General features: G+C 37.1%; 2 protein-coding genes and 1 long non-coding RNA gene across 6 annotated transcripts; 2 read left to right on the plus strand and 1 right to left on the minus strand.

The window, feature by feature from the left end:
- Positions 1-9,128: 9,128 nt before the first annotated feature.
- Positions 9,129-31,096, plus strand: LOC110684837 (DExH-box ATP-dependent RNA helicase DExH16, mitochondrial-like). Of its 4 annotated transcripts, none has more exons than XM_021861266.1 (11): positions 9,129-9,766; positions 17,575-17,652; positions 20,318-20,486; positions 21,217-21,329; positions 21,485-21,565; positions 22,321-22,386; positions 23,150-23,214; positions 26,393-26,438; positions 26,528-26,677; positions 26,877-26,977; positions 30,266-30,350. In XM_021861266.1, exons 1-10 carry the CDS (start codon positions 9,569-9,571, stop codon positions 26,931-26,933), a joined length of 1,023 nt encoding a protein of 340 aa, XP_021716958.1. In that variant the 5' UTR covers positions 9,129-9,568; the 3' UTR covers positions 26,934-26,977; positions 30,266-30,350. The 4 variants fall into 4 exon arrangements, with proteins under 4 accessions (XP_021716958.1, XP_021716956.1, XP_021716957.1 ...); XM_021861264.1 differs by lacking the exon at positions 26,877-26,977 and adding an exon at positions 30,449-31,096 and having other exon boundaries at positions 9,417-9,766; positions 30,266-30,357; XM_021861265.1 differs by lacking the exon at positions 26,877-26,977 and adding an exon at positions 30,449-31,093 and having other exon boundaries at positions 9,423-9,766; positions 26,561-26,677; positions 30,266-30,357.
- A 2,668-nt stretch (positions 31,097-33,764) lies between these two features.
- Positions 33,765-39,589, minus strand: LOC110684838 (serine/threonine-protein kinase STY8-like). Its single transcript, XM_021861268.1, has 6 exons — positions 38,812-39,589; positions 35,454-35,575; positions 35,026-35,234; positions 34,778-34,952; positions 34,431-34,565; positions 33,765-34,094 (listed from the first exon to the last, which is right to left on the minus strand). Exons 1-6 carry the CDS (start codon positions 39,137-39,139, stop codon positions 33,888-33,890), a joined length of 1,176 nt encoding a protein of 391 aa, XP_021716960.1. The 5' UTR covers positions 39,140-39,589; the 3' UTR covers positions 33,765-33,887.
- A 606-nt stretch (positions 39,590-40,195) lies between these two features.
- Positions 40,196-42,388, plus strand: LOC110684839. Its single transcript, XR_002503856.1, has 3 exons — positions 40,196-40,400; positions 41,438-41,503; positions 41,588-42,388. It is a non-coding gene; the product is annotated as an uncharacterized LOC110684839 (long non-coding RNA).
- Positions 42,389-72,089: the final 29,701 nt, after the last annotated feature.

Here is a 72,089-nt window from a genome sequence, read left to right on the forward strand (position 1 = left end):
TGCGGTGTCGTGTGCTGGTATTGTGGGTATTAAACATTGGCATAATGTTGTTCGGGATACCCTTGTTGATGTTTGTTATAGGTCTGGGATTTCATCGAGAAAGGAGGTTGACATAGGGTTGTATGGAGGAAACAACGGGGCCCTTAGACCTGCAGATGTGTTACTTTATGCCTAGGATTGTGGTCGTGATGTCTGTGTTGATTTGACAGAGTCTTCTCCTTTGACACAATCTGGGCTATCTGACTTTGTTCCTGTACGGGCTGTGGCTGATGCAGCTCATCGGAAGCGAGTCAAATATGAATCTAGCTGTCGAGCAATTGGATATGGATTCCTTCCATTCTCCTTTTCTTCACTTGGGGAATTAGACAAGGAGGTTGTTGCGTTGATGAAGTCGATTCAGTAGTTCTCAACGACTCAACACATTGGGGCTTGTGCTGCTACTCATATTTTTACTAAGATAGGCTTTTTTATAGCTAGAGGAATGGGGGCCCAGATTGTATCTCAGCTTCCCACTAATTTTGTATAGGTTGTATAACTTTTTCAGCTTTTGTAATAATAATAATAATAATAATAATAATAATAATAATAATAATAATAATAATAATAATAATAATAATAATAATGATCATTATTATCATCATTATTATCACTATTATCATCATTATCATCATTATTATTAGGGATATTCTATTTGGTGGTCTCGTGGTTTCAAAAATTCCACATGGAAGACAAACTTTTTTTTTAGTCTCTGTAGTGACCTCGTGGTTTTGCATATTTGATTATAGTGACCTTTTTAGGTTTATGGCTAACCTTTTTAGTTAAAATGGTTAATCTTTGATTTTTTTTTATTAAAAAATTATTTAAATTATATTTTAAAATAATAAAATTTAAAAAAAAACAAAAACAAAATCCACCACCACCAGATCACCGGCCAACCAACCCCTCCCCTCACCTTAACCGCCAAGAATTCTCCCCAGATCGCCGGCGACCTGCCTGCCTCGCCAGCCGACACACCCCCTCTCTTCACCCTTACCCCGACGCACTCACCCACCGGCTGCATCGGTAGCCCGAAACCACCGGGGTCCTTCCCTAGCCACGAAACCAGCCTATCTCCTTTTCCCCCATCTCGAAACAGCGAGGGGTGTTGTTTCCGGGGTGCAGGAAAGTGATAGGGCTGATTTCGTGGCTGGGGAAGGGTCGTGGTGGGTTGATTTCGTGGGGTTTTAGGTTAGAGATAGGGTTAGGATGCGTGGTTGGTGGTTGCCGAAAGGAGATTCGAGTGGTGGTTGCCAGCGGAAAAGGAGGGGAGGAAGGTGGGTCTCATCACCGGCGTTGGGGGAGGGGAGAAACCGGTGCAAGGGGAGGGGGAGTAGCAGCAGCCGGCGGCGGAAAGGTTTCCAGCGAGGCTAGGGGTGGGAATAGGTGGCTGGGAATTTTTTTGTCTTTTTTTAATTTTATTATTTTAAAATATAATTTAAATAATTTTTTAATAAAAAAAAAATCAAAGGTTAACCATTGTAACTAAAAAGGTTAGCCATAAACCTAAAAAAGGTCACTATAATCAAATATGCAAAACCACGAGGTCAGTACAAAGACTAAAAAAAAAAAGTTTGTCTTCCATGTGGAATTTTTGAAACCACGAGACCACCAAATAGAATATCCCTTATTATTATTATTGATTATCATCATTATCATCATCATCATCATCATCATCATCATCATTATTATTATTATTATCCATAAGCATATTACAATAAAGTACGTCTTGTAAAATTAAGTGCACAATTACAAAGTTAATTGCCTACTAATTATAGTCGTCTTTTGTATCATACTCGATTTCATCATTAGCATCCAACATAATCAACATCCTTAAGGTTTTTTTTTTAATTTTTTTTTATTTGATTTTGAATTTTTTTTCTAAGTTAATATATTGTGCTGGTTAATGTACGGGTCTAGGTAAAATATGGGTCTTAAGGGTTCGTGGGTAGGGTCTAGCTAGGGTATGGGCTGAAAATACTATAACCGAACCCTTACCATATCCGATACCACCTAGACCTATATCCTACCTTTACCCATAGGGTCTAAAAAAAATAAGACCTATACCCGTAGGGTTCCAGATCCATTGCCATCCCCTTTTTTTATTCTCTCTATCTATCTCTCTCATCTCCAAAAATTGTGTAGAAGTATACAATTTACAAAGTGATGCAACTACTCCATTTACCATTTTATTTTAGGCAAAATTGGCTAAAACAACACAAACTATTGCTTGGGTTCACTCAATAGCACGAACTTTAAGTATAGTAATAAACAACATAAACTTTGACGATTGGGTGCGGTAAACGACATAAACTATTTCTAGCTAGTGCCGGAGATTCTACCGGATTTCGATCACTTTGTTTTAATAATATTAAAATTATAAATTTAGCACCCGCCCCACTTCTCACGTGACTAGTTGACTACTATGCTACTTTAAACTTGATACCTTTTTTTTTTTTTTTTTTTTTTTTTTTTTTTAAGAAATAAACTTGGTTATTTGTTCTACTATACTATTATACTACTGTAAACTTCGTATGAAATTATATTAGTGATGATGAAGACTATAATCATTGAAGATTAAGTACAAGGTTGAAGACAAAACTCTAAACCATTGTTTCCTTTACTTAGTAAGTTTTCTATACTTGTTTGGTTTAGAATATTAATTATAGGATACAAACACGAAAAAAGGCATATTAGGGTTTTGTATGATTAATTTTGATTGAATTATGGGTAAATTTTGGGTTTGGTGTGATTAATTTTGACTGATTGTAAATTGGGATTTTGTTTGATTAATTTTTATAGATTTTTAGGGGTAAATTTGGGGTTTTGTGTAATTAATATTAATTGATTTAGGAGTAAATTTGAGGTTAGTTTGCTGAATTATGATTGATGTAGGCAGGAATTCAATTAGGAATTTTCTGGGGCTACATGTAAAGGTGTGCACAGGCCGGGGCAGCCCGCGGGCAGCACGACACGGCCCGTGAGGAGGCCCGGCACGGCACGGTGGTCGGAAGGTGGGCCGTGAGCCGTGCCATGTTCAGAGGTTGGTGATTTCCAACATGGCACGGCACGAGCTCGCTCCCAAGCCCGCGACCAGCCCGTGTTTGGCCTGCGTGCCAGCCCACGTGCCAGCTGCCTTTATGACCGTTGAAGCACAACGTCTCTAATGGAGTCATGGAGACCGTTGCTCAACGCCTTCTTCCTCCATTGTTTCCAACGTTCTTCTTCCCCTAAATTTCTATAAATAGCTCCATCTTCTTCATTCCAAATCACAAATTCACGATCTCTTCTCTTAATCTCTTAAATAGTTTAATAATTCTCTTAATCTCTTAAATTCTCTAATTATTAATTTATTATCTTTTAATATCGAAAAAATTAAAAGTTCGTAATCGTAATTAGTGGAAAGCGTTGAAGCACGGTTGTAAGATCTAAACTAATCTTTAATTTATTATTGTTGTTATTATTGTTGTTATAATTATTGTTAACAGTTATTATTATTGTTATAATTTTTGTTATTAATTATTATTATTGTTATTATTATTGTTAAAATTGTTATTATTAATTATTATTGTTGTTAATTAGTTATTATTAAAATGTTAATTTGTTAATTATGGCATCACCAAACATGAACCAATCATCCTCTAAGAAAGCCCAATTTGTCTGTGGTAATAGTTCTAGGGAATCACCTAATCCAATGAGCCCTTAAATTTCGAGTTCGTCCATTCTAACCAATGACCCCAGTAACGTCTCCCTAGGCTTTGAACAATTTAGGCACGATGTTACTTCCGGTTTTCAACCCTATAACATGAATAATAGGAATATGCCAGGATTTTCACAAAACCAATATCCACCACAAAACCAATTTCCACAATTCGGTCAATTCCCACCTAATTCTTTGACCCACAAAGTTTAGCGAACAGGATACCCTAAATGCCTCCAGTTCTACTACTAACCAACAAACCCCCGAATCTACAAACACCCAATTCCCAAACACACAAGAGAAATGGTTAACCGAAAGTGACATGGTAAATATTAAAAGCCGCAAAAGTGATGTATGGAATTATTATGTGCTAAATAAAGCCCAAACAAGAGCAAAATGTAAAACATGTGGTAAAATATACTCGGGAGAATCCAACTCCGGGACGGGACACTTAATTAGACGTTTTAGAACATGTGCACAACCAGCTAGTGATCCAACCCAGCCAAAAATTTTCCAATTCCATCCACACGACTTTACCTACAACTATGAGAGGGATAAGGATGAACTAGGGAAAATGATAGCACACGTCAAACAACCTTTTCTTTTCTCTGAAAGTGACCCATTTAACACTTACATTAATAAAGCATTACAACCCCAACATAAAAGAATCTCTAGGAAAACCGTTCGTTCCGCCGCCATGAAAAACTTCCTAGAGTACAAAATGCGGTTACAAGACGAATTGAGTAAACTTAATTGTAGAGTGTCTTTGACTGCCGATTCTTGGGATAGTGGTTATAAATATCACTATTTATGTGTGACTTGCCATTGGGTAGATGATCAATGGTTGTTACAAAAACGAATGATCCATTTAAAAAATGCTAGAATACCCCCACACCGGTATTAACATTGCTCACCATTAATGGAAGCTATAAATGAATACAACCTTAGAGAAAAAATCATGTCTATGACATTTGACTATGCAACCTCAATGACATATACTGCTAATTATGTGAAACAAAATTTAACCGATGTAATATTAGATGGTGACGCACTTCATACTAGATGTGTTTACCATGTTCTTAACTTATGTGTACAAAATGGAATTAGAGCAATTGGTCCATACTATAACAAAATTAGAGAAGCTATCATGTCTATAAATAGCTCAAACATGAGATACCAATAATGAAAAGTTTTTTAAGACAACAAAAGATAAGAGCAATAAAAATCAAAACCAATTGTCCAACTAGGAGGAATTCCACCTATGACATGTTAACTAAGGCAATTGAATATAAGAATCCTTTAACAATTTTTTACAACAAAAAATTTCCAAACAATACTATATATGAGGATGATTGGGATAAATGTGAAAGATATATTATCCAACTAGGTGGAATTCCACCTATGACATGTTTCCAAACAATTATTATGTAACATGACATTTTGTTTTTCTTTTGTTTATAATCCTTGTGCTCAAAACTTTCTTTCAAATGCATGTTTACTTGCTCAACTTTTCGTTGATCATCGCAACCAAAGTGATTATGATCAATATCTTCCAGCAATGGAAACAAAGTGGCGTAAATATTATACTGAAATTCTTTTAATTTATATTTTTGCTTCCATATTAGGTCCTAGGCAAAAGTATGAAAATACATTTATGTTAGTTGACATTTATTTTCAATGCATGCTTATTGACGGTAATGTAGAAATCTATAAGAGTAATGTGAAGGATCATTTTTTTGCTTTATATAGAGTTTATGAAACCACATATGGCACCGTTCCTCGCTCTGGCCCTTCCCAACCATCCAAAAATGTATGTATAAATGTCAAGCATTTATTTTTACAAGCTACTAACTTGATTTCAAGGTTTTCAGGTGATTCATCAATAAGGAGAACGCAAAGCAATGTCTCGGAGTTGCAAATGTACCTGAATTACGACTTCACCAAGGGCATGGACGACGATGAGATAAACAGCCTCGACCTCTTTGCATGGTGGAAACAACAAAGCTCGAAGCATCCAACTTTGGCGGTAATGGCATGAGACATTCTTGATGTCCAAGTCTCCTCCGTTGCCTCCGAATGAGCTTTCAGCGCATCCGGGAGGGTTTTAGACGATAGAAGAACAAGTCTAAAACCCGAAACACTTGAAATGTGCGTGTGTTTCAAAGATTAGTTAGATGCTGAAAATCGCTCACAAGACCGTACTTACGACGACAACAACAGCGATGAAGGAACTTCCGCTTCCGACCGTTCGGCTTGGCCTGATTCCCAATCTATTCAACTAGCCGATGAACTTGAAGGCGAAGACGAAGAAGAAGAAGAAGAAGAAGAAGAAGAAGAAGAAGAAGAAGAAGAAGAAGAATAGACAATTTTTGTATGTTGTACGATTTTTATCATTATAAATATTATCATTGTACGATTTTTAACATTATCTAATTTTTGTTTAATATCCTTGTACGATTTTTATCATTATTATTATCATTGTACATTTTTTTCAAGTAATAATAATATGAAGTATGCATTATTCACATCCAAAGTCCAATTTGCCTTTTTTTCCCGTTAAGTTATAATTTGTAAATTAATATAACAAAAAAAAATTATAATAATTAATAATTAATAATACAAAAATAAATATAATAAATTATAAACATTAAACTATAAAGTAATAGTATAAACTTAATATAAATATAAATATTAATATAATAAATAATAAAACATAAATATTAAACTTATTTTATTTTAGAAAAATAATAGTATAAACTATAAAGTATAAACATTAAAAAAAAAAAAAAAGAAGCAAAGCAAAGCAGCAGCACAGTGGCGGCACACAGGCCCACGACAGGCTAGCATGCAGGCCAGCCCGGCACGAGCCCGCTCGGCATGTGGGCCGTGCCGTGTCGTGGGCTGGCCTGCGATTTTGGGTGGCACGACTCTTCGGGCACGGTGGCACGGCACGTCCCGGCACGCCGAAGACCGTGGCTCGCCAGGCACGACCCGCGGCGGCTCGACACGGCACGTTGCCCACCTTTAGCTACATGTATGAAGAAAACATGTGGTCATACTCTCTATAATTAATGTTAATATTTATTTTACATTATTTTTACATAACATGTTATATTCTTAAAAATTGACATACTCATATGGATAATAAATTACATAAGTTACATAGTGTAACATATTATATAATAATAAAAAAAAATTGCTTGGACAAATCCCAATTATAAAGATTATAGTAGTCACATGAGAGGGGGTTAATTTTAATAAAAACAGACATTTTTACAGGTAGTTTTTTTTCCCGGTTTGAGAGATTGTTAGGTATTTCATAAATCAAACATTTTTTTTTTTACATTATCAGCAGCTTTCTGATAAATATATTTTCATTTTTAATTATATCCCACAGCTATTAATTGTCACCTAATTGATAATTGAAGCATGCATAGATTCTGAATGTTCTCAAAAATTGCTACCTATGAATGCTTCAATCATGTGCATATCTTTTTGATCTTCTAGGTGTTGATTGGTAGTGCACTATCTTATTTTGTTTGTGGGTGGGGAAAGGAAAGGAAACAAGAAAGAGAGTGGAGTGGAAAAGCATTCAAATCCCTATAACTTCCTAGCATGTTTACTCAACCACCCACCCTCCCTTTATTTCATATCATAGTTGCCCATAATTTTAGCTCACAAAACTTAGTGAGGGGGTGAAAGCTTGTTGCTACATATTAGTAATTTCAAATCAGGGCTTTTCAAGGATTGCATAGTCCTTGCATATAGAGCTTGTTTGTTTACTTCACTCGGTCGAATGTTTATGGTGTGGTTGAACCATGACTAAGAACCTCATTTAGTTTCAAGGAACATCTATCACTAGGTTGTGAGTTCTCATGTGCTACATGGAAGTCAAATAGGAATTTTGGGTTGGTTGAAGATGATGTGGTGGCTATTGGTGGTGGTAAAGTAGTTGTGTATGGATGAGCATTGGGTGGAATGGTGATGACTGCTGCAGGATGATGGTGCCAACAATGGGGTTAAAGTTGGGTGGCATCTACCATCTTGAGATTAGAATGGTGTCTGTGGTAGTGGTGGAAGGACTTTGAGGGTTTAAGGGGAATTCAATTTCCTGGGGGGGGTGTTTGGGGGGGTGGAGAGGGGTGTGGTGAAGCAAGATGACCCAGGTTATGATAATTTATTACCCCAAACTAAGGAGTGGAAACTAAATGACTTGAACCAAACACTTCAATTGGAAAATATGGGAGATGTTTCCCTTTTCCTACTTGAAATCCCCCAACCAAATAGCTCCTTAATGTTATTCGAGTTAGTATTGAATTTTTTGTTTTTTTAAAAATCTATTTTCTGAGTTATGTGGCTTTCAAGTGTTAGCATGTCATTAAAGACACTAAAATCACCTAAATAATATAATAAAACTATTTAGTATATGTTAGGGCATTGTTTCCATGGGGTCACTGTGGAGTATGGACACTATTGTACCATTTCAATAATAACTTTTTCAAATATTTACAAACTACTTTTGTCGTTTAAAATCTGTTGTAAAAGTTTCTTTTTGTGGAAAGTTAAAAAGAATTGTAACATTACTTTATTTGACTAATGATTTCTTTGTATCAGTCTTTTCATGACATGGGTTTTTCATTTTAACTCTCTATCCCTCTCCTCATCCCATGGGATCCTAGAATTTGGTGCTGTCCCTGGTGTATGCCTAAACGCTGTGGTATTAGGCGATTAGAGTAGAGTGGGTTTTTTTTTTGGGTTCTAGGCAAGGTGCATTCAAAGGGGCACTTAAGGCGCACTGTGGTCATTTTTTTTAAAAATAGTTTTATAGGGCGCCTCACTTAAAAAAGGCGCACCTGCTTTAGTGCCCTTTTGGCACCTTCTGTGGCTCAAATATTTTGAAATGGAGGTCGTGATGATTACCAAGATTACCAATTAATGTTTACAAGCCACCAATTAGTACGGGTTGGATTATAAAAGATTTTGACAAATATAAGCCCTTTCATTCAAGTCCATGTAGACATAATATTAGCAATTAAAATGCAAAATTATGGCTGTGATCAATTCATTTTCTTGCTCATGAACAATTAAGAAAGTAAGTTGAATCTAATTCTAGCAAACTTCACTTGTAAGAACTAAACATTTAATACACTTGCTGTGATTCGGATGAGCATTAAATTAGGTTTTTCTACCCTAGAACGATTATCAAATGCCACACCTTATGGCTATATAGCATTATTCAAATGCTCTACCGGTGTAATTGTGCTATCACTAGTATCTGGATCAAATTTATGTAGAAGAGAATTACACTATCATATTACAAATAACGTTGTTCATGCGTGATGACTCAGATTATAAGTTCAAAGAATGTATCAACTTGTCTAAGTAATAGAATTAACTATTGTAAAGTATGATAACTGGTTTTTTGTTAGAAAGAATATAGCCTTGGCCCTCTAATTTAACGCTACCACATCTTATTTAAGCCTTCGAGTCTCATGAATTTGGTATTGTCAACTAAAAAATAATGAATTTAAAATTAACTAATATGAATTAGATCATAATATAGAATGACAAGATTCTCAAAAGACTAAAAGAAGTTGATATAAATATATTGCCTCAAAAGACTATGACAAGCTATATTGCCTCATGGCACACACTTAGAGGAATTAATTAGAGAAGGTAAACGGACAAATTTTTTCAAATAATTTGAACACAGGTAAGAGGGATGTGTAAGGGTATTGGCTGCTTTATTATTGTGATTTGTCATTTACTCTCCTTGATCTCTTCTTTAAAGTTTGTGCCAAGAGCCAATCTTGCTTCTTTATCAGCTAATATATGTTGTTTCTTTCATTGTTTTTTTTTTTTTTTTTTTTTTTTTTTTTTTTTTTTTTATCCCTGTTTGTTATGCAGATAAAATATTATGATAGGTTATCACCTCTGGAACCATCAAAGGTGCCTCTTGGATCATTTACGAATATAAAAAAGGGGGATTGCATAGTTACCTTTTCACGTCGTCAAATATATAATTATAAAGTAAGCTGCTTGCTTCTTTTTACCCTTATTTCTATTGATTATTTCTATTTTTGGGGTGTGGAAGCTTTAATGTTATTAGGATTGAGATTCTACTTTGAACTAGAAAAGGGCTATTGGGATCGGATTGTACGACCCTACAAATTTGTAGACTTTATGAGTTGCACTAAAAATTAGAGGTGCCGATTCAGGTATTCGGATCGGGTTCGATGAGGTTGGACCGGGTCGGGTCAATTTTTAAAGTTAAGTCATGCTAACTTATTGTGTCCATGCGAGTCGAAATCTGAATCTTATATTATTCGGGTCGGTTATTCAGATCGGGTCGGGTGTGGTTTTGACACCTCTACTAAAAATGTTGATTGTTTACTCATTTTGTTATTAAAGGACACTAAAATTTGATTTTTTTTTTAATTGTTAATTGTTTGTTTATTTTTTGTTTGTAAGTGGTGATTTGATATTGCAATTTGATTTTGTTATTAGTGGTATTGTTGATGAAGGGTTGGAAGATGAGAGAAATTAATTTTCCTATGAGTCAAATGACATCTCTTTGATGTGCATTTTTATGATTAAATATTTTCAAAATTGTATTATCATGCACAATATATAGACAATTACAAGGATGTTGGATCAAGATACGATTCTAATGATCCTATGGTTGCTTCCAATGATTTTGAGGGATCCTATGGGTGATCCTACATGTATCTGATTTTAGACCGACCCGAGTTGTTTGGTTATATTAGATCGGATTGTATGGTCATACGATTTAGGTCGTGATTTTTACAACATTGTGTAGCTTTCATGGACAATATACGTAATTATTTGTTGAGATTTAGCTGTTTGAATAGTAAGTAGAGTTCTTTGTTGTGTATAATGGTTTGCTACTCCATCCTTAAAGGTTAGAAAGGTGCAAGTTAGGTTGCTAAGAAAGTTGGAGGCTGAGAGCGAATAATTTTTTTTAGAAGATTACTTCACAACTTTTTCTCTCTTTCTCCTACCTATTGGGATTGCCATACAGTCATTATCATAGGTAATTGGGAAGAGGAGAGAGGGGGTTGGGGTTGGAGAGGAAGAGAAAAATGTGTGGGGGCTTGGTAATGCAAAGAGGAGAGCGGGAGAGTAAAGTGTGGGGCTAGGTAAAGATAGGAAGAGAGAGGAATTTAGGTGCTTTGTCATGTGTTAATTACTTTGTTTGTTTGCAAACCACGCCACATACTGTATGCCACTTGGCACTTGTTGCAATAGGGCTTCCTATATCGATGACATAATATGAGGTGATATATAATGCTGGCAGTGCTAGCTTTGCACCATCCTTATTCAAGTACACCTCTTGTGTCTAGGTACCAAGGTTACACTTCTTGGATGTAGGAAGTTTTGCACACAAGTGTGTCTCACTAGCTATTTGTATGTACACTCTTTGATGCGCACTTGGTGTCCATTTTTCCTCACCCACACTTTGTCTATGAGATGTGGGGGAAAGGATGAAGGAAGAATAATTTGAGAAAATATTTGAAAAAGACTGCTTGCATTCCCTTTATGATATGCAAATGATGCCTTTGTGCCTATTTATATGCCCCTCAAGTCTTAGCCTAGAGACATTTTAATTTGACTAGCATAGAGTTGTGTGCGATTGAGTTGAATTTGTAATGATATTGTGTAAGTGGGGTTTGTTGGGAATTAAAAAAAGAAAAGAAAGTGATAGTGGGTGAATAGTTTATGTAAAAGTAAGGGATGTGAGAGAAGAGAAATATTATAAAAGTGTGAGTAGGGTAGGAGTGGGGACCATTTGAGGAAAGGGATATAATAAAATAGTGTTGAGTATTTCCATTTAAGGAAGTGTTTTTTTTTAGGAAAACGGATGGCGTGCCTTATATTAGTAATTTATCCATCAATACATACGGGGAGACCTCACAAGGACTATGGTTCTCCCATACTTGTTCACAACCAACAGGCCAATACGGGCTAAATGATGAGCTACACTATTGCCCTCCCGTTTCACATGACACCAAGAGATAGGGTTAAAAGAGTTACAAATGTTAAGCACATCCTAAGTATACTATCGAGATCAGTGAGAAATATAGAGCCTTTACATAGCCTTCCTACCAAAGCCTGGCAATCGGACTCAATCACAATATCCTTGAACCCATAGCGCTTTGCTAGTCTCGTAGCCATCACCACCGCCTTGCATTCAACTATAATAATTGGAGTCCAATATGATCTGGAGCGTCTACAAGCCGCAAATAACACCTCACCATGGCTGTTTCGTGCTACCACACCTAGCCCAATCCACCCATCATCACGAAGCGACGCATCACAATTAAGCTTTATGACTCCCTCCGGAGGAGCTTGCCAGGTCTTGGGGCTGCTCTTCTGCTTTGCTCTAACCACACCGTAAATCTTCTCCGAGGCTGAAATAAATTCACTTGCAAGTCGTCGAACCCTATCCACAAGAACAGGGTGAAAGGTTTCGGTCCCCTGGAAAATTTTCTCTTTGCGTCTTCTCCACAGATTCCACATGAGAAATGCCCCCCGCATTGCTTACGAGAACTTTGCTTGCTCCAACCTTTAAAAAATTCGAGGAATGTCAATTCTTGCGGTCAATCCGAAAGTTCTTGACACTCACATTCCACCCAAAGGTCTTTAGCAGCAGGACATTCAAAGAAAGCATGTCTAAGAGTTTCCGGGCCCTTAGGGCACCAAGGGTAGGACTCGACATCCGACATATGACGATATTTCAAGTAAGCTCGGACCGGGAGAGTACCTGAGGAAGTGGCGCACCTTTGGCGTAACATCGAGCTTCCAAATGTCCACCCATGTACTATGAAAATAATCCAAATTACACGATTTCCCCAACATGTATGCTGTTTTAACCGAGTAAGCACCATCTATGGAGAATGCCCAGGAGACCACGTCTGGCGAGGAGTAAGAACTCAATGGGATAGCTAATATGCTTCGAGTATCAATCTCATTAAAATTCTCAGCTAAGAGCCTTTCCTTTCATTCTCTATTCTCATGATCAATCAAATCTGCAACCATCTTGATCATACCTGACTTCGGGGAAGAAATAAACCTGCTAGTGCCACTGTCAATCCAAGGGTCACGCCAAATATTAACGGTTGAACCGTTGCCAATTCACCACAAAAGACCCTTCTTAAGTAAAGCTTTAGAGGACCATATGCTCTGCCATGAATAACTTTCGGCATAACCCAAATGAGACTCCAAAAAACTGCAATTCGGATAGTACTTCGCCCCCACCACCTTGCTTAGGAGAGAGTTTGGGAACTTGGTAAGTCTCCAAGCCTGTTTTCCGAGAAGAGCTTCGTTGAAAACCCGCAAGTCCGACATTTCGGAGTACAAAGATCATCCCACTTCTTCTAATGAACTTTGCGGTCTTCATCGGAGCTGCCCCATAGGAACTTTGCCATCATGGAATGAAGGTCACTTTGAGGCAGTCTATAAACACCCATAAGATACGTGGGAATCGCTTGAATCACAGATTTCAAGAGAATTTCCTTCTCGGCACGAGAAAGTAGTTTTTCCTTCCACCCATTTAATTTCTTTCATATTCTATCCTTGAGAGCCATGAACACCATCCTCTTCGATCTTCCAATAATGGTGGGAATACCAAGATATTTCCCGTGCGTATCGACCTGTCTCATTGCCAAGATCTCAATCAGTTCCTCTTGCATCGACGTACTAACACCCTTGCTAAAAGAGACCTCCGATTTTTCATAGTTAATTTTCTGTCCGGGAGCTGCTTCATATATGTTGAGAATTTCAACTATTTTCGAGCATTCCTTTCGGTTGGCTCTTGCAAAAAGAGATTGTCATCTACAAAAAGTAAGTGAGAAATTTCCGGGCCTTTCCTACTAGCTCTAGCTCCATGAAGTGAGCCATTAGCCATAGCCTTTCGGAAAAGACCATAAAAAGCATTGGGCAACCAGAATAAAGAGATATGGGGATAATGGATCCCCTCCATTGACAATAAATGTATACGAGACCGAAGTAACACAGTCCATCACAATTCGAACCCAACTTTCAGCAGAACCCATTTGCAGCAGGAGTTTCTCGAGAAAATTCCACTCAACTCTGTCATAAGCCTTGCTCATATCCAATTTCAAGGAAACCAAACCCTTTTTGCCCTTACACCTCGTTTTCATAGTAGAGCTACTAAAGCATTGTCTGTGATAAGTTTACCCGGCACAAAAGCACTCTGATTTTCCGATATAACACCCGAAAGAATATTTTTTAACCGCATAACAATCGCTTTAGAGGCTCTTTTATACATCACATTACATAGAGCAATAGGTCTAAAATCAACCATAGAGGAAGGGGAATTGACCTTCGGGATAAGAGCAATATTAGTATTATTAACAGAGCTAATAGATTCATTACCCTGTAAAATACTACTAACAAAACGAGAGACATCATCACCAACAATATGCCAAAATTTTTGGTAGAAAATAGCATGCATACCGTCCGGTCCTGGGGCCTTACAGGGGTGCATTTGACTAAGAGCGGCAAAAATCTCCTCCTTCGAAAAGGCCGAAGCAGCTTGTCATTAATCTCCGAAGTAATAATAGAGTCTACCGCATCAAGAACATGGTCACACGCCGCTTCCGAAGGGGTACCAGCAATGAACAGATGTTTATAAAATTTTTCAACAATTTCTTCCAAATGACTTTCGTCTTCTTTCTAAACCCCATCCTCATAAAAAAGACCCTTGATCTCATTCTTCTTCTTGCGTTGAGAGGCTTTGTGGTGGAAGTACTTGGTATTTCGATCCCTATCTTTAACTTCGGAAGCTCTAGAACGTAAGTACCAGTATGATTCCTGTTTATCAAGCAGCTCTTCAAGCTTCCTTTCTAACTCCACGCACTTCGCAATAGATTCCTCCGAAACATCCTCCCCTCTCGCAATTTCTAATTCCCCTTCGATGTCGCTCACCTGCTTAATTCTGGAATTTTTTCCCACTCCAAATTTTCAAGTTCCCTGCTACTTCCTTCATTTGATCTGAAATCTGTCCCCTACCATCCCTCCAAGCACACCGCACAACATCCTCACACTCCTTCTCCATCAACCAGCAAGTTTCAAACCGGAATCCCTTTTTTTTTTTTTCTTTTTTTTCTTCTTTTTCCTATGTTCCCCTAGCCTGAGAAAAACAGGAGAGTGGTCGGATTTGACCCGAGTTAAGTTCTCCACATATGAGCTACGGTGGGCAGCAAACCAGGAGTCGTTTGCCACAAACCTGTCAAGTCTTTCTCTAATATGAGTTTGAACCGTCAAACCGTTCTTCCATGTAAACCATTGCCCCTCATAGCCAAGATCACGTAAACCACAGTCCTACAAAACTTCTCTAAATTCGGGGATAGAACGTCGAATATTATCGGCTCCACCTTCCTTCTCGTCATAGCTCAAAATTTCATTAAAATCACCAGCAAAAAGAATCGGGCCCTCATACCCCTCACACAACTGTTTAATCAAAGTCCACGTTTTGTGTTTATTTTCCGATTCTGGCCAACCATAAATGCCAGCAAATCTCCATCCTTCCCCCGAACTAATTTTGACATCTCCACATATGTGATTATGAGAAAAAGAGATTAATTCAAAATCCGTACCATCCCTCCAAAACATACATAGACCACCCGACCTACCAACACTACTAACACCCAAAGCATGAGAAAAACCAAAATAAAATTTATTGTTCTCAACTATAGTTTTATTAACTTTAGTCTCACACAAAAAAAGCAAATCAGGGGCTAAAATTGAACACCACTGCCGTAGTATTCTAACTCAGTTCCAACAAAGAGTACTCATTGTGGGGGGCGTGGTTGCTCTATGTCAACCACCGCCGAAATAACAGCTTGATTAATCGACACAGGGCTAGCTCTAGGCCGTCTCCCAAGGGAGGACTCATCTACTGCTGTTGTAAAAATTTGAGCTTCACACTTACGCTTACCAGAGATCGGTGCATGCTCCATCATCGAAGCATCAATGTCTCTATCAATTCTTTTCCATGTTCTTGAAGACGGGTATTGAACATGCTGCACTGCACCCGTATCAACTTCTTCACCATTATAAACAGAACAAGGAGCCACTTCTCTGCAATCCGGAGCGGCTACATTAACAGCCGGGACAGACCGAGGTTCAGAGTGCATGCTACTGCCATCATTGAGAGGTGCAACTTCAGTTGGAGTAATAAGCAGGGTTGCGTGCTTCTTAGATTGATATTCTGGCTGGACGGTTGTGAGAGAGCTGTCCATTCCTATCCTCTTACCAACAGCCTTCTCTTCTTTATTGTTCTCAGGGAGCGGAGAAGGTAAGCTTTCGTGCAGCAGCAGGGGGGCCCTTGCTGACAGCCTTCGGATCAAAGTACCCTGGCAGCCTTGGTTTGCTAGCATCTTTAATTTTTGACAGCCAAGACCTCTCCCTTTCTCTGTCAAAGAGAGAACCACGTGCTTGTTTCTTTGGTGAAGCCCCTAGCCATGGACCATACTCATACACCACTCCTTTAGTCACCACATCTTCCTCTACAAATTGACATTCAACGTCAGTGTGGTTCAGCCTTCCGCAATAATAACAAAATTCCGCAAGTCTCTCGTATTGCATGCCACACCATATTGGGGAAGAAGAACCATTAGCTACCTTTAAACCCCTTCGCAAAGGTTTATTGATGTCCACCATGATTTTAATACGGAGAAAGGCTTCCCAACCTAGTGGGTCAGAGTCATCGAACTCCAAGAAACCACCCAAATGTTCACCTATCTCAAAGGCAAAGTCAAGGTTTCTCTTGTTGAAAGGCACATCCCCAATTCGTACCCAGAAAGGGGATGATGAGAAGCAAACTGTCGAGGGTTGTTCATCCCCCATTATTTTAGTTAATAGCAGTAGTTTCTTGTCAAAGAACCAACGATAACCCTCCATAACTTTAATTTTATCATCCTCACAGAAAAATTGAAAAACAAAGAGGTTGGTTTCGACCATACGTATCGCAACATTGTCTTTGACCCTCCATACATTCACAAGGGTCCGTTTCATCGCCTCTACATTGTATGGGCGAACAGTCAAGAGCTTCCCTACCAGAGTCAAGGAGATTTTTGCCTTCGTGTTCTCTTCGTCAGTTCCTTCAAAATTCTCCCCGACAATCTTATTCTCATCCTCCGTCAGTTTTTAGTTTTCTAACTCCTCCAACACCTTCGAATCCATGCTATCTTGAAACAGAACCAGAAATTGAGGCTAGAGCGAGAAAAATTGGTGGAAAACGAACGAAAAACGATGAACAAACGGTACCAAACCCTTACCAGGGACGAGAGCACAAACCCTAGCAAGGGACTCAGTATAAATAAATTATTTAACTAAGCAAAATATATTTAAGGAAGTGTTGCGACTAAAAAAATAAAGGCTGACTATAGAAAGTGTTGCAATTAAAGAAATTGGAGGGAATGTTTTTCATCTGAAATAGTTTTTTGTCACTCGCTTGATTTTGTATACTTTTTGTTCTAAGTATCTCCATGATGTTCGGGTGGTTGTATTTTAGCTTTTCAGCTAGATTGATATTATTGGGTATGCATAATTTTTTAAACACGATCTGTCCTAACTAAATGAAATGAAATGAAATGTATTACTCTATACTGTGCTACGTTCTTTTTGCTGGCTTTTGCTGCACTCTAAAAGAGATTCTAGTTTATAAAGAGAATTATCTCTATCCACTTAAAAAAATGAGTATACAATCTATCCACTCTAAAAGAGATTGTATTTTTATGTATGCTGCTGGTTAGTGTCACATCTAATTAGATTTCTCGTCTATTTCCCAGAGAAAAATTGAAAATGAGGGAAATCATCTTTGCTCTGTTGTGTACGGTTCACTACCCCCGGAAACTCGTACGAGACAGGTAATAACATTATCTATTCTCATGCTTTCTACATATTCTGAGTTTCAGCAACCCTTTTGTTCTGTTGGGTTCAAGGCAAAGATTGAAGATTTCACTGAACTGGTTATTGGGATGGCTGAACATATCTCATATCTAGATGTGATAAAGTGTTTTGGTATATGCAACACAATGGATGATGTGAAACTTTCATGTAAAGAACCAAGTCATGAATTGGAGGTTCAGTAATGTTGTTAGGACCTACTTTTGTTTAAAATTGATTATCTATGTAGAAAATGGATATTTTCTGCGTTTAGTAAGCGATAAAATATTCTCTAATCCTATAAGGTTAGACTATAAGTTAGATCTTAAGGGATTGGAAAGTTTCTAGATGTTACACCCAAGGCAGGAAGTTGAATATCAGTGTTTTGGGCTATATCCCTAACTTTTAAAAATTCAAGCAAACTCTTATGAATGTTAACAACCATTTATATTCCTAAAAATGTTAGTTTACTTATTTGCCCTCATTAATGTTAACTACTTTCTTTTTGAACTTTTATGAATAGTGTGCGGGCATTTATACCCCTAAATATAACCAAGTAACTTAAGTAATCCCAAGTTAGTCATATAACTGAAAGGAGATGAATAATCCCAGATTTCTGCCACACAACTAAAATACTCCCAAGTTAGTCAATAATAGTTTTTTTGGGCCATATAACTGTAAGGAGATGAATAATCCCGGAGGGCCATATAACTGAAATACTCTCTAGTTAGTCATGATGTTACGTGGGTGTAATAACTATTGGCGGAGTTAATTCCAGAACACTTTAAAAGTTGGGAAATTCTACATGGTGGCCTCAAGGATTCAGTTTTTCTACGTGGAAGACGAACTTTTTTCCAACTCTCTTAACTTTTTTAGTTTTTGGTTAACCATAATTAATTAAAAAAATTAAGTAAATTAAAAAAAAAAAACCACCTACCAAACCCCACTGCCACCACCACCTACGCCGGCACCCTAACCCCACAGCTCAGCCGTCGCCGCCGCCCAGATCTCTCCCACCCTTTTGCGCCGGTCACCACTTTACCACTTCGTACCATCATCACCACCAGAACCGGCCCCTCCCCTTCCCGACCACCGTAGCCAACCCCCACCACCAGGCCGAAACTCCCACATAACCCACCAACAAGCCTCGATTCCACCCCCACAGCCCCCATTCCACCTTTCCCAACCACCGCAGCCCACAAAGACCACCAAAAATTCCCACAAACCCCACCATTCCACCAACGAGCCGCTATCACCAGCAACCACCTCACGAACCGCTGCCACTAGCCACCAAAAACTCCTACACAACACACCTCACAAACCGCAGCCACCAGTAGCCGCTGCTACTTCCTCTCCTCCCACCCGCATCACCAATTTCCCAATTGCGCACCAAATCACAGCCAATGCCACCAATTACTACCAATCCGCCATCCCCATTCAGCAATTCGCCACCAATTTTCAACATTTTCGCCCTCCACCATTGATTTTGTTGAGATTTGTGATTGATGGTGATGGTGGGCATGATGTGTGAAGAAGAGAGTAGGGTCGCGGAGGTTTGGGCTATGGGGTTTCGGGTGTGGGTTAGGGGTTTTAGGTTTGGGGTTGCCGGCTCGCGGTGGAGGAAGGGGAGGGGGTTCGTTCTAGTTAGGGGGAAGGGGAAGTTGGTCGAATTGGGGAAGGGAAAAGGAGTGGCTGGGGTTGGGTTGGCTGGCACGAGGGGGAGGGGAAGGTTAAGGGTTGTGGGGTTAGGGTTCCGGCGATTGAGTTGGTGGTGGCTGGGTTGGTTGTGGTGATTTTTTTTTTTTTATTGTTTATAAAATAATTTTTTAATAAAAAAAAAAATCAAAGGTTAACCATTTTAATCATAAAAGTTAGCCATAAACTTAAAAAGGGCACTATGGTTAATTTTTCAAAACCTTGGTGCCACTTAAGAGAGTTTGAAAAAGTTCGTCTTCCACGTAGAAAAACTGAATCCTTGAGGCCACCATGTAGAATTTCCTTTAAAAGTTTGAACCCTAACAAAGCCCCTTTCTTAAGTTCTAGGGTTTTTATTTATTTATTTATTTATTTATTTATTTTTTTTTTATTTATGTGTTGGACAATTAAAAAAGTATTAGCTGTATTTCTCATTTATTATCCATGCAACATAATAAGATCCTTGGGATTACAATTCAGTTGAAGATTTTTTTAATTTCATTTTTTTAATCCTGATCTTTCACGTTTACTCTTTTTATTATTATTGTTATTGTTATTCTTCGTTGTCTTTTTCTTTTCTTTTGCCTCCCTTCTTCTATGAAATATTTTTGAACATGCTTATATTCTTGTCACATTGAATTTTTTTTCCTTTCCAATGTATATATGCTTCCCTTCAGAATGCATTTGACCTTTATGTACTCCCCCGTTCCATTTCTACATGCTTTGGGCTTTCATAAGATCTTTACACATCTTAAAGATTAGAGATAATACTAAGTTGCTGAAAATTTGTCTTAAATCAGTCTATGCACAGTATATTTACTGAATTGATGCTTATTCCATTCCTTGCTCCTGGTGATAACTCCAAGTCATTTTGGTTAATATTTTGTGCTCTGTGCCCCTGATGCCTGTTTGCTCAGACTCACTAAGATCATCTTTTGCTTAGTAATGCAGGCAACTATGTTTAATGATGCTACCAGTGAGTTTGATGTTCTTGTGGCTAGTGATGCTATTGGAATGGGTCTCAATTTAAATATTTCCAGAATCATATTTTCAACGCTGCAAAAGTTTGATGGTCAAGAGATGCGTGATCTGACTGTGCCAGAGATTAAGCAAATAGCAGGTCTGTTGTATTCTATGATTTTTATTAACTCCACTGTATGGAAGAGACGTGATTTTCTTATAACTGCAAATGCATCGATGAAATGATGACAATTCCATCAAATGTCAACACAGTGAATGAGGTTTCCTACATGAGGTGGGGGGGGGGGGGGAGTTAGGATTTTTGCATTGGAATATCACCAATAGGCTACATTGACTCGTAACTGCTATAAGATTTCATGTAAACCAATTTTTTTCTTTTTCTCTCTTCCTCCCTCCCTCATTTCTTTCTTTTTTTTTTTTTTTTCCCAATTGTATGATAACATTGATAAATCTTCCAGGATCAAGTGTTTTTCAGACGTCTTGTAAATATATTGTATGCTTTTAGTTTTTCCTAGGCCTTATGTTTGAAGGATGTTTCCTAATAAGTTTCTCTCAGGTGTACCATACGTAGGCAATTTTTCTGCTCAGTTTTCCTGTGTTATGGAGATAAAGTTTTGTGCTTCCATCCTGCATTTTCTTTTTTCTCCTGCAGCGGATTGCTGCTTTCTGTGATCTTTGAATTGCAGTGATAGGTATATGTTGATGCAATATTAATGCAAGCACGGGTAATTCGATTATTTAATGTAACAGTAATCAAGCCCCTAATACATTCATGTTTCTTGAAATAAGATGAATATGTAAAATATCATGTTATGTGACTTTAATTGTCATTAATCACTGTTTTATGAGATAATCCATGGTTCTTGTAGGAAGAGCTGGTAGATATGGGTCCAAGTATCCACTTGGTGAAGTGACATGTCTAAACGAGGAAGATCTACTACTACTACATTCGTCACTCAACTCTCCATCTCCAGACCTAGAGGTGAAAAAGTTAAACTACTGCAGCTGTAATTGGACTCCATTGAATTGTTTCTATTTTATAGCTTCCTATGAAACATTATATAGATGAAGCAAATAGGTTTCTACGTCACAAGTCTATTGCCTTTTTCTATTTTTGATCATGTATATTCTTTTCAGCGTGCGGGATTGTTTCCGAGCTATGATCTTTTGCTCATGTATTCAAGAGCGAATCCACAAAATGGATTGTACCAGATATTGGTAAATTATCTCGCTATCCTCCCCCATCAAACAACAAATCACATAGCTATCACTGTGTCATTTATTTTCTGTATTAGGGTCTCAACTTCTGTTTGTATTGACAGAAATCGTGTAAACCAGTTTTTTCTGTAATTATAAGGGCATCTCTGTTTGTATTGAGGGAGAGAGGGAGAGGGTTTCAATCACCATTTCTGTTCTGCTCCCTTTTAAATCATGAGGTCTTCAACATCTTTTCTCAAGTTGCTGAGGGATTCTCTCCAGTCCATTATAATAATTGTTAGCATGTATTCTGGTAGCATTGTCTTGTGGAAGGTGGGGGATGGGGTTATCAGTGAGCTCAAGGTTGTGATGCTCAGACTTGTCATATTGCCCTACCGGCTACCGCACCTATGTCGATACTACCCAACTCTGGTGCGGACATAAATACGGATTATATCTGGTGCGGACATGAACTCAATCTATAGGCTATTGCTGGGTTGAAAAGATATTTTCCTACTTTCTCTAACACAAACCTCATGTGCAACACTCTCTTACTTTTTCTTACAGGAAACCCACATGCAACACTTTCCTTAATTTATCTTGTAGAAACCCCACATGCAACACCCTCTCTCCAATCTTGTCATGCAACACTCTCTCATCTTTAGTATCAGTGGGTGCAATTAACATAAATGTATCAGAGGGTGTTGCTGATTTTGGTAATATATGTAGATCATTAGTCAACTCTGTTGTCGTTAATTTGGTTTCTTACTTTGCAGGAACACTTTTCAATCAATGCTAAATTAGCATCAAATTACTTCATGTCCAATTGTGAAGAATTGCTGGTATGTAAAAAAAAATGTATCATTCTCATTGCAATCACATTCTTTGGTATAATGCTGTAAAATCTTTTATTCCAACTAATGTAATATATTTAAAAAAAAATGTAAAAAGAGTTATCCAATCCTTCCCCAACCCGGCTCACTTTGTTTTGGAACAAACTCCAACATAGAAGCTTACCACCAGAAAGGGTCATCTGTATTTTCCTTGCTTGAAATGCCGCCTGTTGATTTTACCATTTTTTACCATGTCACCCAACCCACATAAGTAGCAAGAATCCCTAATAAATAGAGGGTTTGAAATTGTGCCGCTGTACTCACAGTCAGGGGATTTAGTTGACACATTGCCTTGAGTTTTGTCAATGGAGTTTGGGGATGTGTTGGCGCTCTTAGGTACCAAAAAAAAAAATAAAATTCAGTGTACATTGGGTTTACAATAATATTAGTGTACATCTAAGAGTTTAGGGTAACTTTCAACCTGCTTTGGGGGTAACCTGATATTAATGTAAATAGGCCATGTAATAAGCTTTATAAGGATAATATTATTACTTTCACATACAGCGATGAGATTTTTACAGTTTCAATTGAGCAATTTTATCAAAAATAATAGGTAAATTTTATTATGTCGGGGTAAACTTTATTATTCTAGTGTAATTTTCAACTGATGTCAGTAGTTATTATGCACCCGATATATCTGTGTCTACTACTGAAGTCTGATGACCTTATTTTCGGAGCTATTTTAAATGCTAACAAGCCGAAGTTGACACAGAAAGTAGCTGCCATTATTGACGAGCTGCCACTTGGTTTGCGTGAGAAATATATTTTCTGTATCAGGTATCAAAAATTTTGTATTACCTCTTTCTAGTGATTAAAAGACTTTGGGCAGGTTTTCTTTGATTGGCCCTTTCTGTGTGCACTTGCTTGTTTCTTTTATCTGATTTTCTTTATTAATTGCTGTGTTGCCATCTTCAAGTTTTAGTCAAAGAATGAATTTCATCAGATGAAGAAAGATAATTAAAATTATAGATCTCTAGACAGAATTGTGACAAATTGTCCTCTCTGAAAATAGAAAGAGAATCACATTATATATGCGGATATATTGAGAATGTACTTTTATTATTTACTCAACCTGTGTTTTGTGTACTTTAATTATTTCCCGTGCTAAAGTTTTCTCAAAACTTTGTGTTTTTACTCACATGTTTCTCCTCCCTTTTTATCACCTTACCACTGTTTTCAAACTCTCTTAACTTTTATTTGTATAATTTTTCTATTTCTCACTTAACACACTCTTTTTATTTTATTTTTTATTTTTTATTTATTTATTTTTTTTAATAAAAAAAACACTTTTATTCAATCAATTAAATTGTTATGCTCTTGTTCTGTTTTGGATGATTCTTTATCAAGGTTCATGTTAGCCGATCCCAAATCACTTTGGGATTTACTTCAGTTGTTAGACACGTGGTCATTGTCCAAAAATTGGACTTGGATGCGGGAATATGGCTATGGAACATATCTATATTATGAGAAGATAGTTTCACGTGTTCTAAATGTAAAACACATGTTCTAAATGTACAGATACATATACACATTTTTGGCTGACTTGTTAGTTATCATCGACGTGCTTATTTGTAGCCCATATCACACATATTCTTCTCTTTCTTATGTTTTCACACGTTCTTCTACAATTATGTGGATTGAAATAATTGAACTGAGTTTGGTTGAGTCTTTTGTGTAAGATTTCCATACCCTTGTTAGAATGTTGAGTGTTTGTAACAGGTGCAGAAGACAAATTGAAAAAATTGAATGAAGTGGACATTGTTTGATGTCTACCAAGCCAATTTTCACTATAATATATGCTGGCAACTTTATTTAAGACATGATATAAACTGAAAGCTTGATTTTGTAGAGATTTCGGAATAAGCTTCAGTGACAAAAATTGGGTAAAAGTGTATATATGTGAGGATTTCATCTATGTTACATGGACTCGAGAATAGGCGTCGGACATGACACATGTCCAAGTGTCCGATCCGGGAAGTTCCGAAATTTAGGACACGGGGACTGTCCGAAATGTGGACATGGGTACGGGGACACGTCAATATGTCACTTGAACTTATATAAATTATATATTACAAAAGTTTTAAATTTTTCATTACATCCACCCCTATTTTTTTTATTATAATTCTTTCCTCGGCAAATTCTTCTAATAAATGGCAGTCTTCTTCTCTCCATCTTCTCTATATCAATGGTGGTCTTCAAACAAGATATGTTTTACTTTCATGCTTCTCTTTTTTACTCTCCACTTTTGATGGAAGTGTCCAAGTGCATAGTGTAGGGTCGGACACGGATCCCGTGTCGTGTTGTGTCGACACAAACACTCCGCGATTTTAGCCATGTCCAAGTAACATAGGATTTCATAGCTCTTCAATGTTTGGTTGTTGAATATAATATAACAAAATAGAAAAAGTGAGTAAATATGATGGGTAAATCCCTTATTTATATTTTGCTGTTTTCATACTTTTTTCCCCTTAGAAGTGATGGGAATATCTGTGGAAAATTATGCAAATCAATATGATAAATTTAAAGGATAGTACCCTATTTTCTTGTATTTCCATAATAACAAATCAAAATAGTGAAAATAAAAGATTTCCACATACTTTTGTAGTTTTACATTCTACAAATATTTAGTCTTAATCAATTTTTTCCAAATCAACTTGGCTCCGAAATACGTTGTTAATTCTGTGCCTCTGCATGTTTTTGGTCGTTATCCATTGATCGGAAAAAAGTATTGTTGGGAAAAGGTATAGAGAGAAATAATAGAGAGAGTTTGGACATAAGCATAATCCTTTATCCATAATCCATATTGTTCTACAATGTATTTTTGCCATTGTCTATGGATAAATTTCTGTAGTATCATTCACTCTTTGGGGTAGCCTCTTATAATTCTTACCAGCTTTCTGTCTAGAATCGCCTTTACAAAAAGTCTACTGGACATTTTTGAACATTTTGTAACCTGCTGTCACAAAGATAAACAATTGGTGATGGGAATTTGTATTTCTTCTCAGCATTGTTGGATTTGGTACGATATGATATTGATTTATTGATTTGAGAAGTTGAAAATACTTTTATATCATAGTATATTATTCATGATGAGCTACTTCAGTAATCATTTTGTTAGAACTGATTGTTGTTGGTATTGCAAGGCTTGAGATTCGTACACAAGTTTCTCTCATGAGTCTCCTCACCTATCACCAAGATAGAGATGCACAGATGAAAACCCACTATGTCATATAATTGTTTAATTAATTTTGGAGGTAACAATGTTTACTTCTAGATATCCATACGATGTAGGAAGGGTCGGCAGTCTCTTTGTTCTAGTCCTGCAATCTCCCTTTTTAATCTTGTTTCCTTTTCTGGCCTCTTTGTTCATAGATATTTCTGGTATCAAGGAGAGCATATTGTGTGGGCAGTCCTTGCAAAACAATGAAAAACTTCCGTCTTTGAAAAAGTGAATTCAGACACTCAAGCTGGGTTCACATGCCTGTAGCGCTCCCTTGTGTCTCCTCTCTGCCTGATAAATATGCACTGCCCAGACCTTCCTAGATTTTTAAGTTGTGGCATCTTGGGCTACAGAACCTAAGGCATGCGGTTATAGATATTGGTTTTTTATTTTTTTGAAAGCAGATATTGGTTATTTAGATCTACATTCATTTGTCTTTTATGTATTCTTATTATGATCGCTGAATTTTGGCCCTTATTGTATCAAAACATGATGGTATGCATGACTTTTTTTTTTGTGTATATACTACCTCTGGTATTGCACAATTTACTTTCCATTTCTTTAATATTTTATCATTATCGTATTTTTTATCTTATTTTATTTTTGTATGTAATCACACTCTGACGCTGTGACCTAACTGATTTTATGCTATTAGTTTGCAATGCAATAACCATGTTGTGTTGAGCCGTACACAAACCACTATAGTCTTAACATTTATTCTGTCTCTATGTGCAGTCCAGTTGATGTGGACGATGATATATCATCGCAAGGACTTGTGCAGGTAAACAAATTTTATCCACATTCTATATGTGTAATTTTAATTTTTTTATTTTATTTTATTTATTTATTTATTTTTTATTTTTTTCACAGTTGATTTTACTCTGTAAATATATATGTGGACAGTTTGCACAAACATATGCCAAGAAAGGCATTGTTAATTTACGGGAGATTTTCACACCTGGGACGCTTAAGGTGCCTAAAACACCAGCTGCTATGCAAGAACTGGAATCTATTCATAAGGTCTGACTGTCTGACTCCTAATAGAAGTTATAATTTATGTATTACCTCCTCACCCCCCCCCCCCCCTCTCTCTCCCAACTAAATAAACTGCAAGGTAACATGATACCCTTATAAGGAAAATGGGCCATTCCCCTACGAATCAAGAACCTTCGGTGCATTTGCTTTAACAACTATATATCCAATTGCTGCCTGGTTTCAGATATCACACTTTCTGATTGCAATAAGAATGACATTGATGACCTACGATATAGCGTGAAAATGCTGTCTGTGACCAGTCCTGTTGCTATCACTGTATCTGAGGTTTGCATTAATTAAATGCCCAATATTCCACTTATTTTATTGAATATTGTATTGGTTCCCTAAATGACAATAGTGCATTGGCAGTTTAGGTGACAAATATTATGGGATCAATAATGTTTTTTATTTTTCTACAAATAAGAAGAGATAGAAGTTATCTTATAGAATATTGATTTAAATAAGATCCCTGGGAATGCTTGACACAAGCGCTTGTTTGGCTTAGTTACTCCGTATTACTTTATAGTCTAATCGGAATGTGAAAATGTAGGAAGGTGCGTAAAAAGTTGAGAGAGCTTGTGTTTCCTTTTCAATAGGAAAATAGTTGATTTGATGCTTCGGGAGCCTGTTGCTTTGTTACTCCGTATTGTTTAATTGAATTTGAAAATGTAGGAAGGTGCTTAAACAGTTGAGGAGGTGTGTTTCCTTTTTAACTGGAAAATAGTTGATTTGCTGTTTTGGAGGCCTGTTGGCTATTTTATCATCATCATCATGTTGAAAAAGTAGTTGCTGGTGGTTGTGATGGTGTTGGTAGAGCTGTCAAAGCTAACCCGACCCGAAACCCGATTATTAACCGACCCGTCTAAACCCGGAAAAATGATGACCCGAACCTGATATGACCCGACCTGAAACCAACCCTAGACCCGAGTTAACCCGAGTATTTGAGACCCGAACCCGAACATGAACCGGCCTGGAGATGACCCGACCCGAATATAACCCGTAAAATATTGACTTGAACCAAACCCGACCTAAACCGAAATTGACCCAAACCCATTTTAACCCGTCAAAACCCGAATTTAACCCGACCCGAATTAACCCGACCCGAATTTAACTCGACCTATTACTAACCCGACCCGTAATTTAACCCGATCTGTCACTAACCCGACTAGAAATCAACCCGACTTGTTATTGACCCGAAATTAACTAGTAATCTAGGATTACGTCATATCTTTTTTTTTTTTTTCCCTAATTCTATGAGTTATTTTCCTATTTAAGCTTATTCAAATATTTTCAATAAAATTCTCTATCATCAAATGTAATACAATTTATATGTCTCATAAAAACCTATAAAAATTTATGAATACCACTACTTTTTGGATGCATGTACATTCTTTATTTAAATTTAGTAATTACGATTTACGAATACTACTACTTTTTAGGTGCAAGTTCATTCTATATTTCAATTAAGCAATTATGGTTTACGAATACTATTACTTTGTAGGTGCATGTGCATTAATGTAGTCAATTACGGCTTACAAATACTAATTGACCTTAGGCTTGTTTGTTTTATCTTATATTTTATAAAAAAAAAAAAAAATCAAATAAAAAAAAGTTAAAAAAAATAATAATTTCGAATAATGATTGAATTGAACGTGATAATGATTGAATGCGAGCATGAGTATATGACAATGACCCGATGATAATCTGACCCAAATAATTTACCTGTACCCGATCATGACTTGACTTGTCTGTACTCGAGAAAGTGGTGACCCGAACTAGAGCTGTTAAAAGGCTTTTATTCGTCTTTTATTTTTCTAATTTTATTATTCATTTGCCTAATTAATCTTATTTAAATGTTTTGAATAATGCCATCTAAAAGTTGAAAAAAAAATGCCATTAAAAAAAACGTGAACTCGGATATGAACTTATAAAATAAACAAGTTTAGATAATTTCAAATAAAATAAATTTAGAAAAAAAATTTATTGTATTTTAACTTATCTAAACTAAACCTATTTTATCCGAATTTATATGAACTTATTGTATTTTATCTAAACATGTCATCTCGAATATGAACTTATCTGAAATTGTTATCCCTAAAAGAATAGAATAGGGTTTGAACTTATCTTCTAAAAATCTAAACTAAACCTATCTTATTGGAATTAATATGAACTTATTATGTAGATCTTATCTAAAATTATTAGAACTGATTACCTCGAATTTAAACTTATCCGAAATTATTTCTCTTACAATAAATGAAGTAATTGATTAATGATTAAATGTGATTGTCATTACATGAACTGTTAACAAACCGACCCAAAAAATGTACCCGAACCTGATATGACCCGACCTAAAATCAACCCGATACCCAGATTAACCCAATATTTGAGACCTGAACCGAACATGACCTGACTTGGAAATGATCCGACCTAATTATAACTTGCAATTTTTTACTCGAACCAAACCCGACTTGAACCCGAACATGACCCGACCTGATTGTAACCCGCAAATAATTGACTTGAACCGAACCCGACTTGAACCCGAGAATGACCCGACTTAAAAATGACCCGACCTGATTATAACCCGCAAATTATTGACTTGAACGGAACCCGACTCAAACCCGAGAATGACCCGACCTGATTATAACCCGCAAATTATTGACTTGAACCGAACCCGAGAATAACCCTAACCCGTGAAAACCCGAATTAAATCTGACCTATTATTCACCCGACCCGAATGTAACCCGACCTGTTATTAACCCGACCTAAACCCGACCCAAACCCGATAAGATGTATGACCCGACGTTACCCGACTCAAACATGGCCCAACCCGAACCCGACTCGTATAGGTTACGGCATTAACCCGAAATGACCCGACCCGAGTAGACCCGACCCACACTTACCCGACCCAAACCCGACTTGTTTACCCGAATTGACAGCTCTAGGTGTTGGTGGTAGTGGTGCCGTGGTGGTGTTCTTGTCATTGTTGGATTCTTGCAATTTTCGGTTGTCTATATACTCCCTCCGTATTTATTACTTGCTTCATTTTGGACTTGGAGTTTTAGGAGAAATAGTAGAAAGTATTGTTTTGTGATAGAAGTGGGGTTGGTTGAAGAATAAAAAAATCTACTACGTAAAAAAGCAAAAGTGAGTATAAGTGGGTAGGAGAGAGAATATGAAAAATACTAGTATTAAAATTTGATATGAGGGGACCACTAGTGGGGAGGAAAATAGTGAAATATTGTTTTAAGTTTTCAAAAGAGGAAATGGAGCAAGTAACAATATATGGTCGCAAAAAGAAAGTGTAGCAAGTATTAACATACGGAGGGAGTATAAAGTTAGAATTAAGGGATTATGTTGTTAATCTTTGTCATACATCTTTTGTCAACTTTGATTCTCGGTTTCTCATTAGCGTCATTGAAACTCAAGGATGCAAATTATGCATGATAAATCTCCAATATAATACTTTGGCTTTGAAGAAATGGAATTACTCCTATTTTGTGACAGATCTATTTTCAATTTACTGTAACTTACAGCTCCTTAAACATCTTTAACATACGTATCTCTTTGCTGAAGGTCTTGGAGCTTTATGTGTGGTTGAGTTATCGCTTGGACGATTCATTTCCTGACCGTGAAATGGCAGCTTCCCAGAAGTCTATTTGTAGCATGTAATAACTGGAGATGAATTGATGTTTTTAGTATGCCTGTTCCTTTGGTGTTATCTAATCTTTGTTTCTTTTTTCCCCGGTGATTTACTAGGTTGATCGAAGAGTTCCTAGAGCAACATGGTTGGCAGCAGCCACGGTTCAAGAAAAAATTAGCCCTTTCAAAATTCTCTTTTATCCCTGTATAAAAGGCCACAACTGTAGTCTCCCCTTTGGTGTAATCCTGATAATATTGCTATTTCCGTCAAGCCTATCAGTTCTTTTCAAAAACTGTACTGTGCGAAGTAAGCGTACGGGATAAAGTACTCCTCAAGTGACTGCGATGCCATGCTTTTCCAAAGTGTTTGGTCTCATAGAGTTCACAATTGAAATGGCAATGACAGTTCATATACTCAGTCGACAAGCAAAATATTACTCGTAGTTGTTGGAAGAAAATACATGATCAACAAGACTTAAGTTGCTTTCCTCACGTATACCTCATTGTAATCATACAATTGTCTTCTAAATGAAAAAAATTAAGTGTAAATAGTTTCACTTTATAGTTTGTTAATTTATTTATTTAATACCTTGTTTTTAGTTTACGTTTTTGTTAATGAATGAATAAATTATAAAACAGTTGAGAACTAAATGCATAGGGTAATCACATATTTTACAGATTGTGTTTGATTCAACTTGTGCAGTCTTGCTCAATTTGGACTTTCAACTTCTGGAGTCCAATGGAATTTTAAAACGTACTTCGTATTTAGTAAAAATTACCTTAAAGACTAGATTTATTATTATTATTATTATTATTATTATTATTATTATTATAATTTTTTCTCAGATCCCAAATGGGTTTGATAAAGCTTAATGGTGGAGGATTGGAAATGGAACGGATGTTTGCGTTTGGTTTGATGCATGGCTACTTGGGACACCATCAAAACCTCCTACGCATGGTCCGCTTTATGATTTGGATTTGCGGGTGTTGCAGTTCATTGATGTACCTCTGCTTGTTGGACCACTGAGGTGTTACGAGAATTATTTTCGGTGGATGAGTGTACTTCCATTCTTCAAATAGCATTAGCTATCTCTATGCCTAATGACTCGTTGATTTGGTGGCCATCTAAAAATGGAGTTTATAATGTAAAATCTAGGTACTGGCTTGGAAGAATGGGTCACATTAATGGCGTCGATGTCGGGGCAGAGGATGAAGAGCAAGAAGCTTGGTGCATTATATGGAAGTTTGGCGGCCTTCCGAAGCTTAGCCACTTCTTGTAGCGAATGTGTAAGGGTTGTGCTACGGTCAAGCAAGAACTCTTTCGTATGCATATAGTAGGGGATGATTTGTACGAGGTGTGTGCTGATGGAGTGGAATTTGTCATTCATGTGCTTTTTTATTGTCATGTTGCACAAGATGTCTAGAATAATAGCCGCTTTCAGTTAGTGTTGTGTGATTCTCCAAACTTCTCCTTTTCTTTCCAAGCTTGTGTGGCTTGCAAGTAAGCTAGATTGAATGAGCTTCGTGTATTATATTCCATGACATGGTCCCTTTGGTTTCGAAAGAACAAGTTGGTTCATGAGGGCTTGTCTTTGAATGCTCCTCAGATGGTTGCTGGCTATATTAAGCTTGTTGAGGACTATTGTATGTATGCCAAGAAAGTGTTCTCCAACAAACCTCGAGGTGAAAATCTCTCGTTCCGAACGTGGCAACGTCCCTCAGAAGGTTTATTAAATTTAAATAAATGTGAATGCTCATGTAGCTATATCCTATATGGGCTTAGGGGCAGTGGCAAGAAACCATTGGGGTGGGGGGGGTGGGGGGTGGAGGTTAGACAAGTTGAGGGTGTGTGGGAGGTGGAGTGTACAGAGGCAGCAGCGGCACATTTTGGGACTTGGTAGCTAGGCACTTGGGCATGATGCAAGTATGGTTGGAAGGTGACTCTTCTTCTGTGTGTGCGGCAATCAACAACAGTTCTAGAGGTTGCTCGTCAATTTTAGCATATTTTCAAAGTTTTTTTTAATGCTTTTTATCTCCTCTCATGTTAGAAGGGCAGGTAACACGATAGCCCACCTTGTAGCAAGATGGTATACTCGTGGTTGTTTGGAAGTTGTTTGTATGAGTCCATTCCCGCAAAGTCTTGTACCTTTAGCGGATTCTGATTTATAATGTTCTTGCCTAACGTTTTGCTTCAAAAAAAAAAGGTTTAAACTTGTTTTTGAAATGAACTAGATTATTTAGACCTTTCATAAATAACACGTTTGACCTTTAGACTATTCATATACTTACCTCCGTTTTTAAGTTGACATGTATTCCTTTTTAGGAAGTTTATTTTTAGTTGACACGTTTCTTTTTTGGGTAAGTTTAATACCTTGCATTTGTTAATGTACTCCACTTGTTTTATCATTTCCTCTCCTCTCCTTAATATATGTGTCTAAATTGAATGCGTCAACTAAATAGAAATGGAGAAAGTGCCAAGTTTTGACACATATTTTGAGAAAGTGATTGGAAAAGGTAAACAAACAATTTAAGCTACAAAGTATAAATTTAAACCGTAACTTAAGACTTTCTTCAGATCAGTGTTAAAATTGTTTTATTCAATTTGTTCGTTAATCTTGTCTTATATCTTTTTTAAATTGCGCGAGAAATGATTTAGTCTTTTGAACCTAGTCTTGGACTCTCGATGAGTGCATGTTAGTTGAGTGAATTTACAGGTAATGTCAATACCAAGATAGAAACGCATCAGGGTTTTTGCTTATTGATTTGGTTTATAGGGTCTTGATCACTATTTTTTTTTTAAAAGATTTTGTGTATTGTAATTGTTTTAAAGAGCTACATTTTTAGATATTTTACTCCATACTTTGTTATATTGTTTAAATGTTGCGGAAAGTCCTTAATTATAGCTTGTTACGAATTAAGACAAATCAGAATCTAGTTTAATATTCTTTGTTTCTCGAATGGACTACTACATTCCATGTCTGTAGAGTAAATAACCACAGTTTCCAGTGCTTGCCCATATACATGCAATATTAAATATATTTTCTTTAGATCTTGTTTGCGAAGTTATAAAAAAATTTCCAGAGCATAAATTTGGCAGCAGCATAAAATGCATCAAATGTAGTCTGACAATCTCTTTTAAAGCAAATATTTGGCAGCAGCATAAAATGCATCAAATGTAGTCTGACAATCTCCTTTAAAAAAAAAAAAAAAAAAAAAAAAACCTTTTTACATGTATATGTATTATTATTAATTTTTTCCCATAAAATTTTTACATGTATATGTATTGATTATAAAATGTGTAAATTATACAAGACCAGAACTGCAGAACAACATAAGCCTGTATATAGGTATAATCAATCTGTTTTATGAATGATATTTACTTCTCCCAAAAAATTTCCTACGAATGCTGAAAGAGACTAAAAGAAAGCACACATGTTCAATCAACAATCTAGCATCAATTTATGTACCATGGTTGTGGTTCTCACGACGAGTGAGAGGCCTCTGCACAAAGATTTAATATAACCAAAAACAAAGTTGTGGAACTGAGTAAAAAAAATTATGGACCACGAGCACGGCCAAAGCATAAACAACCAGGAGTTTCACCTTCTGGTATCATCCCTCCACCTTTGCTAGTGTCTACTGCTTCAAGCATCCTCACCACCTCATCCATCTCAGGACGTTTCTCGGGGATTGCATCCCAACATCTTTTCATTATGTTTGCTAAGGAGTTGGGGCAACATCGAGGAATTTGGGGTCGTAAATTCTGTCCGAAACAAATATATTAGTTTAAACTTGTTACAAAACACAATTTGCTAAATGCAGAACTGACAACACTAAAAAATTTTGAGATCAAATAATTGTTTGATACTTGTACATATTGCTCAAACTCTTATTGTGCAAATTATTATCATTCTTCAAAGGCTAAATACATGAAGCAATTGGCATAATGTTAGCAGTTTTAGAAGACTTAAAAGATTCACATTGGAAACACCATAATGAGGATTAAATTATGCAGCACTACGATGAATGTGGAAGATTGCTAAAGACTATAACTGAATGTAAGAATCAAATAAGTTAATGGTAAAATCTAGAAACTAACCCGTGCAACAACAGCTGATGAAACTTCACTAAAGCTAAGCTCTGCATATGGCATTGCACAGCAGTAAATCTCCCATATGCAAATGCCATAGCTGTAGACATCACACTTGTGATCATATGGTTGTCCATCAAGTACCTGTAAAATAAAATAAATAAGTAAATTAAAAAAAAAAAAGATACAAAGAGAGAGAGAGAGAAACATTCAGATTTTGATTCCAGTGGTTACATTACTTTTTTGTTCTATCAGTAAGCATGGAACAGGGAAGAGGGGATGTTATATCGTTCAATTGTTCATCTTCTATTATATTGATGCATTTTCTTTAATTAAGAGCATATGAATATAATTACCTCAGGCGCCATATAACCATAAGTACCAGTAGCTCCAGTCATGTCGCTTGGATTCTGAGCTTCCACACGAGCAACTCCAAAGTCAGCAATTTTTACTGTCCTTTCATAGTCTAGTAGCATATTTTCGGTTTTGACATCACGATGCACAATCTTCTTTGAATGCAGGTAGCTAAGCCTGCAAAAAGGATGCATAAATTTTCTGGCTTGATTTAAAAAGAAAGAGAGAGACTGAGACTTGTTGAACTCACCCTCTAGCAAGATCTAAAGCAAGCTGAATCACAACCTTAAAAGCAAGTTTTTTCCTCCTATTCCTTATCAAGAATTGCTTGAGAGTCCCCCCAGGAATATACTCAACAACAACACAGCATACTCTCGATGAAAGAGAGCGAGGAGCTTTTTGAGCAGAGTTCTTTTCAGGTAATTTGAGATTTGATGTTCCCATAGAAGCCCCAACAAACTGCAATCCCAAACAGGACAACAGTTGAGATTAGTCTCTAATTTGTTTACTTCCAAGCTAGAGTCACACCATACCAAACGAAGGAGGTGGGGGCACATATAAGTTGCAAACCAAATACAAAATATAGCCTGACAGTTCTCTGACTCACTTGACAATGTAACAAATCAATGTACCATATATAAAAATCAGCCAAAAGTGGAGCAAATTAAAAAAGATTACTTTGGTAACATTTGGATGATGAAGTTTTTGCCAAACAACAACTTCTTGCTGAAATGCTGCTCGTAATGAAGCAGAGTCTGCAGCAGTGGCCATACCATCCTCTCCCCAGTCCAAGAGCTTCACTATATTATAAACATTTAATTGCAGTAAGACATAATGAAAATCACAGTATCAACACATGTTCACGAAAGTACAGAAGGTTTTCCAATTTAAATCATATCTACTGAAAAAATCTGGTGCATAATTAGACTGTATTCTAGACAAATCAAAACCAATATGGGGACAAATAGAAGTGTGGTTTGTGGTTTGTCTTAATATCACCAAGGACTTCTAATATTTAATATGCTCCCCCCTCTACCCATTCTCCCTCTTAACCCCCAACCCTTTTCCTTCATCAAAATTTAAACCTTTAGGGAAAGAGGTGGCATGCAAATTATGCAGTGTACATTCTTGATGCTACCTATAAAAATAAATAGTAATGAAATAAAATAGAAGTTGGGCATTGATAAAATCCGTCAAATACTTGGAAAGCAAAGTCTCCATACATAATTTACATATTCATGATGCATTGATTAGATCCCCTATCTTTTAATGTTCCTTCCATCATTTCACAGAGTACCGCATATTCATTTTTATAAGATTATATGGTGACATACCAAGATCACATTACTTGAATTGGGGGTTAAGTTGCAATTGTTACAAGACCATATCATAAAATTAAACAAGGCAAATTCTTCTACAGCAGATATGTAAATGATAAGAAAACCCTAATCACTTCACTGCTAAAAGTCATTCATGAAAGCCACACTGCACATCCATCTTAAGCAATAACTTCTCAACAAACAGAACACATTTCTCAACTTTTCAGGGTTCGGTGACTCTGGTCATCTAAGTAGCAGACTTGATATTCTGTTAAATTGTTTAAGTAGCAGGCTAGTTGTTTATTCTTCATACTTCCTCCATCTTTTTTTTAGGTGCATCACTTTCTATATATATGGAAGTTTCAATTTAAATGCATCACTTTCCTTTTTTTGTTAAATAAATACTCACTATCTCTCTCATATCACATAAAACCTCTTTTTTCTCTCTCTATCTTTCTCATCTCCGAAAATTGCTTAGGAGACCGTGATTCTTAAAGTGACCCATCTAAAAAAAACGGAGGAAGGATATATTTTGGCATCAATGCCATCCATCACAATAGCATCAATGAATATTAGAATAAGACATGGCTATGACAGAGAAAACATTGTAAAACTAATGTATTAAAATAAGACATGGCTATGACAGAGAAAACATTGTAAAACTAAGTCATTCAGACTCTTTCTTTCACGTCAAGTGCCGGTGTTGAACCCACTTAAACTTCATTTTGGGCCAAAATCATGTAAAATTTTCACAAAAATAGCTTAGACACTAGGAGACAACCCCTCCAAGTAACATAGTTGTAAGAACTTTGTCAAAACCAAAAACACTTAGAATAACACAAGATACTTCAAATTGGTCATTTTCATGGAGATTATTAAGAACCAAAAAATCAAACGGGACAGCTTTAAAACAAAATGCACTGAAAAAGATGCTTAGTACTCCGTCGTTGAGAATACTCACAACATTTAAAATCACCAAGGATGTGTTCTTTTCACTTCAAATATATTAATTTGAACTTACCTCACTTATTGCAACTTATATGACCTCAAACTTATTAGAATTTAACTGAAGTACTAAAAATTTGTCGTAGTTGTGATGTGATTTAGGTTCTTATTGAAACTTATCAAAACTTATTAGAGCTAAACTAAACTTAGCTTTGTTCTACTCACTTTATTTTCACGTATTTCCGAGCTAAGAATTTGAGATAAACTAAGATGGGATAATAATTATTAAGTTCACACAAGTCAAAATTAAAGGCTAATAAGTGTAGATAAGATAAGGATTGATCAATTCATATAAGATAAAATATGGACTAATAGGTTCTAACAACTTAAATAAGGTCTAATAAGATAATATAAGGGCTATAAAATGAGAGCTTATATTTTGAAAAGGTTAAAACTTAAGCATAACCTAAATAGACAAACATGATTTCACTTTCATCCAGAAACCTTTTTCTTTTTGTAGCACATTAGTACCAAAAGATAAATTTCAATAATTTGCTTTAAAAATGGTTTCTTTAATAATATAAATATATCTCTCCTCAATAGAATAGAAATAGATACTCCGTAATATTAATGTAGTTAAGGCAAACAAAACAAATTTGTAAAATAAAAAAAATAAAAAAAAATCATAAACAAAAATTGTCCATCACACCATTTAAACACATCTTTGAAGTCTTAAATTATTCAGGCCCTTTGTTCTTAAACAATTTAATCAAGTAATTTTTAAAAATGAAACAAAACTAAGTAATATTTTATGTTAACTCTACTCACCGGTATATGTCAAAAAGAAATGTATAAATCAACTAGATAGGTCAGTGGGAGAGTCTGGATCAGACATTCTGCAAGAGGCAAAGTTACAGGATAAAAGCATTCATATTGACTCCTTGAATACTAGATTTACCTAATTCAATACAGAACCCAGAGAGAGACACGGAAAAAACTTACAAGCTAGTAAGAGTATTATTCAACTTGATCATATGTCCATATCATTCCAAAGCAATCAAACAGCCGATTTATGACAAAACTTTGAAGTGTCCTTGTCAGCTAAAATCAAAGAGCCTGGCGCTAGCAAAGACTCCATATAATATAATGGCAATTTAAGTGCCAAAGAAGTCTCACCTACTTAGTCTCAAAAATATGATACCAAATTCTTTTTTTACCAAACAAGGTGGTCTTAAAATATCATCCATCATCACTATTTCAGTTTCAAGCCTTTCCCTTTCTAATGTTTGCTTACAAACTACACTAAATTAAACTCTTGAAATTATATTTTATGGCTTTGGAGATAAAAGCATGTTAACAATCAGCATTCTTCAATATAAGGACCAAACAATTTGAAAAAGTTGTGAGGAAAATGAATTCAACATTTACATCAAATACATCACAACAAAGCTAAAGAGCATTGTTTAGCTTCCATTGTTTCCAAATCAACATCTCCATCTCCATCTCCCCATGATAGCATTAACTGCGCACTCTTGATCAATGCTTTTAGCAAAGTAATATAAGCTTCTATTCTATATAATGTCTAGAATTATTGAAACGGTATTCTGAAATACCATACCAATCGCAAATTCCATCACATATACATCACAAAATCAATTCAATCAAACAAGAAAGTCAAAAATGCAAGAGTCAAGAGACTTCAAATAAATAAAATCAGTTCACAGTATAATGTTATAGACTCAGATTGCAATTCAAAAGAAGCCTTATAATACCTGCAACATCTTGGTTATCATACGTTCCTCGATACACAGAACCATAAGTTCCATGAGCAACAAGATGTTTCAACTCTAGCTTCGATAAATCGATCTCCCACTCTTCCTTCGGCCTGTTTGTATCCAATCCCTTGCTCCAAACCTTATTCAGCTCTTTCTCCAGCTGTAAATCAAGGCTTTTTAGATCAATTTTATCAGCTCTATAAAACACCTCATTGCTACTAAGACTCCCTTTTCCCTTCAATTTCGACATCAAATCTCCATATTCATTGTCTGATTGTTTAGCTCTGATGAGATAATTCGATTCCTCGCTTGTTTTTGCATCCATGTTGGATTCAAAACTTGAACAACCAAATCCCAAAAACCCAAATATACAAAATAATTTTACAAACAAAAAATATAATCAAAAGATAACAAATACCCAACAATCTAACAATCCCAAAAACAAAAGTTATGTATCACCCTTAAAAAGAAGGGAACTATGTTGACCAACTTTGGAGCAAATTTCAAGAAAACCCCATGAAACTTGAACACAAAGCTTCAATCAAAAAGCAAGTCAGACTGGTACTAATCAGAATATCTTTACAACTTTGACTGATAATATAATCCCAAAAAAAATAATAAAGGGACCTACCTGCCTAATCACTATGAAATTGCTAATAAAAAATTGAAGTCTTTGAATTTGAATAAAAACCACTAACAGAAATCATGTCAATTTCATCATGAAAGTTGACCATATACTAATTATTAAAAATATATATATATATATACCCACAACCAAATAACAGGCAATACAAGGAAACAATCAACAAATTGAAAGGTACTTGTATGAATTGCATTTAAAAATGAAGTCAAATTTGCAATTACCACATAAAAATCGCATGGTTTGAGAATATAAAAGCAGCCGTCGAGGTTGAAAGTTGTTGGGGTCCATGATATGGTAAGCTTACGACTTCGAGAAAGAGAGGAAGAATTTGAGAAGGAACAAGACGATGTTGAAAGAGAATCGCATCTGCCAAAAAGAAGCCTCCTTCATTGTGGACTAGTTTTGTTGTGTCACTAATTCACTTATTTTACGTTTTTACCCATTTGTAGTTTTGTGCACTTCACTAGTTGCAATTTACAACCCCCCATGTCAAAATTTGACTATTACATTATTCACATACATCTGTCAAATAGAAAATTTTTTCTTCCACAAATAACTTGAATATGGATTAAACTAATGGGAAATTAATGATGCACCTAAGGTTTTGGCTTTTGGTAATGGTAAACCTGCTCTAATTATATTTATTAGTGGCACATCTGTACTTTGAACTAATTAACTATCATGATTAATCCGTTAAATAAACATTTAACTACCTTTAATATACACTAATCTGAATTAGTAGGATTTGATTAAATTGTCAACCCCCCCTCCCCCCACTCAATAACTCTCCCTCCAACTGCCCAAAACAAAGGCAAAATTTGATTTTTCACCTTCTTCATCCTCTCTAACGCTCTCCCCTATTCTTAACCATCTGCAAAACCCTAACTAATGCATGATTTCGACAAATTCCCGGCATATTAACGCTTCTTGATTGATAGAGAAGGTTAGTATTGCTTTGAACTTTCAATTTTGTGTAAATCGATTAATATTATTTTTAGCTTTGTTAATAGAGGTGTTGTTTAATTTGATCAAAGATGAGTTTCATGTTCAATTGTTGATAGATTAGGCCGCCCTTGAATTATGCACAATATGCGTCTGAATATATGTGATTGCTCAATTTGTGTGCGTTTTCATATGTAACTCAATATATATATGGGTGTGTTTGAGATTCCAAGGTCAAGTGTCAATGCTAGTTTAATCTAGGTTTATGTGTAGTTAATTATTTCTAGGTTTTTGATTTGTTGTTAAAATGCATTTTTGATTATGAAGAATGGGTGATGATACTAAAATCATTCGATTTCATCATTTGGCGAGGGAAGTTGATGTTGTCGTTAGTATTGAAACATGTTGTTTATTGGATGTTGTGATGGAGTTTGAAGATTTTGGTAGGGCTTTGGATCATCCTTTAGATTTTATATATCCAAACTTTAAGTATGCATATGAAGGTTTGCTGATAGTGATGTTATTTATATATGGTTTGGGGCAGTGAGTGAACCCACTATATATATTGAATGAATTTGTTAGTGAGTTTAGGCCATCCAAAGCAAATGAAAATGTCCAACCTTTGCTTACGAATGCACCACAAACAACCCAAAACACCCAACCACATCTACCCAAATTATCTCATCAAACTGCCTAAACATCTCACCAAACTGCCTAACCAAGCAACTGAACAAGTAGTTCTAGGTAGCCACTTCTAATGAGAATACTACTATAGGGAGTGAGAAGACAAAACTAAAACTAGAGGTGGAGGCTTATGATGAAATTGAGCCAGACATCACAAAGTCCATTCTTGTAATGGTGCAAAGTAACACCACAGATGTTCAGACTAGGGATGCTGAGCCTCAGACTCATATTGCAAAATCAAGTCTTTATGAGGAAGCTCTTTCAGAAAATAGTACTTCTCCAGATTTGAGTAAATGACATAAGTCTTCCTTTTCTGCCTCTTTATTGGTGTCTATTATGCTTTATTGTTTTTAGCGCTGACAACCTTTGACCGAGGAATTCAAAACAACCAGACTTCAACAGTGCAAGCATCAGATGAATGTGAGCATTCTAGCCTTGTATAGTTATCATGCTTATTTAGTCTTTATTTGACTAACGCTTTATTGTTGAACATATATGTCCCAGCATCTAAATCTCCAGAGATCAAACTTCTTGAAGAAGTCCTAGCTCTTTGCGAGAGATTAGTGTTGCAAGAAGCGCCAAGTGCACAGATTAAGCTATCTCTGGAACTTATGGTTCAAGTTCGTTTATTGGGAAATAATGATCCTGTTGTATGGGAGGACTTATTCGTTGCCTGCCAGACATGTGCTGTTGAACTAGCCAACAGAAGATCATCTCTTCCTCCTTTAATGATCTCTGATATATCCCAACAAGTGTCTAAAGTTTTCCAGCAATGAGATCTTTTAAAGAAGAAAGACCTGGGGTTAGATGTGGAGATGTACCACTTGCGATCCGAGATCGATGAGCTTATGGAAGAAGAGAAGAAACTTCAGGCCAAAACAAAAGCTCCTGGATCGAAGAAGAGAGAAGAAATAATTGAAGGGCCAGATATCTAAGAGTGCTTCAATGGTTCAAGAAACTTTGTCTCAGTTTGATCGTCACGGTATTCAAATGGCGTTGATGAACAAATGCAAGGTTCTTCTGGATGAGGTTAAACGCAAAGCAATGGCTTAAAAGTCCCTTCGTTTGTAAACAATATATTTCATTTATTATCAAAATCCTCTAATGATGGATGCTTTTGTTGTAAATTCTCATATTGTTCCCATATATTTGGGTTGTACTACTTTAAGAACTTTCCATTAAGTGCCCTTGGAAACATTTCCCCATCTAACTCTTGTAGTAAATAGGCATTCCCAGACATGACTTTGTGAACAATGGATGAACCATCCCATTTGAAAGAACATTTACAAAAGAATTTATGTTTTACCTTTTTGTTATAAGATTTTGCTACTTGTTTTTTCTAGGCTTCGATTTTAGCTAGCTCTTGGAGTCTTTCACCCTCAACATCCATAAATTCAATGAACATAGAGTGTTAATTGTCTTCCTAGCTTATACCCATCTATTTAGCTATCCTGGTAGACTTAGTGCTTAACTCTGCTGGTACAACATGTTTATGCCCATACACTAGTTAGTAAGGAGTAGTTCCTATTGCATTTCTCTTTGACGTTCTATATGCCCAAGTAGCATAGTGCAGGAGAATATGCCAATTTTTGGAATTTTCATCCACCATTTTAGCAATCCCTTTAGAAATTACTTTATTAGTGGCTAAGGCTTGTCAATTTGCCTGAGCAAAATAAGGGGTTGAATGAATCTTTTGAATCTCGAATTCCTTGAGATAGGAATTGAACTCATGTCCTGTAAACAAGGTTGCCTGATCCACGGTTTCGGATTCTGGAATCCCGTATCTTGTATAGATTTTCTCTTCTAAGAACAAGATTACCGCCCTTGCATTTAAGCTTTGAAAAGCTTGGACCTCAATCCACTTTGTAAAGTAGTTTGTAGATATCAGGATATACTCATGGTGAGCCGATGAGGGAGGTTTGATAGGCCCAATTGCATCCATTGTCCAACCTCTAAAAGGCCAGGGGTTGACAATGGGGTGCAATTTTATTGTTAGAGCCCTACTTATAGGTCTAAAGCGTTGACATTGTTTACAACCTTTTGCATACGACATACAATCTTGTCTAACTGAAGGCCAATAAAATCCCATGTAATGGATTAACCATCTCATCTTAGTCCCTGCTTGGTATGACTGATGAGTGACATTTATGTCACTCCTAGGGTAGTCTTTTCTAGTAGTTTCAGCTGTAATTTGGTTCATTCTAGTGTGCTTTTGTTATGTTTTTCCTAATTTGAGTAGTCTACCTATGTGTTGCGTAATGTGTTTCTATATGGTTTAGGTAGTCTTTACTCCCCTTCCCCTTCGTTGTATTACGCTTTGCCTTCCTATTTTGTAATTGCAGATTATTGCCGGTGATTCGGATTGGGAAGGAACTAGAGCAAGGATTGAAAACATTGCACCAGCGTTTTGGCGCGGCGCGCAACCCTAGGTGCGGGTGCGCCATTGGGCGCGGGCGCGCGATCTTAGGTGCGGGCCCGTGCTGAGCTGGCCCAATCCCGTTATACCCATATTTGGAGCGGGCGCGCTACTTTTAGGCGCGGGCGCGCCTTTCTGTGACAATCCAAAATCTGAAATTAGATTAAAACAGCAAACAGGAGAGAGAAAGGTAGCAATTTTTATTTTAGAAATTCAGCATACTTTAGAAGAGAAAAAAAAGGCTTGTAATAGAAGTTTTTATGGTAAAAACTCTTAGATCTAGTTTTTAGCCAAGGGGTATTGAAAATCCTCAATAGATCTTAGTGTAATTTTCTATTTCCCAAAAACCTTAGTTATTTTTGGGTATTTTTGAAGAAGCTTTTTGGAACTTGAATGGGTTTTGTCCTCCCACTTAGTATACAATGAATTTATTGGTATTCTTCTACTAATTCTCTTGTTTTTATGCTTAAAGTTCCTATCTTTGTTGGTTTAGTTGATAAAGTTATCATCTTTCTCATTAATTCCTTAGTTACTATGTTGATTAGTATAATTGTAGTTAGGGCTATGGATTGTGAGTAGTTCTCTTGTTGCTAGGGGTTTGGTGAAGGCATGCTTTAAGTTTGATATATGTTAGGCTAGGTTAATTTGGAATATTTGCGATTAAACCTTCCTTGTGCTCATACTTATTGGCTACTCCATGTTTATGGCCATATGCATGTTGTGGTTGAGTGACTTGAACTAAATCATGACGATAGTGTGATTTAGGAATAGTCATTAGGTGATTGATTATTGCATGACCTTAGTTTGTATGCCTTATGACGATAGTGTAAGTGTATGCTAGCTAGGATAGCTCTTAATCCCGATAGGTGATTAGAGAGTATTCTTGATATTGCCTTGTATGAGTTGCTTGGGTTACATGTAAACCTATTTTCCGATGCCTAACTTCGTTGAATTCATAGCATGTTTGATCCTTCCCCCTAGTGCTTGTTTTAATTGTTATTCTATCCCCTTTAGTCATTACTTTACCCACCATACTTCTTGATCGAAGTAGATTAACATTAGGAGATAAATAGCGGTGCTTAATCGTTTCCCTGTATTCGACCCTTCACTTGCCTCTATACTCGTTTAGTTGCATGTTTAGGACTACAAATATCATTGATAGAGGTATCTTAGTAACGACCTAAAATACTGCCTGTCAATGACCCGCAAATTCCATGATGAACTTCAGTTAAAATGGTTAACACTTTCTTTGTTCTAACACACCTTAGTTTAATGCTTTTAGGATCTTTCCTATACAGCTTACTCCCCATAAGAAAGTATTTGGTAGCTGCTAGCTGTAGACATCTAAAAAGGTCTCCCCAAAACCAAACCCGATGATGAACAACCTTTCACCGCCATTATTGGTCGGGTTGAGTATTTAATCTCGGGAGTGCTTAAATCCATAATTAATCCAACACAGTTTACAAATCAGTCCACATTCCTGTCCAAGTATCTAGTCAAGCATAGTACAATCCTCATTTTAGCCCAAACCATTTTTAATCCATTTCGTTTATTTATTAATTGAGCCTGATTAATAAATGTTAAAACCCTAAACCTGAAATGAGTCCAGAATAACTGAAACGACGCTTAATTATCCCGTACTTTACATGAAATATAAGATAAAAACGAATTTTAAATAGATTTTCAGAATTATAAACTGTTATGCCACGACAGATATACCATGCCACGGGAGCCTATACCGTACCACGACAGAAATGCCGTGGCACGACAATTTATTCTTCTGCGGCGCCTCATTTCTAGGGTTTTGGACTTCACCCCTCTCATTTCTTCTATAAATACAGGGCTGATTTCACAGTTTCGAGGCACTAAATATTTCTCTCTTTCTCTCTTATGATCTAGCCTAAATACTTGCCTTCCCTATTCTCACAATTCATCCCCTATGCACTCCCTGGATTCCATACTTTACCCAAAGTTCTATACTTAAACCAAGGCGTGAAAGGTAGAACTTTTTGAGGGTTTGGCCCCAAATCAACTTTACTTTCATTTGAATTAATTCCATTTTATTATTTATTTTCCTTAAAGTTACTAAAGTGTTTATTGTTTTATAGTTGCAAGCAAACACAATCAAAATAAGGAATCATGTTCCTTTTGTTCCCATTATATTTCTTATGGTTTTAGTCATATTTGTCATATATATTATTCGTTGTTATATATATTAGTCGTTGTTATATTTCTAATGGATTTGACATATACGATTAGGGACAAAGCAAAGTAGATTAGAGTCACCATCATTTGGCTCTTCTCAAAATATTTTCCACACCCTTAGACTTTACAGCCTAACCTTAGTGTCACTTTCACACACAATACAAATACATAGCTAGATAATCCTTCCTTTAGGAACCCTTTGTCATGAAATCTTGATACAACCCTGAAGCATGCCTTATCATCTTAGATCACTTATTATCATAATCATCATTGCATCACAAAGTATGAAGTACTTAGCCTCCGTTCCTAAGTTACCCAAATACATTCATCATCGAGTCATCCACTGACGTAGTATAGGATACTACAATCCTTGCACCATGAGATACAATGATTAACACATACGCTTGATTAAGCTCACTTAACATGCATCGTCACTTGATTCATATTCTTTTCATCTCTTTTCCTTTTGAGGAAGTTCAAATACTTCATTTTCACCAACACTCTACCTTAATTTATTTTCACGTCCTTTCTTTTCAGGAGAAAGTCGGCACCCTCCATAAAAATGATGGAAATTTTTTGCTTTTCTGCATTTTCGAGTTGCACGAGCACAATCACAACACAATCACCACTTCGAGTTGAGTATACACATTGAGTCATATCACATTGAGTGAAGTCTGCACACACGTGTCAAAACACATTGAGTAGAGTTGATTTAAACACATTGAGTCTTACACAATGAGTAAAGAACACCAAGCCTTGATCAACCTCAAGAAAATTATAAACATGAGCAAAATCCTATAGTCCAAAATATAGATGCATGTACACTAAGTCCCTGACGGACGAGTAACCTTTACAAGAGATTTAAGGCGATTTGATTGAGCAAAAAGGCACAAGCAACAGCAGCGAAGCCGAATGACCAGTGAAAGTTCAAAAGCTTTAATCCGATTTAGCGCGTCATGACAGAATTGTCGTGGTGCAATAAACACTGCCGTATCGCGTTAGGCCTGACATCGCGTGATAGAACTTGACATGATACGAATTCTTGCAGATCAATTTGCTAGATGATAATTATCTACTCAAGCCTTGTGATGAGCAATCGATTCTTTCCAAAGCAGATGATTATGCATTTGAGCCTCTTGATGAGCATTTGAGACTTTTGAGCATCATGATGAACGATAAATGATTTGATTTGATTAGTAGTCAGCCCGATTACAACTTGATTGATGATCAGCCTGATGACGATAACATTTTGATTACACATTGAGTAAACACCTTTGAAATCACACTTGTGATTAGTAATCAGTCCGATTACAATTTTAATTGATGATCGGCCTGATGACAATCATCTTATTAATTGATTGAGAGCACCTAAGCATTGGCTAATCACATTTAAGAGTGCCTAAGCATTGGCTAATCACATTTGAGAATGCTTAAGCATATTTCAATACACCTAAGCATTGGTTGAGCACATTTCAATACACCTAAGCATTGGTGGAGCACATTTCAATACACCTAAGCATTGGTCGAGCACATTTCAATACACCTAAGCATTAGCTGAGCACATTTCAAGACACCTAAGCATTGGTTGAGTCTGCCTAAGCATTAGTGGAATATATTGATTGAGTCGTGATTGAGCATAATCACAAAGAATTCCTAACATGGAAGATTTCTACAAAAATCAATTTGAAGCTCGGTAGGACCTCGAGAGATGAGATTTTTATGGTAGATTTTCCAAAGATGGAGGAGATACCACTTCCAGGAGTGAAGGCGAGAAGATTTCAAGATGGCTAAGCATTGCGATCATCGACAACATTCCCTAAGATGTGGAGGTTGTCTTTCTTTGACTTGAAGATGGCGAAGCACTGCGATCTTCGACAATATTCCCTAAGATGTGGAGGTTGTCACTTTGATTTGTAGATGGTTAAGCACTATGAACTTCGACGACAGCATTCCTAGAGATGTGGAGGTTGTCCCCCTTTGATTTGAAGATGGCTAAGCACTGCGATCTTCAACAGCATTCCCTAATTAAGATTGTGGAGGTTGATGAATGGAGATGAGGTGGTCTTCGAAAACATTCCCTAAGATTGAGAAGGTTGTCACCTGATTTGAGAAGACGACACGAGATGTGGCAGTTTTCAACAGCGCTCCCTAAGATTGAGGAGGTTGTCACTTAATTTGAGAAGATGGCACGAGATGTGGCGATCTTCACCAGCTTTCCCTAAGATTGTGGAGGTTGTCAAACAAAACAAGTTTGATCCGACGAGATGTCACCAGGACACTTGTACACAATGGTGCAATACGCGTTTCTTAACTCCTTTATTTATAGAATTAACGCTTTCTGTAGGTATCGGCGTTAAAAAGAGTGATTTAGGATCGCAAAACATTCTGAATCATTCTCCGTCCATATCGACTTACTTTGACTTTTGTTTTTGAAACTTACGTTCTCCGAACTCAGTCAAAGTGGGGGCTTCTGTAGATACCTGATTGTGTTTCCCCAAAAACCAAAGACAATGATGAGTACCTTTTACGTCTTTGATTATCGAGTTAGGTGAAGGGTTGAAGAGTCATGTGAATTTCCTTTAGCCTTAATCATTTATATCCTTTCTTTAAATTTTTGAAATAATAACCATTCATTTCGTGCCTATAAACCCAAAATCAACCATTTCGTGTCTTTGAAAATCGTTCATTTTGTGTCCACTTTACAAAAACATCCAAACTAGTCGATTTTGGTCCATAATACTAATCCCGGTCAAAACTAAATTTCGTGCCTCATAATTTTTATCAAAATATTAGATGATTGGATAGCCCTAGAAATTATCTTTCCAATGATATATCATAATCCCAATCCAAGCTATAACGAAAAAGATATGAATGAAATACCAACCTTTGTCCAAAATTGACATTGTTCCACTATTTTGGTCATATTTTTTATTCTACCTAAGATATAAATAGGATTCTAATTGTGTTGGAAATTAGAATTCCAAATCTTTCGAACGATATATTATTTATCTTATTCCGGTTTATGGATCAAAAGTTATGATAAAAACAAAAACCGTAAAAACTGATGTCTATCGCTCCGCGATAGTCCCATTGTGCCGCGATGGACATGTCGTGCAGCGACAAAGCTGTCGCACCCAGATGGAAAATGTTTTACTTTGATTTGATTTTGGACTCTTTTATGATCTTTCGACTCTCTTTTTCTCCTCATAAATAGAGGAAGTTTCACCCCGTTTTCAATCATCAACAAGCTTGATCACCAACAATCATCATCAAATCCCTTCTCTAATACTTTCTCTCTCTCTCTTGATTCTTTTCTTATCCTTACCCTAAACATGTCCTAACACATCCTTGATACTTTTTGATTAGGGGATTTTTCCCCACCAATCACCATCTGACAAGTGGACCAATCAGGTTCCGCCATGTGTCCGTCACATGGGCCAATAGGAACCTTCCACGTGTCAAGCAATGATCCGTCCACTATGGACCAATTACGACACGACACGTGTCCTTCCCATGACACCTGGGATAACCGGTCACCTAGGCCCAACTTTCGAGGGAAGCCCAATCAGCCCAAGGTTAACCTAAACCTAGATTGGCACGTTTCCCGAGGTTATAAATACCTCCCTTAATCCTCATTAAGGGGGATTACGCAAAAAAAACGCAGATTACACACATTAAACTCTCTCACCTAGAGAGACCCAATCACTTTAATTTCCGCACTAATTACTCCTTAATCAAGTACTAACTTGACCGTCGGAGGCGGATCTCCAATCATCCGGGGCATCCGTTTGTTTTGCAGGTACAGGCGCCCGGTTCCAGTCTCGGAATTGTAACTCTCCCGCAGGACATCAGAAAACCCTGAAACATCTTGGCGCCGTCTGTGGGGAGAGTACTTCTGAGATGGCATCCACGTTTGTACCGGCTCCTGAAGAGAGGCGTCCCCTAAACGACCCTCAAGTTCAGTCGGACCACGATACTGAGAATGAATTTGAAGTTGAAGCTCACACAGCTTCAGACGGGACCCTAAGGGCCCGACGTACCCGTCATACCAAAAGGAGGGAACGGGAACATCTTCAAACTGGAAGCGAGCCAGCAGGCGCACCGATTGTTCGGCAGCAGCCGACTGATGGGTCTGCTCCCATCACAAGGAACGAACTCATGACCTTCATGAGGGACTTCAAGGGAGAAATTCAAGAGTTGATCAACAAGAAGCCGCCTGCTCTGGACAAGGAGCAGTCGGCTAAGAAACCCTCCACTTCACGAAAGAGGAAGCCAGTTCAAGGGCGAGAGGCGACCCCTCATCCTAAATCTAGGAAGTGGGAGCCACCTGCCCTTGATTTCTCAAAATACCATTTTCCTACTCCAGGAAATAGGAAACTTGTTCGTCATATTCAGGCGGACGAGTCGAGAAAAACATACACAGACGCTCGACTACTGCTAGAGCAGTAGAAGAGTGACCGATTGTCAGAGTCGGCCTCTACTTCAAACTTCCAAGACAGTCTGCGAAATACCTCGATGAGGCATACTTAGTCGTATCATGAGAGTCAGTCAGGCGGCACCTCCCGTCAGTCCGGCTATCATAGTGACCAGGCGGTACCAAACTTACCGTTTGTACCGCAACAATAGTATTTTTTACAGCCACCTCCGTTTGGTGGACAAGCAGCAAAAAACGTCCAACCTATGGACTGGCATCTACGGTTGCTTAGACTTGGCGAACAGCCGTCGGCCTTCTCCAAGGAAATTACTGAAGCCGCTCAGCCGGCCAAAGTGAAAAATGTATTAGTAGGCGCCTATGACGGCACTACTAACCCAGAAGACCATCTGATGGCATTTACCAACCTGATGTACCTTCAAGGGTTGGATGATCCCACTTGGTGTAAATGTTTCCCAACGACTCTCAAAGGAATCGCACAACAATGGTTCGGCAACCTGCCGACTGGTTGTGTAAATAACTTCAAGACGCTTGCTTACTTATTCACCTCCAACAAAGCCATGAACATCCCTGCGAAGAAGACGACCCTTGATTTAGAAACAATTCAGCAGGGCGAGAAGGAGGGGCTTCGTTCTTACATCAGGCGGTTTAACCTGATGAGAATACAGATTCAAGGGTTACCGGATGAAGTAGCCTATACTGACTTTTTCAGAGGTCTCAAAGACGGGTCGACCTTCAAATTTGATTTGGTCCGAAAGAGGGTGGCGACTCTTCAAGAGGCCTTGATTGAAGCGGAAGCTTATACAGGCGACTGATCTTTGTAGTACGGTAAAACAGTCAGACGGGAGAAGGTCCGAAAAAAGAGAAGGACGACAGAAACAGTCGTCAAACAAAGACGAGAAAAGAAAAGAGGTCTGGGCGGCTGATTCCTCTAAACAGCCGGCCCAGAAAAAGAAAAAAGAATTCAAATCATACTCCCCAAAGTATGCGTTTAACAAGGATAGCCAATTTATCCTAAAGGAAATCAAGGGACGGATCTCAATTGAGAAGCCGGTCCCCATGAAGGGTTCTGCAAACAACCGGAACCAAGAAAAATTCTGTGATTATCATGAAGATGTTGGTCATCACACCAATGAATGCATCAGTCTCATGTGGTATCTGGACCGCCTGGCTGAGCAAGGTGATCTTGACACTTATGTCAAGAAATCTACGGGGAACACTTCCTCGAAAAAGCAGTCGGCCAAAAAGAATCAGCAGGCCGACAGTTCCGATACAAATGATGCAGTCGTCTACACCATTGCAGGCGGCTTCTCAGGAGGCGGCCCCACTATTAGGGGCAACAAAGAGAATATCAGACGGTTAGATGTAAATTCCGTTCACCAAGAACGGCCCTCCAAATATTCATTTCCTGAGATTGTCATCACTGAAGAAGATCTAGGAGGGGTAAGAGGGCCGCATGACGACCCTATCGTTATTGAATGTAAAGTGGCCAACCAGAGAGTTGGCCGAATCCTCATAGATACCGGAAGCTCCTCAGATCTCATCAGTAGCAAATGTCTGTCGAAACTAAAATATCAGACTGATTGCATACATCCGGCATCCCACCCTTTAGTAGGGTTTGGAGGAGGAGTCGTCCATCCAGTGGGACGAGTGGATTTACCCATCCGCCTGGGTGAAAAAGGGGAAGGACGACACATGGTAGTCCGGTTCCTGGTAGTAGAAGAACTCTCGGCCTACAACATGATTATGGGACGACCAACCCTGAATAATTCCAAGGCTGTTATAATCCCATCTCTTATGTTGCTCAAGTTTGAGAGGGATAATGGAACAGTCGGGTCCCTAAGGGGAGACCAGAGGATGGCCCGAGAGTGCTATCTCTCGGATGTCAAGCCCACTGTTATGGCCACTATGTCGAGCGGTGGAAAAATAGACCTTGACAATGTCAAGGAGAGTGCTCCTGTTCAAGAAGCAGGCACCAAGAAGAGAAAGGCATCCTACACAGGGGCCGCAAGAAAAGACAGAAAATAGCAATCATTAGCAGAGGAGCGGTCGGATGAATTCCGCCCTCAGCCAGCTGGTGAGCATACGGACCTGATGTTAGATGACTCGCGTCCTGACAGAACAATAAAGGTTGGGACGACTGCTCTAAGGGACCTGGGTGACGATTTTCACAAACTATTGAAAGAATACAAGGACATCTTTGCATTCGAAGTCCATGAAATGCTAGGCATTAGTCCTGATCTGGCGGTACATAAACTGGTCGTGGATCCGAAAAAGAATCCGGTCTGGCAGAAGAAGCGGAACCATGGCGAAGAAAGAAGTCAGGCGGCAGCCGCCGAAGTTAAAAAATTACTTGATGCAGGGTTTATTCGGCAATGTTACTTCCCAGACTGGGTTGCAAATGTGGTGCTTGTTAAAAAGCCGAATGACACCTGGCGAATGTGTGTAGACTACACCTGGCGAATGTGTGTAGACTACACAGACTAAAATTGATAACCTGGTCGACTCAACAGCCGGCCATGCTTTGATGAGCTTTATGGACGCCTACTCTGGTTTCCATCAAGTTCCTTTATGGAAGAAAGATCAGGAGAAGACGGCCTTCGTCACTTATCAGGGGTTATACTGTTACACGGTCATGTCGTTTGGTCTTAAGAATGCCCCGGCCACTTTCCAGCGAATGATAAACACTGTGTTCTTTGATCAGATTGGGAGAAATGTCGAGGCATATATTGATGATATGATTGTCAAGTCTAAACTTCAGAAAGATCATCTGTCGGACCTCCGAGAAAATTTCGCCACACTCAGGCGGCACCATGTCATGCTCAATCCCAAGAAATGTGTGTTTGGAGTTGAGTCTGGGAAATTCTCGGATTCCTTATCAATCAGAGAGGAATAGAGGCGAACCTTGAGAAGGTGCAGGCGGTCATCGACATGCAGTCGCCTCGTACCATCCGAGAGGCTCAGAAGTTAACAGGTTGTCTGGCGGCCTTGGGAAGATTTCTAAGCCGATCAGGCGACAAATGCCTATACTTATTCCAGGCAATTAAGAAAAAGGCAAGGTTTGAATGGGGGCCGGATGCCGAGGCGGCCTTCCAGAAATTGAAAGTTCACTTGCATTCCTTGCCGAGGCTGGTCAGCCCTTTGACCAAAGAAGTACTCTACATGTACCTAGCCGTCTCTGATCATGCGTTAAGCGCTGTTCTCCTTGCTGAAAGAGACGGCTGTCAGCTCCCGGTCTACTTTGTCAGTCATGTACTGAAAAATGCCGAGTTGAGGTATCCCTTAGTGGAGAAATTTAGTCTTGCACTCTTCATGGCTGTTAAAAAATTGAAGCCCTACTTTTTGGCACATGCAGTCGTCTTGTATACAGACCAACCTATCAAGCGGCCACTGACCATCATGGAGTCGTCAAGCCGAATGATCAAATGGGCCATAGAAATACAGAGCCTCGAAGTTACTTTCGAGCCTAAGCAGTGAAGGGGCAAGCCTTTGCTGAATTTATTGTTGTGATGACTCGTCCTCCTGACTCTCAAGTTACAGACCAAGTCTGGAAGGTATATGTGGACGAAAGCTCTACTTCAAATGGTTGTGGAGCAGGCGTCGTATGTCAGTCGCCAGAGGGCGACAGGTACGAGTATGCTCTACGCTTCAGTTTTCAGGCCTCAAACAATGAGGCAGAATATGAAGCTTTACTAGCCGGAATCCGCATGTGCAAGGCGGCAGAGGCAAGAAAAATAGACGCCTGTTCCGATTCACAATTGATAGTGAGTCAATACAATGACGAATACGAAGCAACCCATCTGGCCATGATCAAGTATTTACAGGCGGTCCGACAAGCAGTCGGCTCCCTTGAGAATTTCCATCTGACCCAAGTGCCGAGATCAGAAAACAATCAGGCAGATGCACTGTCAAAATTAGCATCATCCGCCTCCTGCGATACTCCTCGAACTGTTTTTTGGGAAGTAATGGAGAAGAGAAGCATCGAGGAAGACCTTATTGGAATCCTAGACAGAAGCTCAACCTGGATGGATCCAATCAGGGCATATCTGACAAACGGTACCCTGCCGGATGATCATCAACAGGCGGCAGCACTGAAAAAACGAGCAACCAGTTTTGAAATAATAAAGGGAGAACTTCACAAAAGGGGGTACCTTCAACCCTTCTTAAAGTGTGTTACTCCAGAAAAGGGACGAGAGATACTAGACGATCTTCACTCTGGTTACTGTGCTTCCCATATAGGCGGTAGGACGCTTGCTCAACGGGCAAGGCCGCAGGGCTACTTTTTGCCTACTTTAGAAGCAGATGCAATGGAGATGGTGAAAAAATGTGACAAGTGCCAAAGGTTTGGCAAGTTAATTCACCGTCCGGCTACTGACCTCACTACCATTCATAGCCCACTACCGTTTGCTAAGTGGGGCATGGATATTCTGGGTCCATATACGCCTGCTACAGGCGGAAGGAGGTACATACTTGTTGCCGTTGACTACTTCACTAAATGGGTAGAGGCGGAGGCTGTAAAGGGAATCAAGACGAAGGATGTAATTTCATTCATTTGGAAAAATGTCATCACTCGGTTCGGGGTTCCCATGTCTATGGTTTTTGATAATGGTCCCCAATTTGAGACGCCTGTTCTCAAAAGCTGGTTGGGTGACCAAGGAATTGCACACTACTTTGCATCTGTCGGCCGTCCACAAGCAAACGGCCAGGTAGAAGCCTTTAATAAAATCATCTCAGACGGTCTCAAGAAAAAGGTTGAACGAGCAGGCGACCTATGGGCGGATGAATTACCACATGTTCTCTGGGCCATTAGGACGACTGAAAAAGGGGCGACTGGAGAAACTCCATTCCTCCTAACTTATGGTGCGGAAGCTGTTCTTCCAATAGAACACTACGAGCCGACTCTTCGAGTAATGCTATATGACGAAGAGGCAAACTGGGAAGCCATGCGCCTGGCATTAGACTCACTTCCTGAAAGGAGGGGCAATTCTGTCTTGCGCCATGAAATTTACCGCCTGAGAATGACTAGATCATACGACAAAAAAGTACACAGGCGTCCACTCAAAGTGGGGGACTTTGTACTTAGAAAAATGGAAGCAGTTGGAAGGGCTAATGAGTCTGGCAAACTAACTCCCAACTGGGAAGGACCCTAACGAATCTGTGAAGAGGTCAGGGACGGTACCTACCGTCTGGGAACACCAGACGGACAACCGTTGCCTCGAACTTGGAATGTAGATAATCTTAAGAAATATTTCTTTTGAATGATGTAAATAGTCAAGGGCTACCTAATAAAAGTTTGCATACTTAATATTCAATTTTGTACTAAGAGGGGCACGCCTACTAACAAACGGTCGGCTACTCTCCATACTCAGTTTTTATTCTTACTTAAGAGGGGCATGCCGTTTGTACCTTTACAGTCGGCTACTCTCCATTGAATATTTTACTCTATCACCATAGGGGCATGCCGTCTGGATATATAGTCGGCTACTCTCCATAGAAGAGGGCCGACTGGTTCCAAAGCACACAGCCACCCCCCTTATACTTAGCTAAAAATAATCAAGGCCTAGCCGACCCTGTGCCTAAACAGGCGGCTACCCTCCTTTTACTTAGCACCTACGTTCACTAAGAACTAACCAAGGCCACAGGCCGAATGATTAGACCAGGCGCCAAGCCAACTGATCCAATCTTCAAAACTAATACGACCTGTCCCAACATCATAGCAGGCGTCCGGCGGCATCCCGTCCGGATGAAATTCGTCGCAGAGAGCAGCTCCCTTTTGGGTGGAACATTGCTCTATAAACTAATTACACGGCACCTATACGACTGACCCCAAGGGAAACCACGTAGCCGTTTTTGAGACAAGGATAACTCTATCACTAACCAAACCAGTGGTAGCAGTTGGCATCTGAGTCAGATGACCGCCTGTATTACTTGGGATATATGCAGGGGGTACCTCTTGAGTTAATAGCCAACAAACATTGGCGAATCAAAAGGTTCAGCCGGCCTCCGCCGCCTGGTACCTTTACTACTCAAGCAGGAGTGACGGCGACTGTGTAACACCAAAGTTAACTCATAGTCACTCTCAAACTTAGTATGGAGCCTAAAAGGTATGAGTCATCCGCCTGTTTTTAGCAAACAGGGGCTCTCAACCACTACTCCTGCTAAGTTAACAACCTATGAGTTTAAAGCCAACAAACATTGGCGAATAAAGGGGGACAACCGGTACCCACCGCTTGATACCTCTACTACTCAGTTACTTGGAGACTAGGTAACAATCATGTTTACTTGGTCACTTCCTAAAAATTTTAGTTTGAAACTAAAAAGGTGTTCATACAGTCGGCCTAGACGGCCTAAAGTCTCTAGCCTAAAAGCATGACAAGTAGGAAACAATTTCCCTACTTGGTTAATTTTACAAATGACAGGACCGCCTGCCTAAAGGGGATCCAGTCTTTAAAATGGTTCGAATACCGATTGGATAAATGGCCGACTGATTGTCTAGTCTGGAAACAGACAACCAGTCGTCCAGGGGCATAGGCGGCGTGACTAACTATCCGTACCTGTCTGCAACTATCGGCATGTAATACAGTCGGTATAGTGTACAATTGGATATCAGAATAATTCCATACTTGAACAAATTTGAAGCAGAACAAAAAAATTCATTAAAAAGAAGCCGGTCATTATAGACCGGCAAAATATTCAGAGCCCCGGCCCCCTGGCCGGGTAAATACAAACAAACGGCACACAGGCCGTGGAAAGAAGACATAAAGCTTAAGAAGGGGCAGATCTTCAATATTAGCAGCTGCCGCCTGGTCAGCACTCTTCCTGCTGGACTCGGCTTCAGCTGCATCCTTCTTTGATGCATTACCCCCAAGCGGCACAAGCGCCACTACCGGCTGCTCCTCCTCCTCCAATGCCTCTTCCTCAGCAGCCGCCAGGATCTCTTCATTATATCTATCAGAACACTGGCGGTACGTTTTTTTCCCATGAGGCAAAGTCGGCATTGGGGAAGAGGCGGCCCCAAGTCATGCTCTGGATTTGAGCAGAGTCTTCCATCATCTCCCGGACCAGCTCTTTCTTTTCTTGCTCGGCCTTTTCCGAGAGTTCCTGAGTAAGACTCTTCTCCTGGGTCACCAGGCGTACCTTTACGCTCGCCAAGGATTTCTCCAAGGTTTCGTATGAGGACATCTTTTGGCGAAGAGGTCTCAGCTCGGCCTTGAGGTTGTTGATGGTCGCCTCCAGCTCGCTATTCCTCTTCTGGGCCGCCTCTAACTGAGCCCGGATAGCGGCGTAGCCTGCGCCTGATAATAAAGAATATCAATGGTCAGAACTTTTGGGCAATTTGAAACATTGCCTTATCACAGTCAGAGGTGACCATAGCTTTTGAAGCCTTTACCTCTTTGTTCTTCCGGTCAAGCGGCTTGCGAAGGCCGTTCACTCGGAGCAGGGCCTAAGTAAAAAGGGGAACAAGCGTCAGTTTCCAAACAAAAAAGAAAACAGGCGTCCTGGAATTCAAATACTCAAAAATATGCTAAGTATACCTCAGCAAGGACCCTTGCAATCCCGTCTAGGTCAAGGGTGCCGACACCCCTGACCGCCTCCCTTTCAGCTGGAGGAACGACCTTGATCATAGACTTGGCCACCTCGACCAAGTCAGGCTCCTGAGGGCCGGCTGCATCAAGCATAAACAAACGGATTAGACCTAGTAAAGAAGGGAGCAAGTCTAAAATTTACAAGAATAATTTCATACTTCTAGGTGGCCCAGCTGGAGTTTTAGAAGAAGTGGCCGGCTGCTTCTCAGCCGCCACATGTTTCCTGGCAGAACCAGAAGAGCTCGCAACAGTCGTCCTCCGGGCCTTGGGGTCCGGGTGTTGGGAAGAAGAAGCTCTTGGAGCGCCCGTCTAAAAAAGAAGAAAAGAGTCAGTATATGCATAAACACAACTCCAAAAAGAGGGTGAAAGGTTCGAAGCCCACCAAGGGTGCCCCCTTGTTGGGGGAGTCGGTTGAAGACTGTTGCATGATGGAGGCCCGCAACATGGCCGCCGCAGTCTTGGAGGCGGTAATTTTGCTCATGGCGTCCGCTGCAAAAACAAATAGCAAAGTTAATAAAAGTCATAACAAGAAATGCACGGAACAACAGAGTATTCGACAAACCAGTCACGTGCCACCTGTGAGGGGAAAATGATTAGGGGATTTTTCCCCACCAATCACCATCTGACAAGTGGACCAATCAGGTTCTGCCATGTGTTTGTCACATGGGCCAATAGGAGCCTGCCATGTGTCAAGCAATGATCCGTCCACTATGGACCAATTACGACACGACACGTGTCCTTCCCATGACACCTGGGATAACCGGTCACCTAGGCCCAACTTCCGAGGGAAGCCCAATCAGCCCAAGGTTAACCTAAACCTAGATTGGCACGTTTCCCGAGGTTATAAATACCTCCCTTAATCCTCATTAAGGGGGATTACGCAAAAAAACGCAGATTACACACATTAAACTCTCTCACCTAGAGAGACCCAATCACTTTAATTTCCGCACTAATTACTCCTTAATCAAGTACTAACTTGACCGTCGGAGGCGGATCTCCAATCATCCGGGGCATCCGTTTGTTTTGCAGGTACAGGCGCCCGGTTCCAGTCTCGGAATTGTAACTCTCCCGCAGGACATCAGAAAACCCCGAAACACTTTTCTCTAAGCAAACACCATACCTCCGTCACGAGCTTTGAATACTCCTAGCCAATCTCGAAGTTGCCTTCAACCTCGACGTGAAATGTTGATAGTTCTGAGGGTTTGGTCCCAAATCTATATTTTAATTATTATTTGATTTATTTGGTTTATTTGAAGTTTAATAACGTGTGTATTGTTTTAATAGAAAGAGATACGAGGCATCAAAGTAAGTAATTCGATTACTTAATTATTCTTTTGATATAAAAATCATGTTAGGATGTTGATTTTGATTCCTAGTATCATGTTTAGGGTGTTAACTAATATTTCTAATATCATGTTGATTTCTAGTATCATGTTTAGGTTAAAGCTTTGATCTTTTGTATTAGTGACATGCTAGAGTTTGTTATTAATCAGTTTAGTATAATGCCTAGGATCTTGCTATTAATCAAGTTTTGATGAGATTATGATTATTATGATTATGATGCTATTATGATGATGATGATTGTTGTGTTAATTATACATTTCTTGATTATTCATGATTTATTGTTATTGCTTGATTACGCCCCTTCTTGCAGGTTTAAAGGGAATTTGTACTTGCAATCACGCCTAATAAGATAATTAATAATTTGATTTTAGGCCAATGTGATTTTAATTCAAGTGATCACGAATAATAGATTTATTTGTGCATTAATAATTAACCAACGTAGATTAAATATGCTTGGGATAAATTTGATGTTTGTATGTTGATCGGAAAGCGCACTGATCACCGGATAATAGGTCGTGGTCTACTATCCTAGATCAAATCAACAATTTATATTCCCAGATCTTACTCTACCAAGTTTACACAAGATAGTGGAAGGCTAGGGTCGAACCACAAGGACTACGTGTATTAATTTGAGCTTATTAAACTAGTAGGAAGGATGTGAGGTAGAGAGAGGAACAACTAAAACACTACTTTAACGATCAACAAAATATTAGGGAAAGTGGAATCCAATTACGTTAATTAATTCAACAATAAATTGCAATTAGATGATCATAATCTCAATTAGGAACGATCAACACACTCATCAACTCACTCCCGCGCAATTAAGCATGTTAATTATCCTACTAAGCTAATTCACTCCAGCGCAACTAGCCTAGCATAGGTATGGAAGGATCTAGACTATCAATCAACTCACTTCCGCACAATTGATTGAAAGCACAATTAGAAACCTAGAATCAATTGGCTAGAAAGACTCAAAGCAATGTAAGCATCATTCATACATAATAATAAAGAATCAATTACATACTAATCACAATCAATCATTCAATTCATCAATCATAACCTTCATCCATTTCCCTAGAACAAAATCTAAGCAATCATAATGAAGAAAAACATGGTAATCAAGGTAAAACAAGAATTAAAGCAAGAATCAAACAAGTAATCTAATTATCTACACTAATCAACAAAGAAATAAGCCAAAAACAATAATTAAGGAAAGCAATAAAGGTGAGAGAAAGTTAGAAAAGCTCATTGAATAATTGAGAAGAAAATCCACATAAAAGCTTCTTCAAGCTCTCAAATCTCCATTGAAATCCCAAGCTTTCTCTCTCTAAAACTACTCCTAAACTAGAGAAAGAAACTCCTATAAGAAGAAACCTACATCAGTAGATGAGGCTTCTAACTTTGACAAAAAAATAAGCAACTAATCTCTAATGTGTGGTCGAAAATGTTCTCCTATGTTAGTCTAGCAGAGGGTTATGAGGATGATTCATCTGATTTTGTTAAGTACTTGTCTTCATTTGAGGAAGAGCTTATGAAAAAGAACAATGGTGAAGGTATGTTACTTTTAACTTTGTTGTATTTACTTTTTCAACTTATATAGTTTTTGAATCTCAGGTGTAAGTTTCAAAAAAGGCTAAGAAGCAGATATTCAGCTCCTTGTTGGATCTAATGTTGTTGATGTAGATATCTTGCGTCCGAATCAATGCCTCAACAAAGGGTCAGCTAGAAGTTCTAAACGCTTGAAGTGTGCCAAAGAGGTAGCTGTTGAAGAAAAAAGCAAAAAGGAAGAACTTGCAAAGCTTGTGGGCTATTCTCATGACAGTAGAACTGTCCAAGTAAGTTGTTCGTCAGGTATGTTACTTTTAACATTGTTTTATTTACTTTTATTTGATTTTTGTTTACTTTACTACAACTTATGTACTTTTTGTTAATTTATTTCAGGTTCAACTGGAATAGGCAGGCTTTCATTATTGGATTGATGCAGTTGATGTTAATTATGCATTGAAGTTCATAAAATATTTACTTTTTTGTAATACTTTTTTTTTTTATCATAATAATGTTCACTAAATTTACTTTAAGCATTTTCTTTTTAACTTTGTAATACATTTCATTTACTTTAAGATTTCCTTACATTTAATTACTTTTTTTTATATCATTTTGTATATAAAAGAATTGGGTAATAGAATTTAATATTTGTCCTTAGTTATATATATTGATCTCAAATTAATGTTAAAATAATTTTATCTATAATTTATGTTACAAGTCTTTTATGCATAATTTATGTTACACATTATGCAAATAATTTTCTTTTACTGTTAACAATGTTTTATTTACTTTTAAATACATTTCTTTTACTTTTTTTGGTATAGAATATTTAATAGCACATACATTTTTATTTAATAAAAATATACACCACATGACAGTGAATAAACCAAAATAGATACACAACATAAAAGTAATTCTCAAAAGCTCAAATAAAAATATCCATTACTATAATAGATAATCCTTTTACTTTAAAAGTTATTTATTTTACTTTTAAAAAATTTTTGTTTACTTTTTAACTTATATGCAAATATATTAACAAACATTTTTTTTTCCTTAGATATTAACTTTGAACCACCAACATTTTGCAATATAAGAATACTCAATAAAGAAAATAAAAATACATATTACTTTAATAGATAATCCTTTTACTTAAGATATATTTTGTTTACTTTAAAAAACGTTTTGTTTACTTTTTTATGTTATATGCAAATATATAAACAAACAGTTTTATACTAAGATATTATATATATATATATATATATATATATATATATATATATATATATATCATTACAAATTCTTCCTCCAAACATCATATAAATCCATTAGACATCACAAAAATCAAATCCTTAATATAAACATCATACTAATCTTTCACACTAATATTAAAACTATACATCTATGTTGTTCAAATCTTTTTTTTTCTTCACCACCATCATTTCTATCTATTCCTTGTTCTTCCCTTCTTAGCTTTGTTTTCTTCTACTTCCTAAAATATTTATGAAGTTAAAGAATTAGTTGAAGTTTGTAAAAGAACAAAAAATTATAATATTTTATATGAACAACAAAAAACATCATTCTTACTTTTATTTTCTTTAACTCCCATTCTTCAACATTTTCTAGTAGTTTGGTTTGCATTTGGTTTTCTTCATTGAGAAGTATTAGAAGCAGTGTTGTTATATGATGGTGTTTCAATCTTTTAAATTCATGGAAAGAAACCAAAGATAAACAAAACGCTCAAAAACTTAAGACAATGCTTCTAGTAATGCATATATGAATATTTGAACCTTATAAAATTAGAAATGTCAACTCACATCTTTGATAGATCCTAGTCCCAAGCCATTGATACCATCATAAGCCTTCATGTGCATCAATAAGTAGCTTCTAGAGTAATTGTCTTGCCTTACTTTCTGGAATGGAAGTTGTATTAATTTGACATTGTAGTTCAACATTTCTTCCGACTTTGGATGCTTTCTTTTCTTTAAAAAATCTTGAATCTGATTTACCTGCAACATATATATTGTTATTAGATAACATTGAAACAGAATATACTGACAAAAATTTAACTTATATTATTGTGCTTACTGTCTCTTTAATAAAACTCTTGATTGATTCCCATTCCTCAGTATCCTCGTACTCTATGTTGTCCAGGTGATTAACTGTTTCATTTCTGAAGTTTATGACAGTAACAAAATAATGGTCTTCCTTTTTCAATGGAAAAAATATTTGTAAAACAAAATATTCAATCTTTAAATTTAAAGAATTTTTTTTACTTTAAAGATATCTACTTTGACTTTAATCAATGTTTTATTTACTTTAAAAAAGTTCTCTTTAACTTACACATTCAGCTGCATCCAAGTCCAATGGTTGAATTTTTGTCCATTCTTCCCATATCTTTTGATGTTGGGTCACTCCTCTTTTCCTATTTGCTCTCAAACAAACATACAAAGCTTCCTGAAAAAATTTTTCCAAGTTAATTTGGCATATTTACAGAGCTTGTATTTTTGTTTTATACTCATGAAGTCAAATCCCAAGTATTATTGTATTTTTGTATCAATTACCATGTAGTCAAATCCAAAGTAGAATCTAACTAGCTGATTCTCAAGCCTTTCTCTCTCTTTTTCGTAACAATTGAGGTGGAAAGCCCACGAAGTGATCAAAATATTTGTAACTTTCCATTCATCCAGCAATGAATTACAAACCTCTCTTGTTATTTCAATTGATTCACCAAACCAACAACTTCAGTGTAATATGTTTATTATTAGAATAATTTTATTTGCAAATACTAAAAAATAAAATTTTGCAATAATTACATACCCTTTGTTTAGCAAGTTTTCATCGTTGATAGCTACATAGTCAATCACTTTGTTAAACTTCAAGCTAATGTTTTCCACACAGTCCTTGTTTTCTTTCAAGAAATCTGACACATATATCATTTCCTTCAACTCTGAAAACTCAGCATCCACATCAAGTTTTTTGCTTACTTTGAACTTTGAAACTTTATCTACAATGGAATCTCTATTTGAATTGATATTTGACAGAACAAGGGAAGCACATATTTCTGCACGATACAACTTCCTTCAGAATCCCAAGTCTCCATTAAACGATTCCCCATTGAAGCACAACATATGACCATACATAAAACACAACAATTAAGTGTTTGTTTTGTTAATTTCCAAGGAAAAGATACATTGTCAAACTCATAAAACATTTTATCTTTAGCTTTTGGATGCTCTAAATTTTTCATTAACTCTAACATTTCTTCTACCTGTAATAATTGAAATTAAATCATTTTATTTACTTTAGAAGTGTTATTATTTACTATTACATGTAAATCATTAACTTTAAAAATATTCATACTTCATAATAAAAATAGAATATTATTTACTTTTGATATAGATTTCAGTTTAAGTACTGAATCATACCACAGTAGATGCAACATTTTTATAGTAATCCATATCAGTTATTTCATAAATTTTGTTATCCAAGTACTGGGTGCTTCCTTCAACATGTTAACCACCACACTATAATGGAGATTCAACAAAATTGGGATAAATACCTGAGATTCACATTGTATTTGTTTTTTTTTTTTTTTTTTTAAATCAGATTTATTCTACATTAGAGAAAACTTACCAGATCAACCTCCATAAACTGGTGTTTTACATTGCACAATTAATCTAACCAAGCTTGGCTTAATTCAACCAAAACTGATTTAGAAGACGATCTTTAGCATCTTGAGAAGTTTTCTGAGACGCGAGAGAAATCTCCAGTGGTCTCTACATAGTCATGAAAACACAAAATACATTACATATTTAGTATATATTCTGTATATATTCTATTCTTTATTCAATGTATCACTTACATTATGGTCAATTCCAAAGAAAAAGCATGATGGTTTCGCCATCAATCTTCATTTATTCATTAAAAATGATCATGCTTGAACAATGCTTGAATTTATCAATTGATTAAGAACTGTTGGTGCTAAAATTGTCATATCATCCCCTAGTATTGCAATTGGAGCTTCAAAATAAGTTGTTTTTATTAATATTTATAAAGTAAAAGAAATTTGAAATAAAGTAAATAAAACAATGCTAAAAGTAAGAAAATAATATTACCTTTTCATTGATTTATTTTTAAAAAAACAATAGTTAACCACCACTTGACGCAATTCTGGCATTTCTTGCATTTCGCTTTTGTTGCTCTTCATACACTTGCATACGTAATTTATTTCAGTTCCTGCTTTCCCACAATCTACAGAACACTGAGTCTTATAAGAAAATTTATTCAAAAAGTTGAATGGATGTTCTGATGCCTGGTTGCAGTATTTGCATCAACTGCTACACTCACATCAGCTCACATCAGCTTTCTCCTCTTGTTCCTTTTCATCCTTCTCTTTCACTTTATCATCTTTCTTTTTCTCCTCTTTGTTTTCTTGCTTCTCCTCTTTGTTTTCATCCTTCTCCTATTCCTTTTTGTCCTCTTAGCTTCCTTTTCCTCCTCTTTTTCAGAAGCTTGATCTTCATCATCCAGATTAACAGTCTCCTATACAAAATTTGAAAGAACATTTGCACCATCTTGATTATCTTCATCATTATTTGGATTAGCTTTAGGCTTTTTATGCTGCTCCTTCCATGTTGATAGAAACACATTAGATACATCTCTCAAATGATTGTAAATCTTCACTATTTCATCAATAGCCCTTTGCACTCTAGGTTCTTCTATCAGTCTTTGTGTTTTAGAAAATAGTTGAGATTCCGATGCAGACACGCTCGATTGATGCTTTTTAATCCTTTCTGTTTTGTAGTTTATACGCTCGGCATGTAATAGTGAAAAGAGTGTTAAATCTCTAGCCAATAAAACCAGATCTTCTTAAATTTCCTTCAAATAATAAACAAAAGTTTGTTATTACATTACTTTTGATAAATGATATTATTTACTTTTATAGTTAATTTGTTTACTTTGCAGTGTATTTTATTTACTTTTTAGTTTATTATTACTAAACATTATTACTACTACGATCTTTACTTAAAATCTACAGTCGCACTTAACAACTATCAATATAATATAGGAGTAGAATAATAAATATAAAATATGAAATTGTGTCTATTGAAATTTAAATATAAGATAGAAATATACTCACATCATGTGTAACCTCATGTATCTCACTGTCTGTCATCACACCATCTAGAAGGTTAAAAGAGACTAATCTTTTCTCTCTGTCAGCAAAATTTTTGTATGTAGTCTCAATAGCATCACTTAAGTATGATTGTTGACCTCGTTTTCTACAAACTGGATATACATCTTTCAGGTTTTCTCCTGACCAAATGATGCTTTTGCTTCACTTGCAATTCTTTTTCTTACTTTCTCATCTGTCCAATGTTTGATCAAGGGCAATGTTGTTGGTTCAGGCTGCCCTCTAAATGAAAGGTGATGAAAGTACACAGTCTGAAGAATCAGGACACATCCACTGATTCCTGATCTTGATTCCTTATGCTTGTTTTTCTTGAAACTTCCCACTGCTTTGTGCAAGTTATTGAGTACATAACTACACCAATCCAGGTTACATATTTCTTTTACATTGTCGACATAGCTGGTTATCTTGTAATCTATCACTCTGTTTGCAACAGGGGCCAAGAATGTGCTACAAAGATACATCACAAAGAACCTTTTAAAATCATCACCTCCTTCCTTTAGACTCTTTATTTTATTCTCCGAATTGTTCACAAAAATGTCATCACTTTTGGCAATTCCTAGCTTCTTCTTCCACTCATTCTGAATCATGATGTTTGCTAAAGGTTGCTTCCTTAATTGATAAATCAACTTGTTTTCTGTTACATTTGGAAGCAAGAAAACATCTTGAATATCATAGGAACTTATAGAGAACTCCTTGAGCATGTCAATCTTGAACATACAACTATTTTCATTGAAATGATGACAAAACCAAGGAAGCAACTTTGTCCAAACTTGTGTCAATTTTAGTTCAAGCAAGCCTCCAAATCCAACACTTATAACATCTAGTTTATGTCTCTCACTGAAGTCCTTGATAATATCAAACACTGCATTAGGTCTGCAGTGTGTTTTCTTGATGTCCAGATTACCATCATCATTGACACTTCCATCTTCAACCCCTATAACTTCTTGTACCTCCTTATTTGAATTGTTAAGCTTCATTTTCTTCTTTAAATGAGCTTTTGTATTTTTTCTTTCTTCTTCTGATGATCCATTAGATTCTTCATTGTTATCTCCTTCTGGTTCATAATTGTTATCTTTATTTTCAACTTTTGTTCTTTTTTTGGTTCTTATATTTTGTTAAACTAGAAGATATTAAAACATTTGCTTTTAAAATTAAAATATTCAAGAACAAACAACCTAATTCACAACATATCAATCTAACTTTAGAATCTAATACAATAAACTTTTATAAACCTTTTGAAGGTTCAAGTTCCTTAAGCCTTCTCTTTATCAATATTTGCTTTTTTGAAATCCTTTGAAGTTTAGCACCTAATACAGTTAAGTTTAACGATGATTTTATGTTAATACAAGGAATATATAAACACAAAACATGTTAAATAACTTTAAAAACATATATATTTACTTTATAAACATTTTTATTTACTTTATTAAACTTATCATTTACTTTTTACATTCAATAATTTAATTGTATGCATCATAATATTTATATTGATAGCATAGACGTATAAAGGCAAATGGTTTACTTTAAACTATTTCTTTTTAATTTATAAATTGAATCTTTTACTTCAAGATAATATACCTTTAATTGGAGATTTCTTTGAATTTGCAGGTTTCTTTAGAGATATCTTCTCTGGTGCAGGAGCTTTCTTTGCTGCGGGAGCTTTCTTTCCTACAGGATCTTCCATTTGAGGTTTCTTTGTATTTGCAGGTTTCTTCGGAGATTTTTTTGGTTGCTGCAGCAGGTTGTATTGGAGGTTTCCTTACAACATTTTTCTTTGGACTTTTCTTCATTTTAATCTGCATGCAATTCAAAACAAAAATGAAACATGCTTTCTAATATATTGTTGGTTTTTTAAAATATAGATTGATAGTTTTTTTTTTTGTTTCCTAATTTATACTTCAAGACTTAAAATACAGAGTGATAAAATATTAAACTAGCAAGGTGTTTCGTTTGAATCATGCTGCCTGATATATACTTTCAAATTAACTCTTGTAATTATAATAACAACAATAAATGATTTCTATAATTGCAACATTTCGAAACAAAAAACCAATCCTCATTTCAACCACATCAATTTCCTTATTTATATACAAGCCATAATAGCTATAGATAATAAAGTAATTCATAACTTTTAATCAATTTAAATTTACTCTTAGCCAATTTCTATCTACTTGTATTAAAAACCACTGAAAATTAAAGGAAGCTACTGAAACTTAAAGGAAACTACTCCAAATTAATGATAGTAAGATACAAATTACTAATTGCTTAACTTCAAACAAGTTATATAGTATTTTATTAACTTTTAATTATTTTATATCAACTTTCATCTAATTTCTTTTAACTATTATCCAATTACTCAAAAAATTAACTAAAATTACTCAAATTAGTAGCAATAGAACCAAAATTAGTCAAATTCGTAAAAATAAACATATTTAAATTTTTACCAATATTCATAAAAAAAAATCTGATCTAAATTTAAAATAAAATTCGTATTAAAAAAAAAACTAATCTAAATTTATGGCAAAATTCGTAAAAATAAATAAATAAATAAACCTTTGGTTCAACTTCGATTTAACTTCTAACCAATATTAAACTAAATTACAACAAATTTAACCAGAAATTAAAAGTAAATCAAACAAAATTAGAACAAAAACAAACAAAATTCCAAAAATACCTGAATATCAAGCAAATTCAGCTTCGAAACATAAAAATTGAACTTCAAACTACTCCGATTCAACTTTTGCTACTTCAAATTCAACAAATTCAAACAAAAAACACAAAAATAAGTAAGAAATTTCAACAAAATTAAGCGAAAGAGTATGAACTTTAAAGTTTCGAAGTAATACCTAATATTCGCCAATTTTTGTTCTAAAACTGAAGAAATGTAGATAATAGAACTTCAATTGTGCTTATATAGCGTAATTAAGCAGTTGAAAATGAAGGTTATGGAGATTTTTCGAAGATTTTGAGCGGTTTTTGAAGGTTTTTGAGCAGTTTAGAAAAGAGAGAAAATACCGAAGGAGAGAGAAAATGGTGGAGGAGAGAGAAAATGGCGCCTGAATGTTCGTGCCTCATTTAATTTGTCGGAACAAATCTGGGCCGTTAGATCACTAGCCTTTTGTGTTAAATCTGACGGTCTAGATTAGTTCATATATATATATATATATATATATATATATATATATATATATATATATATTAATGTTGTTTTTTTTCTTCTTGCTTTAATGATTTGATCAGTAACCTCCTTTTTTTTTTTAAATTGCCAAAATGGTATTTCATGATAATATGATATGTCACTACACGAAACCAACAAATTGGCAACGGTTCAAACCCCCCCAAAGGCAACGGTTTTGAACCGTTGAGTATTTGAGGGTTGCCAAATCCCAAAAAAATTGGCAACGGTTCAAAACCGTTGCCAACTCAAGCAATTGGCAACGGTTAACCGTTGCCATTGACCATGCCGCATTTTTTTTTGTTTTTAAAAGTAATTGGCAACACATTCTCCTCCTTCTCTTTCTCCTTCTCTTTCTCCTTCTCCTTCTCCTTCTCCTCATTCTCCTCCTTCTCTTTCTCCTTCTCCTTCTCCTTTTCCTTCTCCTCCTCCTCCTCCTCCCCCTTCTCTTTCTTCTCCTTCTCCTTCTCTTTCTCCTTCTCTTTCTCGTTCTGCTTCTCCTCCTCCTCCTTCTCTTTCTTCTCCTTCTCCTTCTCTTTCTCCTTCTCCTTCTCCTCCTTCTCCTTACTAATAAAAAGATATATATGTTAGTTTCATTACTAATAAAAAAGACGATAAATTACAACACAATTTTCATCAGAGTTCTTTAAACTTACAATTTCTTCTTTTTACATTTTTGATGAACGAAAGCCTCCCAATCATCCTTCGATATGCTAGGCCATATTTGCCAAGGGAGTTTCTCTTCATCGATGACATCATCATCACTGCCACCTCCTTTCTTGTTCTTTGGTTTCCTCACAAGTTTCTTTGTGATAAACCGACGAACTAAGTTACACTTGAAGCTTCTGAATCTTGCCGCAAGTAAGGATTCAAACACCCTTCGCTTGGCGTACTCATTTGGAATGTTAAATAGACTCTGCAAGCACAAATAACAAACATTATTAGTTTGCCCATAACATAACAATAAATTGAAATTGTTTATAAATAATCACATCAAATCAAACTTACCCTGGTATCATTCCAAAACGTGTCAATCAAGCCTGTAGGTACGTCGCTCATACGAAGCGTAATGGGGATTTTGCGCGCACAAATCCCAACTTGACCAGCATACTGACGACGCCATTTACCTGAGGGTTGCCCTACCCTGTCATACTCCAAGACCATAGGACCGACATGTTTCTTGAAAGCTGTCGCCGGACCCCTCTGCTTTTTCTTCGCTGGTGCCTGCACCCCCGCTCCACTTTGATTCTCACGAAACGACTCCAGAATGGCATTATCGATTGGAGGCGCTTGCTCAGCTGCAATTTCAAAGTCATCTATCATTCTCTCCAATACATCTCGCGCCTGATCTTCTAGCTCACCCAAATCAGTTTCCTTGTTCACATCATACGGCTGGTCCCCATCATTAGATGAATCATCTGAGTTAGATTCAACATCCTTAACTTTAACACGGAATCGATCGTCCGCCATTAGATGTTAAAACCTGTCATTACAAACATAACACGTTATTAGCTGCTGAATTGTAAGGTAAACTTATAATCATGTATAAATTGCTGAATTATAATACAAATAAACTCTGAAAATGGTGATGCAAGTTACTTTATTCATTTAAAAGAATATAAGAAAAATGGGCAAGTAATTCAACAATTTCATTCATTTTCACCTAGAATGTGAATTTTTTATTCTTTCTACGCCTGCAATTGAAACTAACAGAAAATATACAGTACCTCAATCTAATATTCCTTCATCGTGGTCTGATCTCATGTAATTGGCTTGGTCGTCTATCTCATTTGGTAAAGCAGGTCTAGGAACAGTGAAAGGTGCCGAGTCATCAAAGGCATCACATTCTTCCTCATCCTCGACATCTCCTACGCCAAGGATTCTTCTTTTGCCGGCTAGCACAATAGACCATTTTGAGTCGGCAGGGTCAGATACATAAAACACCTGCTTAGCTTGAGATGCAAGGATGAATGGTTCCGCACTATCATTCAGGTTGCCAAGATCTACAAGAGTAAAATCATCAAATTTGACGTTACGCCTAATATTATCAACCCACTTACACCGGAAAAGAGCAATCATGAAGTCACAATAATCAAGCTCCCATATTTCTTGAATTCGACCGTAGTATGACAACTCTGCATCAACGGGTGATTTATCCTTAGCACTTGCAAACTCCCTTGACGATGCCACAACCGTTACACCACTGTTTTGGGTCGAGGATGATTTCAAATCTTGACGCTCAGTCCAAAATGTGTACCCGTTTATGTCATATCCCTCAAATGAGCGAACATCATCCCTAGGACCATAAGCAAGCCACCTTACTGTAGCTGTGACACTCTCATCCATTCCACCCATCACTCGATCACGAAACCAAGTCAAAAACTTCTTATTGTGCAACTGCATCAGTGCCCTTTCACCTTTCGATGGAAACTCATCACGCAAACTAGCCATGTGCTCGTCTAAATATGGGTGAACATCTGCAACATGGTGTAACACATATAGGTGTGCTTGTAATAACTTCTCTCGATCAGGTGACATTCGTTTCGACCCGATTGTGCCATGACCATCAAGTCTACCTTCATGTCGAGAAGTAGGAATACCAATAGGTTCAGCAACGGCTATATAGTCGACCACAAAATTACCAATCTCCTCGGCCACGGTCCCTTGAATCATACTTCCTTCTGGGTGAGCCCGATTCCTAACTTTATCTTGCAATGTACCCATGTGTCTTTCAAAAGGATAGCACCACCTCATGAACACTGGACCGCACAACTTAATCTCACGCACCAAATGAAGAATCAAATGCACCATTATGTCGAAAAACGAGGGCGGGAAGTACATCTCAAATTTGCACAAAGTCACAACCACATCCGCCTGTAAAGCATCAAGTGTACAAGGAACAAGCACTTTGCTACATATTGTATTGAAAAACGAACAGAGGCTTGTAATAGCTTCCCTCACGTGCTTTGGCAAAATACCACGTATTGCAATTGGTAGAAAAACTTGCATCAGAACATGACAATCATGGGATTTCATACTTGTCAGCTTCAATTCTCCATTTAAGGATACAAATCTTTTCATGTTAGATGCGTACCTTGATGGAACCTTA

The sequence above is a fragment of the Chenopodium quinoa genome, unplaced genomic scaffold, assembly GCF_001683475.1.
Source record: "Chenopodium quinoa cultivar QQ74 unplaced genomic scaffold, ASM168347v1, whole genome shotgun sequence".
Taxonomy (NCBI): Eukaryota; Viridiplantae; Streptophyta; class Magnoliopsida; order Caryophyllales; family Amaranthaceae; genus Chenopodium; species Chenopodium quinoa.

Excerpts from the sequence above, each read along its gene's own strand:
- LOC110684837 (XM_021861264.1), top strand. The coding sequence starts at position 9,569 with ATGTTGTTTCTTTCATTGTTTTTTTTTTTTTTTTTTTTTTTTTTTTTT. Across the intron at positions 26,678-30,265 it reads AACTGGAATCTATTCATAAG|GTCTTGGAGCTTTATGTGTG; the intron begins GTCTGACTGTCT and ends TCTTTGCTGAAG. Across the intron at positions 30,358-30,448 it reads CAGAAGTCTATTTGTAGCAT|GTTGATCGAAGAGTTCCTAG; the intron begins GTAATAACTGGA and ends GTGATTTACTAG.
- LOC110684838 (XM_021861268.1), bottom strand. The coding sequence starts at position 39,139 with ATGGATGCAAAAACAAGCGAGGAATCGAATTATCTCATCAGAGCTAAA. Across the intron at positions 35,235-35,453 it reads ATCATCCAAATGTTACCAAA|TTTGTTGGGGCTTCTATGGG; the intron begins GTAATCTTTTTT and ends TTGGGATTGCAG. Across the intron at positions 34,566-34,777 it reads ATGGTTATATGGCGCCTGAG|GTACTTGATGGACAACCATA; the intron begins GTAATTATATTC and ends TTTATTTTACAG.